This window comes from Odontesthes bonariensis, chromosome 15, assembly GCF_027942865.1.
Source record: "Odontesthes bonariensis isolate fOdoBon6 chromosome 15, fOdoBon6.hap1, whole genome shotgun sequence".
Lineage (NCBI taxonomy): Eukaryota > Metazoa > Chordata > Actinopteri > Atheriniformes > Atherinopsidae > Odontesthes > Odontesthes bonariensis.
The window spans coordinates 2,732,854-2,802,332 of NC_134520.1; the positions used below are offsets into that span (position 1 = coordinate 2,732,854).

The 69,479-nt window shown below is 44.8% G+C and overlaps 4 protein-coding genes and 1 long non-coding RNA gene across 8 annotated transcripts; 1 reads left to right on the forward strand and 4 right to left on the reverse strand.

Annotated features, from left to right (window-relative positions):
- Window positions 1–2,342: 2,342 nt before the first annotated feature.
- On the reverse strand, window positions 2,343–5,592 carry bloc1s2 (biogenesis of lysosomal organelles complex-1, subunit 2). Its single transcript, XM_075486182.1, has 5 exons — window positions 5,391–5,592; window positions 5,045–5,161; window positions 4,449–4,568; window positions 4,206–4,310; window positions 2,343–3,201 (listed from the first exon to the last, which is right to left on the reverse strand). The coding sequence occupies exons 1-5, from the start codon at window positions 5,578–5,580 to the stop codon at window positions 3,170–3,172; spliced, it is 564 nt and encodes a 187-aa protein (XP_075342297.1). The 5' UTR covers window positions 5,581–5,592; the 3' UTR covers window positions 2,343–3,169.
- Window positions 5,593–6,551: 959 nt separating this feature from the next.
- usp24 (ubiquitin specific peptidase 24) lies at window positions 6,552–41,431 on the forward strand. Of its 3 annotated transcripts, none has more exons than XM_075484633.1 (67): window positions 6,552–6,967; window positions 9,963–10,131; window positions 10,381–10,448; window positions 10,531–10,674; window positions 10,929–11,051; window positions 12,004–12,039; window positions 12,173–12,238; window positions 14,238–14,303; window positions 14,858–14,932; window positions 15,304–15,462; window positions 15,549–15,663; window positions 15,759–15,862; window positions 16,109–16,216; window positions 16,303–16,398; window positions 16,630–16,791; window positions 17,868–17,960; window positions 18,597–18,704; window positions 18,787–18,936; window positions 19,122–19,253; window positions 19,583–19,694; window positions 19,781–19,857; window positions 19,941–20,081; window positions 20,299–20,352; window positions 20,444–20,577; window positions 20,740–20,806; window positions 20,949–21,059; window positions 21,211–21,309; window positions 21,447–21,620; window positions 21,704–21,789; window positions 22,006–22,114; window positions 22,305–22,469; window positions 22,564–22,661; window positions 22,799–22,894; window positions 23,693–23,915; window positions 24,014–24,176; window positions 24,407–24,568; window positions 24,711–24,781; window positions 24,865–25,025; window positions 25,105–25,166; window positions 25,314–25,505; window positions 25,608–25,722; window positions 25,831–25,975; window positions 26,062–26,181; window positions 26,343–26,468; window positions 26,702–26,800; window positions 28,184–28,266; window positions 28,351–28,492; window positions 28,573–28,692; window positions 28,823–29,037; window positions 30,455–30,579; window positions 30,681–30,822; window positions 33,322–33,472; window positions 33,583–33,678; window positions 33,829–33,932; window positions 34,019–34,132; window positions 34,772–34,979; window positions 35,078–35,167; window positions 35,332–35,434; window positions 35,520–35,638; window positions 35,750–35,863; window positions 35,951–36,016; window positions 36,095–36,161; window positions 36,273–36,351; window positions 36,471–36,546; window positions 37,755–37,841; window positions 37,977–38,087; window positions 38,545–41,431. In XM_075484633.1, the coding sequence occupies exons 1-67, from the start codon at window positions 6,689–6,691 to the stop codon at window positions 38,605–38,607; spliced, it is 7,890 nt and encodes a 2,629-aa protein (XP_075340748.1). In that variant the 5' UTR covers window positions 6,552–6,688; the 3' UTR covers window positions 38,608–41,431. The 3 variants fall into 3 exon arrangements, with proteins under 3 accessions (XP_075340748.1, XP_075340749.1, XP_075340750.1); XM_075484634.1 differs by having other exon boundaries at window positions 20,444–20,559; XM_075484635.1 differs by lacking the exon at window positions 17,868–17,960.
- Window positions 41,432–41,950: 519 nt separating this feature from the next.
- On the reverse strand, window positions 41,951–49,760 carry pcsk9 (proprotein convertase subtilisin/kexin type 9). Of its 2 annotated transcripts, XM_075484637.1 has the most exons (12): window positions 49,264–49,760; window positions 48,742–48,933; window positions 47,585–47,717; window positions 46,252–46,385; window positions 46,030–46,171; window positions 45,679–45,875; window positions 45,419–45,602; window positions 45,153–45,329; window positions 44,922–45,070; window positions 44,673–44,838; window positions 43,126–43,292; window positions 41,951–43,034 (listed from the first exon to the last, which is right to left on the reverse strand). In XM_075484637.1, exons 1-12 carry the CDS (start codon window positions 49,456–49,458, stop codon window positions 42,840–42,842), a joined length of 2,031 nt encoding a protein of 676 aa, XP_075340752.1. In that variant the 5' UTR covers window positions 49,459–49,760; the 3' UTR covers window positions 41,951–42,839. The 2 variants fall into 2 exon arrangements, with proteins under 2 accessions (XP_075340752.1, XP_075340753.1); XM_075484638.1 differs by lacking the exons at window positions 48,742–48,933; window positions 49,264–49,760 and adding an exon at window positions 48,069–48,735.
- A 3,532-nt stretch (window positions 49,761–53,292) lies between these two features.
- LOC142400941 (uncharacterized) lies at window positions 53,293–54,242 on the reverse strand. The gene is made up of 2 exons (XR_012773009.1): window positions 54,133–54,242; window positions 53,293–53,627 (listed from the first exon to the last, which is right to left on the reverse strand). It is a non-coding gene; the product is annotated as an uncharacterized LOC142400941 (long non-coding RNA).
- Window positions 54,243–57,134: 2,892 nt separating this feature from the next.
- Window positions 57,135–63,222, reverse strand: LOC142400943 (uncharacterized). The gene is made up of 3 exons (XM_075486183.1): window positions 62,809–63,222; window positions 62,299–62,617; window positions 57,135–58,079 (listed from the first exon to the last, which is right to left on the reverse strand). The coding sequence occupies exons 2-3, from the start codon at window positions 62,562–62,564 to the stop codon at window positions 57,920–57,922; spliced, it is 426 nt and encodes a 141-aa protein (XP_075342298.1). The 5' UTR covers window positions 62,565–62,617; window positions 62,809–63,222; the 3' UTR covers window positions 57,135–57,919.
- Window positions 63,223–69,479: the final 6,257 nt, after the last annotated feature.

Here is a 69,479-nt window from a genome sequence, read left to right on the forward strand (position 1 = left end):
AGAGACTGAACCGGAACAAGGCTGCAGGTCCAGATGGTGTCAGCCCCCGAGTCCTGAAGGCCTGTGCAGAGCAGCTCTGTGGGATTCTGCAACACCTTTTCAACCTTAGCTTGACCCAAGAGAAGGTACCACTGTTGTGGAAGACATCCTGTCTGGTTCCGGTACCAAAGAAAACCCACCCTTCAGTCATCAATGACTACAGACCTGTTGCCCTGACATCCCACATCATGAAGGTCCTGGAGAGACTCCTGTTGACCCACCTGTGTAAGCAGACCAGCACATATCAGGACCCCCTGCAGTTTGCTTATCGCCATTGAGTTGGAGTTGAAGACGCTATCATACACCTGCTTCAACAAACCCACTGTCATCTGGACAAAGCAGGCAGCACTGTGAGGATCATGTTCTTTGATTTCTCCAGTGCATTTAACACAATTCAGCCTGATCTGCTTCGTCTGAAACTCCAGAAGACTCAGGTGGAGGCCTCAACAATCACCTGGATTAATGACTACCTGACAAACAGACCACAGTTTGTCAGACTGAAGAACTGTGTGTCTAACCAGGTGATCAGCAGCACAGGAACACCACAGGGGACTGTACTCTCACCATTCCTTTTCACTCTGTACACTTCAGACTTCCAGTACAAGTCAGACTCCTGTCATCTACAGAAATATTCAGATGACTCTGCAGTGGTCGGGTGTATCAGAGATGGACAAGAAGCTGAGTACAGAGAGCTGGTGGACCGCTTTGTGGCATGGTGTGGGAACAATCATCTCATCTTGAATGTTAACAAAACAAAGGAGATGATTGTAGATTTCAGGAGAAACAGGGTCAGATCAAACCCTGTTTCCATCATGGGAGAAGAAGTGGAGGTGGTTGAGGAATATAAATACCTTGGTGTTCATGTGGACAACAGACTGGACTGGAGACACAACAGTGAAGCCATCTACAAGAAAGGACAGAGCAGACTGTACTTCTTGAGGAAGCTAAGGTCCTTCAAGGTTTGCAGCAAGATGTTGCAGATCTTCTACAAGTCTGTTGTTGAGAGCGTCATTTCCTCTGGCGTCATCTGTTGGGGCAGCAGCATCAGAACCAGGGACCTAAAAAGACTCAACAACCTGATAAGGAAGGCTGGTTCTGTTCTGAGGACGACTGTGGAACCTCTGGAGACAATAATGCAAAGAAGGATTTTGCATAAAATCAAGAGAATTATGGACAACCCTGAACATCCTCTCCATGAGACTGTTATCGGAAAACAGAGTCTCTTCAGTCAAAGGCTTCTTCAGTTTGGATGCAAAGCGGACCGCTACAGGAAATCTTTCCTGCCCACAGCCATCAGCATCTATAATAACTCCTTGATTTAATTGAGTTACATCAACATTTAATTTCCCTCTGGGATAAATAAAGTATTTTTGAATTTGAATTTTTGGTATTTTATGGAATTGTCCTAGCTGTGCAAAATTGGCTGACTTGCATTTGTTTTTAAAGGTATAACCTTGAAAAACCAGCAGGGAAAATACTGGCCATGACTGTATGGTTCACTTTTAAAATCAGCTACCTCTACAAATTCCTTCGTGTGTATGTTCCGTCCGCCCAGTCTTAAAACAAATTATTTAGCACAGAATACGCTACACCCAAATTATATTTCTACAGCATGGTCAGGTTTTGAAGTAGTTTCCAAGCTGAATAATATAAAAGAAAGGTTCGCTTATGATTAATAAGTTACTTACTCCTATACGCATGACTGTGTCCTGGCATTAAGCTTTCAGAAAAAGAAAAAAAAAATCATTTAATAGACCTGACTTGGGAGCCTTTGGGAGGGGAGTTAAGTTTATGCCCAAAGGGCCTGGAAATAAGCAGGGGAATTGAGAGATGGAAGGCTCACAGTGCAACAGTAAATAATGTTACAGTATGAATAATGAGCTCCCTCTTATCCTGGGCCTCAACTGGACTAATAACAGAGACCTGTTTTAGATTAGGCCGCATACACGTCTGCAAGAGGCAACACACATAAACCTAAACACTCGGGAGGGAGATCTTGTGAGTTTAGATAATCTGCTGCCCCTGCAAAACAGGCCTGTGTTCTGCTCTGGGGCAGCTAATATAAAGAAGAACACAAAAGAAGGTTGAGGGCAACACACTCATCTTCATTCATGCATCCTTCCCTTTGAATTTCAAAATATGTGCTCTCCATTTCCTTCTCTTGGTCTCCGAGTTTTTCCTTTTTGTGAGAAAGCAGCAACTATATGGCTCCTTGAACAGCTGGTCAGTTTTTCCGGAGCTACGGGTCACAGCATCTGATATGTCGACTACCACGGTGAGAGGCTGCCATCTGCAGGTTCATTTCAAAGAAACAGTCCAGCAATGATTGTTTTATTAAAAAAATCTTCAGTGTTATAATTCAGATAGACACAGGTACAATAATTCATTCATATCAAATGTCTTTCAGACTGCAAACTTTAAAAAAAAAAAAAAAAAAAAAAAAACCCGCTCTAAAGACAGCGCCATGAGCAGCTGCCCTCTACACTGTTAATTTTAATTGCAACAAAACGCCCAAGTTGTGCCAAGTTTGTGGTTCCGTTGTCGCTACCTGACAAAATAAATAAGTGACGACAAAATATCCAAGTGGACGTTTCCGGCTGTTAAAAGCACAGGGCCTGAAATTTTCAGGGAAACGGGCTGAAGGGCTGGGGACATGATTTAAAAGTTTGAGCATGTCTTCTCATGTAAAATGACTAAATGTGACAAGTGTTATATACTTCATTAATACAAGTACCTGCCAATCTTCAGAGTTCCTTTTTGATAAGTACTGGATTAGTATGTCTTTATTCTTCCACTCTAGATAGGTTGATGATTAGGCAGCATGATTCTACATTAAAATTGTCTGCAAAAGGATATGGCTGCACACTGTCCACCTTGGTTGCATGACGGGCCAAAAATTATTTCTACTTGAGTCGAGTCCAAGCCGCACTACTTCAAGTGCATTCAGTTGCTTCCTCCGCGGTCATTTCTATATGTAAGAGAAGCTCAGTTTGTTGTTTCAGCCTCAGTTCACATCCTCCCAGCAGCTCCTGGCTCTGCTGGCAGGGGGAGCAGAGGGCAGGGCAGGGCAGGGCAGGGTGAAAGAAAGCGAGAAGGCACTGTAACCCTTCAGTCTGCGTCCTCCTCGTCCTCATCGCTTCTCCAGTTTTTTGAATCTCGCTTCTATGTAGATAAAGGCAGAGGTGACAGTTAATTCTAAAGATAAAGGCGCAAAACAAAACGCAACACAATCAACCCATGTTTTATCCCTCCTTGGTGTCGGAACAAAGAAATGGATCAGGCATAAATTTGCGGTGTTACGGCGCCATCTGCTGCCATAAGAGCTGATCGAAGTGGCTGCACTGGCTCTCATTAAAGCTCTAGCATGGTTGCTGCGTCTGCTCGCGCGATCGGTGTTGATGTCGTCACGAGTTCGTGCCCGCCATGTATAGTGGCGCAAGTCGATGCGCCAGTAGTTGCAATTTTCTCCGTCACAGAGGTGGCGCTGCTACGTGAAGGTTACCTCTACTCTACAACCACGAAAGTGGAGAAGAAAACAATGAAGAGCAGGAATACTGTCATTAATTATACTGGTGCAGTATTCGGATCATTTTAATTTAGTTAAAAGAGGTGATGGTCTGAAGCCCCCGGCATCACCACTTTTTGAGTCTCTGCCCTCTTCTTTGCCTTCACGTATCTGTCCCGTAGCTTCTTCCACACATTCTTACAGAACTCTCCCTCTTTCCCCAAAGTTCTGCCCATCTCTGTGCACCAGTTTTGGGAGTTTACGTGCTCCCTGTGCTGTTTCACTGCAGTTTCGTACAGCTGCTGTACAAACGCACCTCCTTACTGAGCCTGGTCTCACAATGGTCCATCCGGTTTTTCGTTGGTGGCGCCGCCAAGTTACAAAAATCGACTGGTGCACGACAACGCGCTGCGCCGTCTTTTCAAGGGAAGCGCCAGGCCTGATACGTCATTTTGACGTCATGGTCCGCCACCGCCGTGACAGACGCGTCAACCATGCTAGCGCTTTTAGCCTGCACGGAGACTGTCCTCTCAAAGATGCAGAAAACGAGCAGCCTCTCTCAATGTAAGAATTCTCAATGCTTTCTTTCAGTAGTGCCGTCACATTTCAGCAGAACGCTTAATGCGCAGTCTTCCCCACATCTGTGCAACGAGTGTCTTACCCAGTTTCTTGGAGTATGCATCCAGCTTGTAGGCAGCTTGTTCAAGCGACGATACTTGCTCCTCTATCTTATTTATCTGGTCCAAATATGGTTGCAGACTGGCATCTAAAACAAATATACATACAGGAAAGTGTTCATTGCATTTAAAAATAGAATCATAAAAAACAAAAAAATACAGATACTATTCTCTGAATTATATCGGTTTCTTTTGTTTGTTTTTTGTGCTTTGCACAGATATCTTACACTTGTTGTTGAGATCTAGCAGGTTGCGGCTAATGTTGACGCTGATGTCCTTCATTTCCATGTATTTAAGACTTGTAAGCTTGTTCATGTTCTCCAGCAGACGGTAATCTTCACAAGTGGCTGAGAAAGTTGTTAGATTGGGAGAGTGTGGATACGATGGGAGAAAAAGAAAAAACAGAAGACAGTACAAGTGAAGAATAAGTATGAGGACGAAAAGAAACATTCAGCATTTCTAAATGACTGAGAAATGGCCCTCACTGATACACACCCCTTTCCATAAATCTGACAGCAACTGAACACGCTGGCATAATGGCTGAATGAACATGTGATTTTCCAGAAAAATGTCACAACAGCACAAATCTGAGCAACATGCAGTCGCACAAACAGGCATTAATTAGCTGGGGCTTTACTTCGACATCTTGCATAAATAAGTAAGAGAATAAGTGCGCCATCTAAGCCTCTGTGCCCCATGGTTCTCCATCTGAATCCCAAAATAGAACACATACCATGCTTGAAAATGGCTGCAAAATATAAATTTTGTATGCAATGAGAGCATGAGAGTACAAGTGTGCAATATTTCAGGGCGGGAAAAAAACCTGTTAGTTCTCCTTGAAGGAAGATGGCCATCTTTTCAAACATATCGGTGCACAACTCATTGATATCGGGCTCTGCAGGCTCCACAGCCTCCTCTGCAGTCTCCACACCACCATCACCTGAGCACAATGACAGGGACAATACTGAATTAACAGAGAGTATTTCCAATCGATGAAGAGCAATAACACACAGATCTAGAAATAAGTTGGTGTGTGTATATATATATATATATATATATATATATATATATATATATATATATAAACACACCCAAAGCTAAATAATTCGATTACTTTACGCTATCTTAGCATTAGCCAGCTACGGAAGTGCAAACATATCCCCACGTACTGTTTGTGCCGGGCTTCTTGGGAGTCGTCAACGGGCTTTCCGCTGTATCCTCGGAACGCTCCGCCTGACCGGTGCCGCTAACAGTCGGGTTCAACGCAGCCGAGAGGGCTGCTGGTTCCCTGGAGATGCTGTCCATAGCTGCGGCTTCGTCGCCAGTTGCAGCCATTTTGTTCCTGTTATGATTGTCCATTGTCACATGAGTTGGGTGCTCACGTGACGTTCACAGCCACCACAACCAACACCCCTACTCGCACGCGCAGCCACGCCCTTTTTGTGTGGAACAAGTACTACTTTCTTTGCTAAAGTACGTTAAAAATGATGATGAATTAAAAACTAGACACGGTACATTCAAATCAAAATTGCAATGTGTAATTCTAATACGTTAACCAGCACTTTAATTTTGTATGTATGTGGAAGTTAAATTAAATAGACTGAAATTAGTTGAGGGTCCGAAAAGAAAGCCAGCATTTGTTGTGTTTCACCTTCAGTCTTATGGCAGTAATATGGTCATAACAGATATGTACAATACAATACATTAATTTAAAAGTGTTACTATTACAGTATAGTTCCGGACAACACCCAGCTACATGTGTTTGTTTAGGAAGCCATGGGTCATGTTTGACAACAGCAACAAAAAAACGTCTGTAAGCGTTCACTGAAGCACTCACATGCTCATTTTCTCTACATTTACAATAAACTTTTCGCAGCAATTGTGGCACAGTTAATTTTTCAAACGATTTTTTCATCTGAAGCTTAGAACACATTTGACCAAGCCAAAAATCTAAAAATATTCATTTGTCAAAAAAAGTTTGACAGTGAGAAGTGTCATATCTGCACCAGCGGAGGCTTGCTCTCAGCGTGGGAAAAATAGATAAAATAGTTTTAAATTTTATTAGAGGTTGTTTTTTTTTTTTGCAGTACTCAAATTTGTACTCAAAATCTCAAAGATGACTTTGTCATATTCATGCATAACTTTCCATATAGGCCTACAGTAGTTCTGTTTCTTGCTGTTTAAAAATGTCTCCCATACATAATCAATACACTCCGCAGTTAAAAATGTACCCCTGTTAAACAGTTATGACCTTAAAATCAATCAGACTCGCTGTGCGCGCTCCCGGCAGCATGCAGTTCTTGGCAGCCAAAATTCACCAAAACACCTCTGTCGGCGCTGTTCTCTGGAAAGCAAATCGTGACAGACGAATTGCAGCGGCGGACTGTAAACATGGCGGCGTGCACAGCTACAGGGCTGTGCCGAACACCCCGTTACTATTAGTCTGAGAGACGGAGACACCCCAAAAATGGAGACCGAAGAGGAGCAGCACATAACCACGCTGCTCTGCATGGGTTTCCCAGATCCCGATGTGATAAGAAAAGCGCTGCGGCTGGCAAAGAATGACATCAACGAGGCAGTGGCGCTCCTAACCAACGAAAGCCCCGGACTCGGGTATGGATATGAACCGATGGAGAGTGGGCCTTCCCCTGGCTTGGGCTCGAGTGGAGACGGGGAAAACAGCGGTCGGACTGGGACGGGTGGGTTTGACCCCCCCCCAGCATACCACGATGTAGTGGATAGTGAGGTAAGAGCAACATGCCTTTCACCAAGGATCAGTTGAAGGGGTCAGGTAGGAGAACGAGGCTAGTTGCAACTTGCAACCGTGATTGGGCTCGCCCATTTACCCAGCCAAACTTAGCAGTTTCAATGCTACATGCACCGATTCTAACATGAGCTGTCAGAGCGGGTTAATTTTCCCCAGTCCTCCAGGACAGGGCATATAACTGCTATATACTGACATTAGGCATATCCATAGACAAACGGCTCACTTACTGAAACAGTGAAGCTAAAAAGCTATTTTAGACTTGCAAGCTAACCTAGCCATCTAGCGAGTAGCCGGCTAGCGAGGTTCGTGGAGAATTTAACGCGCCAGTGATGGGGACTAGGAGTTTGGAGCATAGAAGCATTGCTGGCGAATTACAGTCGCAGATTGTTGATCGAAGCTCTAGTTGGGCTTAATCAGGTTCATCAGTCAGACTGCGGATAATACAGTTCAAATATTGAGAGTGATTTGTACTGGGTTAGCAGCCGCTAGCTAGAACGTTGCCTGACAGTGTCAACGGTGCTGAACTGCTGTCGAGGTTGCAATCCTCTCGAACTTGACCAAGAAGCAGTTTCGCAATTTCTTTGACATACGTGGCCATTTTGGTAATTCTCCCATTTATATTCTCATGTTTTCATCTCAGTGACAGATTTTTCTCGTCCAGTTAGCATTCGTAATTGACATGTGTGTGGGGACGGTGGTTTCTGAGGCAGTCATTGCTCATTTGACAGCAATTTATCTGTTGGTAATAATACTTGGTGCGAGTCTGCTGTGTTTATGTGGTGTGAAAGACTGTAAAATGCACAGCTTTCTCATAAGAGCCCCTCTACGTACCACATAGTATGACTTTGACTTCCACCTGGAGGAATTGTAGGCTGCTTGTCTTCAGCAGCTTGAACCCGGACCTGTTGCTCTCTTTAAAAAAATCTAACTCAAATCTGTATTATTGATTGATGCTGTCCAAGCTCTTGTACAATTTATTTTTATTCAGATTTAGCTTCTGCCATAATGGGTTGGCAGACTTAGTTTGAATAAACTATTGACAACTTGTCTGGTCATTTTTTTCGCCCCTTCGTTCTCCTCCTCCTTTCTCATGACTATTTCTGTTCAAATCACACTTGGCTAAAAAAAAAAATTAAAAAAAATGCATTTCGACATAGTGTCCCAAAAACATGGATTTTTCCTAGTTAGTTACTCAAATATAATGACTTTGTCCACTCATAGATTTAAAAAAAAAAAAAAAAAAAAAAAAAAAAAAACTGCTGTGAGGCTGGGAAATTAGAGTTTCTCCTGGATGATCCTCTAAGCTACTAAACATTCTGTAAATGCAATAAGTCAAGGCCGAACCTGCTTTATTTCCTCTCTTCTTGTCCCATGCTTACTGTGTTTGTGCTTAAGAGGCATGTCATAGATCTCTAACCTCGTCTTGTGTTCCTAAATATAGCCCCGCAGTCTCTCGGACACACACAAACACATAGCAGTTTTTTTGCAGGGGTTCCCGAGAGGGTTGCAAGCACACAGTAACGGAGCGGCGCCGAGTTACCCGGTCGCCCAGCCCAACGACACGCGTGCACAAACTGTGCTTTCAAGACATGCCATTCCCCCTGAGCCTTTAAGTCTGGAGACACTGATACTTGTGCAGCTTAGGTTTGATGGAGATTTCTGCAGATTTCTATACATTGTATTTACAGAGTGAAAAGCTTCTATTTTTTTTTCCACTGTCCTGTGAGTCTACTCTAAAACAAACAAAACAGAAAACAGTCTTTCCTCTAAACTGTAACTGTCACAGTTGCGATTTGGTAACTTCGCCAGCAAGTGAATGTATTTTCTTAGTAGCTCTTTGAACCTGGTGTTTTCTAATTTCATCATCGGTTCAAGTCTTCCTCCCACTTTCCTGCTTCTCATCCGTCTCATCATATCTAATCTTCATAGAAAGGGAAGAGATGAAATGTGATGCTCCTTTGTTGCTTCCTCCTGCCCTCTCTTCCTCTTCATAGATGCCCAGTTTACCACCATTTATCGCAAACGTATGAACATGCAGCGCAGCAGAACATGCACTGAACATGCGCTGAACACATTGACCCGTTTGTGTGTTCACGTGCAGTTGCATTCGAAATGGTCGGACTTGACCGAGCTGCATCCTTCCGTGTTAGTATTTATACTTTGTAGGGCCCACAGGCACAAATTGACGAATGTGTTCAAATGGTTTTGCTCAGTTCTAACGCAGTGAGTTCAGCGGCAGTGCAAACTTGCCGTTAACGATCACCTACAGAAAAAATCACATGTTTGGATGTGTTCACTGCAGTGTGCCACTGGGCTGCACTCTTTCAGAGGAGGGAGCTCTGCAGTTTAATCACGAATGTACTGATGACTTCATGAATATGTTAACAACTTTACGGTGTAAATAATTCAGCAATCCTTTTGTCTTGCATTGCTCTCACTGCACAGACTCTTGGGCTTTACTTCCAATTCCCCATTTTTGTTGTCGTCTCAGCTAAGTTTGAGCGTTGCATTTTCAACTGTAAATGCAGAGCGTGTACAAGTTGACTTTTAACTGCCCCTTCGTGGCTGGCCTGGTCATGACAGCAAAGAATCTCTCGGTCGGTACAGTGTGTTCATTAAACACGCACCTTGCCTTAGACATCACAGCCGTTTTTTTTTCAAATTAACCGCCGGTGAAGTACTCGGAAACTAGTGCCTGTGTTGATTTGTCCTGAAAGCTTCTTGAGACTAAACAGAGGTAGAAATGTGACGCAGAAGCGAAGGGCAGATGGCAGAGGAGAGGACCGTTATGACCACTCTCCCAGAGGGAGAGGCAAAGAATCAAACAGCATCCTGTCTGACTCTTATCAGTGCCAGAAGCCATTTGTATTATCTCAGCATCGGCCGCGGTGTCATTATAAGACGAGGCGACCCGCGGTGCAGAATAAAGCCTCCTGCGTTGCGTAGTTGATTTGACGTGTCTTGTGTGTTTCAGCGGAGCAACGACGAGAATGGGAACTGCTCTGGAGGCAGCATGGAGTTTCCCACCACCAACCTGTACGAGCTGGAGAGCCGCGTCTTCACTGACCACTGGTCCATACCCTACAAGAGAGAGGAGTCCCTGGGCAAGTGTCTCATTGCCTCCACCTGCCTTGCACGGCACGGTAAGACGGTGTGGGTTTGTTTGTGGGATGAAATTTTTAATTTTTTTTTTGTTTCTAAGGTCGTTGTACTAAAACTGTCTTATCGCGTGGGCGGGGTGTACACTTTGGAGTGTTTTTTCACATGTTGTTGTTTTGGACACTTGTGCCACATGGCGAAATGTTTGGCCGCGCTGCGACAGCTAAAAGGCCTTTTTTTCCAAGTTTAGACGTGGGATGAATATGTGAATCCAACATTTCCCTCTCCGTCAGGGCTCGCTGACGCCGACGAGAACTGCAAGCGGTTTATGGACCGGTGCATGCCCGAGGCCTTTAAAAAGGTGAGCCACGAAGAGTGCGATGGCTTGGTTGGTTAGCGTACAAATCGCCTGACTTTCTTCCTTTCTGTCTCACCGTGACCAGTTGTTGACCAGCAGTGCCGTGCACAAGTGGGGCACAGAGATCCACGAGGGCATCTACAACATGCTCATGCTGCTGGTGGAGCTGGTTGCAGAGAGGGTGAAGCAGGACCCTGTGCCTGTCAACCTGATGGGAGTCCTGACCATGGTGTGTTGTCTCACTTTGTACCATTTGCAAAGAGGAAACTCATAAAGTGTCAGAGATTAGCAACAAAAAAGGTTTTCCTTGATACACCTCTTAGTCGGCGGCACCAGAGGGAATACTTTGACTGTTCACCAAGACTCATTAGCGTTCAAAAATGTGCCTCTGTCATGTGACCGTTAAATGCCAGTCCAATGACTTGTCAAAAGTATTTTGTTCAGCTCTGTTTTTTTTGTTTGTTTTTTTTCTTTTGTGGCCAGGCCCTTAACCCTGATAACGAGTATCACTTCAAGAACCGGATGAAGGCATGTCAGAGGAACTGGGCGGATGTTTTTGGAGAGGAAGCCAACATGTTTGCCGTCTCTCCCAACACCTATCAGAAAGTAAGGGACATCCTTTCTGTCTGCACTCATCATTTACCGTGAAGTCTTGTTCCAGCATTGCCTGTGTGTCTGGTTATCTCATAGCAAGCTTTGGCAAGTGTTTATATGCCTCCATCAGCTGGTCGCCTGAATTATTGGGGATAGTGTTGGAAACAGTTTTCCGCAGATGGCTGATCCTCTACCCATCTTTCCTTCTGAGAGACTCAGACTTGGACTTAGAATCGGGGGCTGTAGATGTGTTTGTGCACCCCCCCCTAATACAGGCTGATCGGACCCTTCCCCGTTGCTGGTTGCTGGTTGTTTAACACACACGGTCATTATGTCAAGTAACCACCACTGCTACAACAGGAAGGGGTGATTAATTGATCACACTGCAGTCGTCTGCAGCGTATTGGAAAAATGTGAGAGAAAACGTCTTCACCTTTAAAATGCTGGGGGGGATCGGTTTGTGACGTGTATGATGAGCAGCGAACATACTTCACTCCGGTAAGCCACATCCTAGTAAGCATGTAGCCCGTAATGTCCCTGACGTCCTTTTATGTTGGAATGACCTTAACACGTTAAAAGCGGGTATAATTCCTCCTATCACTCTGAAGCGTAGCTATAAATCCCCGTTTGAAGGGCAGTGTAACCTCATCAGTAGTCTCCGGCCCTCCATCCCACAGAGACTCGGGACAATACGGCCGTTGTTGTGAATGCACAAAACAAAGGAGTAGGGCGAGAGGTGAAATGGGATTGAGCCTTAGTTTATGGTTCTCATAAACTAAAAGGGGGGGGGGGACAGCCAAGTTCTTCATCTTCAGTGTTGTGTTATTGAGCCACTTGGCTCAGAGGGAACAAGTGCGACTGACAAACAGCAGCTGTCAGAAAACCCAATGCGTGACTCTCAATAATCTGTTGCGTCATTGCTGAATAATTCCACTGAAAAAACATAATTCATTTTCTGTTTCAGGAGCCTCATGGTTGGCTGGTTGATTTGGTGAATCGAGTGAGTAAAGATTTGTCTACACACACATATATATAATATATCATCATATCTATATTTGTCACGTGACACGCATGTTACAGTTTTGCCTCAAAAGTTTGGTTTTGTTTTCTCTTTCCCTTTTCCTGGAGTGAAGTTTGGAGAGTTGGGAGGATTCACTGCCATCCAGACTAAGCTCAACACCGAGGAAATCGAGATTGCCGTAAGACTGACCCTCCCTCAACTCGTCTTTTGCGTCATAAGAGTTAAAATAGTTGCATTCCCTCTGATGGACAGACACACTTTGATACAGCCTATGCAGGCGAAAGGTCAACATGTTTACCCCCACTGCTCTCAGCTGCAGGGGGCCGAATGCCCCCCCACCCCCCACCATGTGATACTCACTCGCACATAAACACGTCCTCCCACTGTGTGATGGTTGAAATGCTCTGTTGTTTTGCATGCTCTGAGGTATCCTTGTACTGATGCTTCCTTTAGGCAACCTGACCGGATCTGCAGCCCGGCGTAGCCATTGATTCTGTGCGCACACACACACACACACACACACACACACACACACACACACACACACACACACTCCCTTGAATCACTTGCATATTAATGAGGCAAACGTTGGCTGAGCAGCGCACACACATACACACATGCACGTGTGTGTGTGTGTGTGTGTGTGTGTGTGTGTGTTGGCTGTCAGATACCTAACATATTTCGGGAACAATAGAGAGACTGAAAGTGAAAGCAAAAAAAAACCATAATGGCAGGAGCACTCCCTCCTTTACTGACTCCCAGGAGTGACTCATTCGTTTGTCTGCTTTGAGCAGGAAGTCAGGTGGGGTGGTGGGTTCAGGGTTATAAGTAGAGAAGGAGCTGCTCGCAGAAAGCTAAGAAGGAAGATTTTTTAAAAGAAACGGGAACACAGGGACCATTCATTGAGCTCCTGAAAAATGACAGCTGTCCTCCAAAGTCGCCCCTTCTCAGTTACATGCACACACAGCGTCCGTTTAGACTCTCTCCGACCTGCCTGCACACGTTAGCTGAGGGGTGTGGTCCGGTGCACCCACGGACATCAAACCAACTATCAACAGTTTTGGTGATTAATGGTATCAAAGCAGCGGGGGTGTACTACGAAGCATGTCCAACAGAGCCAGGCTTTCTTTCTCTGTGTCAGCTGGCTCCATAAAAGCTAAAGCTCCACTTCAAAGATGTTCCTTTACCAACCCGGGCTCACATCTGACATCATTTGACTCTTCTTCAGCACAAAATATGCCGATCATCTCGCTCTTCGTGCGTAAGAGGAGCCGGTTGTATGTCTGGAGAAGTGCGAAAGATGTAATGATCTGTACAGAAAAAACAAGTTCTGCAAGTGAGACAATAGAGGAGTGCTGCCAGCAAGTGAATCATAAACGCATGAAGCTCCTGACCTTTTAACTTGGTGTGAGGTACATTCAGCTCTGCTACCGTTCTGTGATAACATGGCAATCATGTAAGCTATTGACCAGATCACAGGGAAATTTTATTGATTGGATATTTTACTCGACTAATTTATTTTCGAGTGTGTTTGTCTTAGAGCTGCTATCGGAACAAGATATGATAACATGGCAAACACTTGTTTATCGTAACTGCAGAGATTCTTTGGTGGGTTTGGATGGCTAACTCAGGCTATTCCTTCAGCTGAGAATCTACAAGTTAAGATTAAAAGCCATGGTGGGTCAGATATTTTATAGAATAAATACGGAAAGGATGCCACTCAGTTAACATTGAATTTGTTGATTAAAATGCCAGAATCCACATCTAAACGTGGGACTCTGACTGACCTTATAGACAATAGATAATGGTTGAATCATTGATCTTCTTTCACTTTGGCTATTTAACAATCCTACGTTTGGTAAACATGAATTAATGCTCTTTGAGTTGTGCTGCATATCAGATATTAGCTTTCAGTATTCTGCCGTCTGGGATATTATCAGGACAAGAATGAGTTAAAATCCAAAACTCCCAACATAAACTGCTCCGGGCACGTCCTGAGCTTACCATGGTGATCTTGGCCACCTGTGTGACACAGACAACTCTGACTTTCAGCTCAGCATAGGTTGCTAAGCCACTAATCTTTGTCATATACCCCTCTAGTATTCAGCATTTGATTTCCTGTTTTTTTTCTTAATCCCGCGTTGGCTTTTCTTTCTCTCTCCGTCTACCTTGCGCAGTGTGTATCAGCTCTGGTCCAGCCTCTTGGAGTCTGTGCTGAATACCTAAACTCCAGCCTCGTCCAGGTGAGTTAATATATGCTTGAACCACACACACCCATATGTTTGCCCTTCTTTCAGACTCACAGTTAGGGCTGTAGCGATACACTAATCTCACGATACGATACACGATATTCAGCCAACGATACGATTCGATACACTTACATCATTTTCTGGGGGGGAAAAAGGGACAGTGTGATTTGACATGAATCGTCGCTGATTGGACTGGTGGTCCAACCTTTGAACCGGAAGGACAACACCGCCAGACAAACAGAAACAAACGAACACGTCACCAACGTGAGAGCTGTGCACTTTATGCAACATTTTTATGAATTGTATAAAGTGAATACATATTGTATTACATTAATGTTCTGTGTTCTGAAAAATCAATACTTTATCGGGAACCGAAATATCGATATATATCGCAGTATCGATAAAATTGCTCAGCCCTACTCACAGTGCACTTTCCAGCCCCTAAACCCAACAACTAAATGCCTAACCTGAGTCAGAAAGTGCAATATAAACACACACATTGGTAACCCCGCAGGAATCAACGACGTTTCATGTTGTTTTTTTCCTAGCCTATGCTTGATCCAGTCATTCACAAGATGATCACATATGTGCAGAACCTGGAGGAAAAGGACCTTAAAGACAAGGTAGTGTTTTATATTTGTCTTCTGTTATGATTTTGTTGTAAGAAAGCCACAAAGCCAGTGGAACTGTATGTCTGACTTGATCATAATTTCAAGTCAAAACATTTGAGCGCTATCTCTGGGAAGGCAGAGAGACCTTATTCTGGTTGTTTAAAGAATCTTTTCTGCCGGTGCCTGCACACGGGGCAAGGTTGAACCCTGATTGCGCACCCTCCCGGGAGGCCGAGAGTCTGAGTAAACGGTGATGTGGAACAGAAATCAGACGCAATGTCCCATTAAGATGGTGTTTAAAAAAATAAATAAATACATTTTTTTTTTAAAAGAGCATTCTTTGCAGTTTTTATCTTTTCGATCGATTATCTTTTCAACCCCAGCGTCTGGTGAGCATCCCGGACCTGCTGTCAGCCATCAAGCTGCTGTGCATGAGGTTCCAGAGGGAGCTGGTCGCCGTGGTGGACGACCTGCGGCTGGACACGCTGCTGCGTATGCTCAAAACTCCCCACTTCTCCACCAAGATGAACTCCCTCAAAGAGGTCAGTTATCGTGGGTTCGCGGAAATGCCAAGGCGCGCTCGTTCCAATTTGTTCCTCACCTCATTGCACATGTACTCGTCTGGCAGGTGACCAAGTTAATAGAAGAGAGCACGGTGTCAAAAACGGTGAAAAATGCCATCGACACAGATAAGCTGCTCGACTGGCTCGTGGAGAACTCGGTCCTGTCAATAGCACTGGAAGGTAAAGCTGCATGTCAAGACGTTATTCTGAAAAGAGGAGTAAAAAAAAAAAAAAAAAACAAGCGCTCAACTTTGCGTGATGTGCCTGTTTTCCAGGCAACATTGACCAGGCTCAGTACTGTGAAAGGATTAAGGGAATCATTGAGCTGCTGGGGAGCAAACTGTCGCTGGATGAGCTCTCTAAGATCTGGAAAATACAGGTCAGAAACAGAGCACTGCCAATAATGTGCGACGGGCGCTGAATTACATTTTTCCCTTTAAGCAGGTTTGTTTATTTAGAAGGTATAAACCGGAAGCCGAGCATGTGTTCACACGTATGCAGATGTTCCTGAAAGTCTGACCAAAGGCAAAATGTACAAGTGTCCTGCCAGCGAGCAGATGTATTGATTTTATTTTTATTATTATTTTTATTTATTTATTTATTTTTTATTATGTGGCTATTTCAGGCCGGACAATCATCAACTGTGATAGAGAACATTCACACAATAATCGCTGCTGCTGCTGTGAAATTCAGCTTCGATCAGCTCACCCACCTCTTTGTCCTCATCCAAAAGGTCAGTGCTACCTGTCCCATTTGAATTGATGGCGCGTGCCGAGCAGAGAAGCGTTTGTTTGTTTAACACGTGTGTCTGTTGTTTAGAGCTGGGAGGTGGAGAGTGACCGCGTTAGGCAGAAGCTGCTCAGTCTGATCGGGAGAATAGGCCGAGAGGCTCGCTCTGAAACTACAACAGGAAAGGTACTTTGTTTGGGTGTAACTCGTCTTCTCATCAAGGTCAAGCGCAGTTCATGGTGAAAGTAAATAAAACCGCATGATGCATACATATGTACTTCTCATAGAAAGAAATCCAACATTTTCCTTTGAGCAACGCTTGAGGTTTCGATAATAAATGTACCCCTGAGTCTGAAGCATCTTTTGTTTTGGGGTGTGTGTGTGTGTGTGTGTGTGTGTGTGTGTGTGCGTGTTTAGGTGCTGGAGGTGCTGTGGGAGCTGGCTCACCTCCCCACCCTGCCTACCAGTCTAGTCCAGCAGGCGCTTGAGGAGCACCTAGGGATTCTGAGTGACGCCTACGCTGTCAAGGAGACTGTTAAACGCAGTTACATTATTAAATGTATTGAGGACATTAAGAAGGTGAGACAGACACGGGACAGTGTTTCTATGGTCTGCACTCTTTACGCAGGTAAACGTGCGCCGTGGTGACGCTGAAAACCGCAGCTCGGCACTAAGAAGAACGCGTCTCCGGGCATTTTTCTGCCGGCTGTGACAGTTTTGTTTCTAAAGTTAACACGTCTGTGCTGGTTTTGCATTATTGCCTTTCAGCTCTGTTTTCTTTTTAAACTCTCATTAATGATCCTTCCATGAATCCGCAGTAGGGTAAAGGAGTTGGGGCCTCCGGGTCCATCCGTCAGGAGTTAATCATTTATTTCCAAGCTTTTATGAAACAAGTCAGGCCTCATGATGTAGGCGGTAACAAAAACAGCTCGGGTCTGAATCCAGGTCCCTGCGGGGGGTTAGGAGGGGTCGACGCTTGTCATCATGCGTGTGCCGCACAAAATGTTCAAATATTATCATATTCATCCATTAATCGAGCCATTTTTGATACTATGTTGTGCTGGATTAAGTATTTGTCAGAGGGACATATTTTTGTAGAACGGAGCCATTTAATCGATTGTTTCTGAACAACTTTGTAACGGTCAGATCTGCTGTTGCACATTTGCTTTACATTAAAAAAGAACCGAAGGCTGTCCAGCTAGTTGATTAAATAAGACATTTATTATGTCGCTGTGCAGGAAGTGTTAAATGGGTAGCGATAGCTAGCCAAGTTAGTAGTTAGTTAGACCTGTTCGCACTGTTATATTCTGTTTTTAAATGTAGTATTCTGCATTTGAAGTATAGGTCAAATGTCATAGATGCAGTTAAAGAAATGGAAGGAATGCAAGCTTCATCATGTTTACACGCCAGTCATGCATGTTGAGGTTTATTATTATCAGTAAACTGGTATTTTGTATTCTGGCTTTGCATTATGACCAAATGGCGCACCTAGAAGCTTTTTCCTGCTTTCACACGATCCAGTCAGCACCGCCTGTATGACTGTCGTTGCATGTGCTGAGAATGTACACCTAGCAGCTTTACATTTCTCACTTGTCATTGGGTGTATGCACAAATGTGTACAAATGTCCCGCTTGAAATGAAATGTATGTCTCTAGACTCACACTCAGGAGGACAGTAAAGGCAGCAACACACAAAGCTCATTTCACATTGGCACTTGGGGCAAGAAGAAATCTGACTCTTTGGCTAAAGTAAGAGAATAATCCCATATAATTTGTGTCTGCGTTGACTGATCTGTGTCTACTGTCGCCGCTTCCTGCCTGCCATCCAATCATGGAGGAGGGGTTGACCACAGAGGGGGTTTCATTGATCACAGGTTGAAAATTTCCCATGTGATTGCAACGTGATTTAACCAGGTGTTTGTTCATCTTGGGCTTGCCTCACTACGAGGGCTTTGGCACTTTCTAATGATTACACAGTGGTGCTGATCGTATTCTGGGTTAAGAGCCGTCTGAACTACATGAATGATTTAGCAGCTGGAGAGAGGTCGGCTTTGGTGGAAGAGCTCGCACTTTTACTCATGCAAAGGGAATCTAATCAGAACCACGGATAGCCAAAAGAAAGCACATTTGACTTTGATTTTCTTCTTAAAGCGCTGATTTGAACCCGATTGCTTTATATCCCTGGCTCTGACATTTTTTTTCTCATGTTTTCACAAAGCCCTTCCTTCAAAAATGGTGGGTCTGTGATGCCAAATCACTGACAAAGAATAAAGAAGCTGGTGAATGACGCCTTTCGGCCTCTGTTATTGAAGCACGTGATTGTGGGCTCGTTGTAATTCGGCAAACTGTGTGTGTGTGTGTGTGTGTGTGTGTGTTTTTGAACAGGCTTCTCAGCAGAGCAGTCCGCAGGCGGTCTGGGTTGTTCCTGCACTCCGACAGCTTCACGAGATCACCCGTTCTTTCATCAAGCAGACCTACCAGAAACAGGACAAGGTACCGCAAAATCTCCTGGCGTCTGAATGAGCTGACGTTCAGACAGAGTTGCCACAGTAACCATCCCCCTTCCTCCCCTCAGAGCATCATCCAGGACTTGAAGAAGAACTTTGAGATCGTCAAACTGATCACGGGATCCCTGGTGTGCTGCCACCGGCTCGCCGCGACGGCTTCGGGTAACAACGGCCTCTCGGGCTCAACTCTGGTGGATGGCAGATACACCTACCAGGAGGTTTGTCTGCGTTGGATTTCCTCTTTTTAATCTTCTGATCTAAGTCCAGGACTCAGGACTTTTATTTTCTTAATTTAGATTTAATGTCATTTTATTGGTCGGCCTCACTGGAACTATAAAAGCAGATCATAAAGCTAATCTTACCCGAGCTGATAACACACACGTCTCCCTCGATCTGTGTTCAGTATCTGGACAGCCACCTGCGCTTCCTGGCGTTTTTCCTTCAGGAGGCCAGCGTTTACCTGGCCTGGAACCGAGCCAAGGAGCTCTGGGAGTGCCTGGTGTCGGGGCCGGACGTTTGTGAACTCGACCGTGAGGTACGGGAACCGTTGGAATCAAAACTTCTGTTTGTTTGTCATTGCGAGCGCATCTCTCCGGATGATTGCTGTGGAGGAAAGCATCCAGGAGGAATGTCATATTGGGAATTTGCTCATATAGCAACTGAGAAAGGTCAGGGTGAAATTTCCTTCACCTTTAATAGGTCAGAGGTTAGGTGAATTGGAATTAATGGAAGCCAAACTGGTGATTTGATTTGAGTGAAAAATTAGCAGCTGCTGCAGCTTCTCTTTGTCAGCTAAAGAAAATTAAAAAAAAAAAAAGATTCAGTCTACTGATGCTTAAACAGAGTATGTTCTTCTTTTGGCAGATGTGTTTTGAGTGGTTCACAAAAGGACAACATGACCTTGAGAGCGATGTCCAGCAGCAGCTCTTCAAGGAGAAGATCCTTAAACTGGAGCCCTACGAGATCACCATGAATGGTGGGAGACTCGACGCCCCGTTGACCCCCGCAGTTTCACCAATGGGTCTCAGCCGTTGCACTGAACGTGTTTTACTTGTGTCTCAGGTTTCAATCTTTTCAAGACTTTCTTCGAGAACGTCAATCTGTGCGACCATCGTCTGAAACGCCAGGGAACTCAGCTGGTCGGTCCCAACTCGCCCTCGCCACATTCTGCGGTAAAGCGCATCTTCACTGACATTTGCATTTGTCGTATCATTTGCTCTAGTGCGTGGAGCGCCTCGACCTGGCGGGGATGGATTTTATTTGGCGCATCGCCATGGAAACCCCCGATGAGGAGATAGCCAATGAGGCAATCCAGCTTATTATCACATACAGCTACACCAACCTCAATCCTAAGATGAAGAAGGTAGGTGTACGTGTGTCTCCCAGTGAGGTTACCAGTTTACTTTCACAGTCTGCTGTTGTACTGCGTCTTTCATTTAATTCGTCACACACCATGTTAAGTTTAAAAACAGGAAGGCAGCAGAAACTCTTAATAACGGTTTGAATATTTCTTTAAATCCCGGTCTTTTTGGTCCTTTTTATGAGCTTGAAATCACATTTGACATTTTGCTGCCCCACAGGACTCTGTGTCATTGCACAAGAAGTTCATTGCTGATTGCTACAAGCGGCTAGAGGTTAGCACCTTGATATGTTACAGGGATAATTGTGCCATTTCGCAATAATCAGCACCTAATAGCCCTTTTCTTTCCATTTGTTTGGTCTCAGGCTGCGAGTTCGGCCCTAGGTGGGCCTACTTTAACACATGCTGTTACTAAGGCAACCAAGATGCTGACAGCCACTGCCATGCCGACGGTGGCCACATCTGTACAATCACCATCCAGGTACAGAGGGGGGTTTGGGTAAGAACAGAGTTATTAAACCTATTAAATGAAATTGAATATTTATGCTCAAACTATTTTACAGCTGTAGCGCTTTTACAGGACAGAAAATAAAAACAAAGTATTTACATTAAGTCCACTTTTAAGTGTTGTTGAAACTCTTCTGTTCGGGGTGATTTGTAGATCCACGAAGCTGGTGATAATTGAAAGACTGCTGCTATTGGCTGAACGCTACGTCATCACCATAGAGGTAAGCCACGTGCTCTTTGTCCTCGGTGTTTCATGTTCCATATTTGCGCTACATGTTTTTTGGTAATTAGTCTGAATAAGCTTCAGGATCCTCTGCATCTGAGGAGCCACAAAAACTGTGTTTTCTGTGTGTTTCTGTGCAGGACATGTACTCAGTTCCTCGCACCATTCTACCTCACGGGGCCTCGTACAATGGACACCCGATCAGTCTCCACGTCACTTATGAGTCAACCAAAGACACCTTCACCCTAGAGGTATTCCTGTTTTTTTAGTAACTCTCTGTGTCAAGTTCATGTCTGACTGGGATGGGGCTTTTTCTAGATGAAAGCCCCCTCCCCTCTCACACACACACACACGCACACACACACACACACCCTGACTGTATGTGTACCCTGTGTTCTGCAGACCCACAGTAACGAGACAATAGCAAGTATCCGGTGGAAGATAGCAGAGCATTTGAGCTGCCCAGTGGATAATGTCCAGATCTTTGCCAATGATAGTGTGGTGAGTGTTCTCAACATTCTGTTTATACTGTCATCCCCTCATCAAATGATTCTGCTCAATGCATACTTAACATCTCCGGACGCAGCGTTGCATCTGTTCTCACTCTGTTCCTTCACTGCCCCTCCGCTGTGTGTTAGTTGACCATGAACCGAGACCAGAAGTTGCTGTCCCAGCTCGGCTTCAGCGATGAGCAGAGTCTGACTGTGAAGAGCTCGGGGACCGGCACTCCTTCTGGCAGCTCCGAGTCCTCCGCCTCCGCCTCTAGCAGTTCTAGCTCTGCCGTCTTCAACTCTGCCTACGCCTTGGAGCAGGTAGCATCTAACGCCTGGTGGAACAGTTAGAGTTGAGCCGACGCTTGTTGTGTTGCACTCTGACGCTGTTCCTTTGTCTTCAGGAGAAGTCCCTGCCTGGGGTGGTGATGGCTTTAGTGTGCAATGTGTTTGAGATGCTTTACCAGCTGGCTAACCTGGACGAGTCCAGGTGAGATTTTGAGTTTGTGCTTGTGTGTTTTGTACATCACGTTGCCCACAGCAACATAATAACTGTCACAACATCGTTGTCATGCCATCTGCCTGCTTATAAAGACGACACCTTCACGCTCTTTTTTCCATAAATGTTTATCTAATTTTTTGCCGTGCAGTGGATATCGCAGAACTGAGGCCCTTTAATTCAGTGTTTCTTTTTGGTCATCAACAGGATCACTCTTCGTGTGAGGAAGCTGCTGCTGCTGATACCAACAGATCCTGAAGTGCAAGATGCTCTCGATAACTTTGTTCCCAAAGAATCCAGCGTCTGGAGCCACCAGGTACCTCAAAGTGTCTTTTAAGACATCAATAAGCAGCGGTTACTTCCCTGTTTAGAGGCCCTCCGCTTCCTGCTTGTCTCATCTTATCATGTGTTAAGACTGTGAGAGTAGGCTTGTTTTGCACATAGTTTGTGATTTCTGTTTTTTCTCCCTCAGTTACTTTTCTAACTCTTGTGACTCTTTTCTGTAGAAGACGCTTTTCACCCTCGGTCAGGGTTCAGGCTCACGTTCTCCATCTATGACCTCCAAGCAGCAGCAGCAGCATCAGCAGCCCAGTGCAGCATCCATCTTGGAGTCCCTTTTCAGATCTTCTGCCCCTGGCATGTCTACTTTCAGAGTGCTGTACAATCTTGAGGTATGCATACATGTGAACATCCACGTCCTTTAGCCACTATTTCATTCTTATTCTCAGACCTTAAGGTGACATCTTTCATTCCTATTTGTGTTAGGTATTGAGTTCAAAGCTCATGCCCACATCGGATGATGAGATGGCCAAAACCAGCAGCAAGTCGTTCTGTGACAACTTCCTTAAAGCAGGAGGCCTCAGGTAACAGCAACAGAGCTGTCAGAGGAAAAGAGGCTTTACTGTCCACTGTAACAACATGGAGCAGGACACACGTGCCACATGGCATAGCATTTTTCTGTGTTTAGTCTTGACCACTGCTTTCCTCTGGGTTTTTTCAGTCTGGTGGTGAATGTTATGCAGAGAGATTCCATCCCATCCGAAGTGGACTACGAGACCAGACAAGGGGTCTACTCAATCTGTCTTCAGTTGGCCAGGTGCAAAGACCTCTATCAAAAGCTGTTTTTACACATGCACTACAGCCCTGAAACTTTATAGACATTTTCCTTTGTCTGTGCGCGGAAACACGTTCAGTCTGGACTTATAACGTTATTATTCCTCACCATCTCTTTCCATTCAATTTTATTAAGAGGACAGTGCATATTAATAACAGTACATCTGTAACATGCGAGAGTTAGCCAAAGGCTAGTTTTCATCTGTTGTCCTTTAAGTTTATGCCCGGTGTTCTTGCTGCATGGCAGCATGCACCAAAACTGACGTCACGGTTCCTGGAACATCGAGCGTGTTGGTGTTGTTTCAGCCGGTCGTGCACCTCTCAATTATTGCAACCTTTGGCGTGCTGACATTGCAGTTTGCTCGAGCAATAACCAATGCAGCGAGCAGAAAACAGCGGTTTATTGTGAAAATGTCCAGATGTGGTGCGATCGTGTGGTGAGAGCAGATAATGCTCTGGAAAATTCATGAAAAGGGAACTCGTACCCTTCTACTGACCTTCATACTAAAAACCCACATGCTGTTGATAAGGAATTGCAATAAATGTAGTATTGTTCCAGAATAAAAACTTTCATCATTATGGATACATGGGGAGTCTCATCCATGATTCTCAACATGCTGTAAACGAGCCCTTACTTTCTGAGCCTTTGATGTACTCGGGCTCCAAAAACGTTTTGTTCATGTATGAAAATAATTGAATGCACACAGGGATGGCTTTTATATGTCACATACAAAGTCAGACTTCCAATCTAAAAAAAAAAAAAAAATGTTGTTGTTGGCAGGTTCCTGCTCGTCGGTCAGAGCATGCCTGCAGCGCTGGATGATGATGTCATCAGGGATGGAGATGCGCTGTCTTCCCGGCCGTTCCGTAACGCGGGGCGGGCAGGGCGACAGCTGTCTCTGTGTGGAACTCCGGAGAAATCCTCCTACAGACAGATGTCTCTGTCTGAGCGCTCGTCCATACGAGTCGAGGAGATCATACCCGCTGCTCGCGTCGCTATTCAGGTACCAGACGAACACTTTTAATCCGCCGCCAGCACCCTGATTGGTCTTTCTTAGTGCAGAATATCTTTTACCTGCATTGTTTCCCCTGTTTTATCTAGACCATGGAGGTGGGTGACTTTACCTCCACTGTCGCCTGCTTCATGCGTCTGACCTGGGCGGCCGCAGCAGGCCGTTTGGATCTGGTTGGCAGCCCGCAGCCAATAAGAGAGACCCACAGCTCGCTCTTGCCACAGGGAGTCCGCACCAGAGTCAGCAGTACTGGTAAGAAAGAAAAACACTTCTCCTTTTCCTGTATTCTTTCTCATTTACCAAAATGGCACCAAAAAGAAGCATTTGTTCGATCAGCAGGTATGTTAATGTTCCTGCACAGCTTCATTCCCGATTTCTGACTGATTGTTTGTCACCGCAGCTCTCAGCGTCGTTTTTGTCCACCACTTAAAAGCAAAACCCACAGAAATCCAAAGTATAACGAGCTTTCTTTGTGTCTGCAGGTAGTAACTGCAGCTCCAGCAGCGAGGGCGAGACCACGCCAACAGCACTGCATGCTGGGATATGTGTCCGACAGCAGAGTGTCTCCATCAAAGATGCAATCATCGCCCGCGAGGCTCTGTCGCTGCTGGTTACCTGCCTGCAGTTGCGCTGTCAGCAGCTGTGTAAGACCCCAACAGGAGCGCAGACGCACGACACGCATGCACTCAAGCATACTCACACTTCATTGTGTTTCCATTCGCGCTTGCCTCGGCATATGCCCGCGTCCCACAGACTTTACACCCTGTGCTTGGTTTCTCTCTGCAGGTTCTTTTTACAACCTTCCCTCCGTCAATGATTTCATAATTGATATTCTGCTGGGATCTCCCAGCGGAGAGGTAAATAACACCCCAAACAGTCTTCATAGAGGGAATGTTTCTGCAACGTGTCGCGCTGTAACAAAGCGTCTTCTCTCCGTCAGATCCGCCGTGTGGCCTGTGATCAGCTGTACACTCTGAGCCAGTCTGACACTTCAGCCTTCCCCGAACTCCAGAAACCCAACTTGTTCCTCCTTTCGGTCGTTTTAACTGCTCAACTACCGTTGTGGAGTCCCACATCTGTCATGAGAGGTGTCAATCAGAGGTACCAGGGCGAGGAACACAAATGACAGAATCGGTTAAACCTTTGCACCTTGACACCTCACATTGAGTTTTCTTCTCAGGCTGTTGTCCCAGTGCACAGAGTACTTTGACCTTCGATGTCAGCTCCTGGATGACCTAACCAGTAAGTCACTTTTAGGCCTATAGATGAAGTATTGTACCACAAGAATGCAAAGGTTAGGATCTCCCCTTTCAGCTCCCTGTTTATCGTCATGTTTTTCTCTCCCTTGTATCCCTCCTCCCTTCTTTCCTCCTGCCCGACCCGTCCCAGCATCTGAGATGGAGGTGTTAAAGGTCAGTGCAGCCACCATGCTGGAGGACGAGATCTCTTGGCTCGACAACTTTGAGCCCAGCTGGAGCTCTGAGATGGAGACCAGCGAGGCGGATAACATCCTGCTGGCAGGACACCTCAGACTTATCAAGACCTTGCTTTCGCTCTGCGGCAACGAGAAGGAACATCTCGGTGAGCGCACACGAGTGTACTTGCAGGTGTATCCAGAATCCAATTTTTAGAAAGCCGTCAAAGACCGTGTTTTAATGTGATGTCGCACGGCTCGTTCCCCAGGTCCATCTCTCATCCAGCAGTTGTTGGATGACTTCCTGTTTCGAGCCTCGCGCATCATCATCAACAGTTCCAACCCGACACCTACCGCAGCCCCCAGCCACGACTTCCACCCCAAGTATGGATGTCCTTTTTATTTTCACATGAATCACAGAGTTCTTGCATTTCTACAAAACACTGACTGTTTCTGGTTAGTATTAACAGTAGATCTTAATGGTGTGGTCAGGTGCAGCACAGCCAGCAGCAGGCTGGCAGCCTACGAGGTGCTGGTGATGCTGGCAGACAGCTCGCTCCCGAACCTACGCCTCATCACCAAAGAGTTGCTGTCCATGCACCACCAGTCCGATCCTTCCATTTGCAAGGAGTTTGATGTAAGACACTTCTAAAGAAGTATTATTCTTTGAAGTTTTATGTGTAGATCTGTAGTTTGGTAATGGTTTTGTCTGCGTATTGTCAGTATCTGCCCCCCGTGGAGAGCCGGTCGGTCTCAGGTTTCGTAGGATTGAAGAACGGTGGAGCCACGTGTTACATGAACGCTGTGTTCCAACAACTTTACATGCAGCCCGGCCTCCCCGAGGTACACCTATTTCTATAAGCTTACCCTAAGTGTTCACTAGAGGCCATTTTTATGTGTGAGTGCAGACTTTGTATCAAATGATGAAAGTACGATCAGTAACTGCAGGGGTTTTTTTGCTTTTTTTTTTGCTTTTTTTTTTTTTTTTTTTTTTTTTTTTCAAGGCGTTCCTATCCATTGAGGATGACACAGACCAGCCAGAAGAGAGTGTCTTTTATCAGGTCCAGTCTCTGTTTGGCCACCTGATGGAGAGCAAGCTGCAGTACTACGTGCCAGAGAACTTCTGGAAGGTAACGGTCTCCTCATAGTTAAAACATCAACAAACTGCAGGTTTGTGTAGTATGGACATCGTCAGTGCATTTCCACTTAAGGATTTGTTAACATAGCATTTATTTATTTAATATATATATATATATATATATATATATATATTTTTTTTTTTTTTTTTTTTGCTGTTGAGAATTTCTGAGCAACACAGGCAGCATGGATACCAAACTGTCGTCCACGTGCAAATCTGTTGCAGATCTTTAAGATGTGGAACAAGGAGCTGTATGTCCGCGAGCAGCAGGACGCGTACGAGTTCTTCACCAGCCTGGTGGACCAGCTTGATGAGCATCTCAAGGTATTACTGCAGCTGCATTTTGACTGCAGGAACCTGTTTTAGGAACCAGGGCCTCTTAGGGAGTCTGTTCCTCGGCCCCCTTCATTTTGACTGCAGGAACCAGGGAACAAACCAGCTTCTCGTGGGAGAAATGTTTAACCTTAAAACCACTCCTGTAGGTAGTTCTTCTGAGGCCAACCTGAGCTTACAGCACTGAACGTTTCTGATTGGCTCGCTCTCATCTCAGTTTTTAATATCCAGAATAAAGTCTGTTTGTAAACACAACATTCAGACTCAGACGTCCATGTAGCATCAGTCAGATGGGGAGAAACGTTGTGTACCACCAGCTGAAATAATGGTGGAATGATCTTCCAGCTCCTTGTAAGACGCCCCAGGTGGTTTAAAGCGATACTCCGGAGTAGATTCAACCTGGGGTCATTTGAACCGTGACATCCAGCCAAGTAGCCCACTCGCAGTTTTTTCGATATTGGCTGAACATCAGCTGAGTTACTGAGTTATCCCGAATAGCTTAGTACAAGGGTTAATGGATCCTGGCAGTATCTCCAAAATTACCACACTAAAATCACATGCCATGACACCAAACTTCTACAGTAGTACAAATATGGTCTGTACTCACAAAACGATGCATTTGGAAGTTTGTACATAGTCCAGGAGTTTATTATTATCAACACAAGCCTGATAGCTTCTCTGCAGCTAAAGCTGCGTCGACGTCACTTCAGGGAGCTGGGAGCTTCAAAGTAAGATGACGGTTGATCTACTACTGTAGACAACAAAGTATATGCTATATTCTACATGTTTTTTTTATGAATTTTTATGTTGTAGAGTTGTGAAATTATTTTATCAATGGAGAAATTGAGCAGCCTTCCTTTGTTGTCTACAGTAGTAGATCAACCCTCATCTTACTTTGAAGCTCCCAGATCAAGGAAGTGACGTCGACGCAGCTTTAGCTGCAGAGAAGCTATCAGGCTTGTGTTGATAATAATAAACTCCTGGACTATTTTCAAACTTCCAAATGCATCGTTTTGTGAGTACAGACCATATTTGTACTCCTGTAGAAGTTTGGTGTCATGGCATGTGATTTTAGTGTGGTAATTTTGGAGATACTGCCAGGATCCATTAACCCTTGTACGAAGCTATTCGGGATAACTCAGTAACTCAGCTGATGTTCAGCCAATATCGAAAAAACTGCGGGTGGGCTACTTGGCTGGATATCACGGTTCAAATGACCCCAGGTTGAATCTACTCCGGAGTATCACTTTAAGCTGTAGTTGTTCAAAATACACCTTTACACACCAATAAAGCGAAACCACACACAGTTCTGCTAAGTTCTTCTTGTGCTCAGGTTGTGATGATATGATTGTGTTCAAATCTTCTTTCCTTCAGAAAATGGGTCGAGAGCAAATCTTCAAAAACACCTTTCAGGGAATCTTCTCCGACCAGAAGATTTGCAAAGACTGCCCACACAGGTGAGTCGCAACTGTGACCGAAGCCAGCTCTGGGACCGAGGTTATTCTTCCGTTGTTATAAGCAAAATATTTTGTCTTTAACAGATATGAGCGCGAGGAAACGTTCATGGCGCTGAATCTTGGGGTGACTTCTTGCCAGAGTTTAGAAATCTCATTGGACCAGTTTGTCAGAGGAGAGGTGCTGGAGGGCAGCAACGCGTACTACTGCGAGAAATGCAAGGAAAAGGTCCGTATGCTGCCCTGCGTGCTTCCGTTCTATTGCTCTGACATCGTGTGAACTTGACTGCTTGTGTGTCATATTTACAGAGAACCACAGTTAAGAGGACGTGCATCAAATCCCTGCCCAGTGTTCTCTGTATTCACCTCATGCGCTTTGGCTTCGACTGGGAAAGCGGACGCTCCATCAAATATGACGAGCAGATCAGGGTACGAAAAGCCTTTTTTCCACATAGGTCCTTTTGAAGATACACTTGTTAGTTTTGTTGGAGCATTATAAATACCTGAATGGAAATGGAAATCTGTTTTGTATTAAGTTTTGGTCATATTTGGCTCACAGTTCCCCTGGGTGTTGAACATGGAGCCCTACACCGTCTCTGGAATGGCTCGTCAGGACTGCAGCATAGAGGGCGGCGAGGGGAGAGGCGATGGGACGTCAGGAGGGTCGCCCAGGAAGAAGGTCACTATTTCAGAGAACTACGAGCTGGTGGGAGTTGTGGTCCACAGCGGTCAGGCGCACGCCGGCCACTACTACTCCTTCATTAAAGACAGACGGTGAGATACCCGGAGTGGAATCTCTCTGAAGATAACAGAAAACTGAGAATTTTTTTACAGATTACAGATTGTTTCCCTTCTCTCGTTCCTGCTTTTTCCGAAAGAAGCACACAAGCGGGGATTAGCGGCGCACAAAGATCTGATGCTGTAGTTTTCCAGGCAGAATTTAGAAGACCTCTTTGGGGCGTCTGAATGCAGCATCGGACTCTGTTTGGGCTGCTTCAGTTTGTAAACGTCTCCAGATGTCTGGCTCTGGCAGGCAGGAATGCTCACAGGGGTAGTGGAACATAAGAGGAAAACAGACGGTAGTATTCGACACCCTGCTCTTGCTCGCTTTGTTCCTATTCTTGCTTAGGATTACATGCTGATCTTTTCCCAGAAGATGAGGCACATTGTACAGCTGCCTCTTAGTCTTTTAACCTATATAGCCGCTTTCGGACTGTAGGAACCTTTGGCAGTTCTAATAACCTTTTAATCCGCGGGGCCGTTTTCTCCCGTGTTCGGACATACAGGAACTCGGGGCTTTCTCCCTCAGTTCCTATAACTATTTAGCTCCTTCTCCGAGGTCGGGTCTTTTCATGGTTCTATAGAACGATCTGAGGGAGGTGTTTGGTGGTCGGTAGCTACGCCCCATGTCATGCTATCATGGCTGAAATGTTTCCTCATAAGACACAGACACAACCGGCGGGTGTTTAATAAGTTAAAGTTACACTTTGTCTCATTTGTCTGCAGCGCTCTGCTCTCCTTTCTTCCTTCATGAAATGAAAAAGTATCGTCTCCTGACTCTCTCTGTGAGCTTTTCCAGCCTCGATATTAGACGCCTGATCGTCCATGATTAATATCACCATCATGCAGACCATGAACACGGTGGCCTCCCCGCTCTCCATATTAGCTTCTTGGTGGTGTTTTTTCTTCTCTAATTACTTTTACGGGTTTTGTTTTGTGTTTGAATGTGGCGCTAACGGCTAACACGTCACTGCAGCAGACGGCTGCGCGCGCCGCATCAGTCCCTATCAGGTCCCGACTCATGTGCGAATGCAGACTGAAACAGAAGGACAGTTATAGGAACGCAGTTATCAGAACTGTCCTACTCGAATTTCATTCTGATAACTACTCTGTCCGAAAGCGGCTTATGTCAAGTGTGTATCTGTGTGGGTTTATCCCTTTTCACAAAGGCACGGCTCCCTCATAGTGGGGGAGGAGGTAACAAGCCATTCACACCTGAGCCACCAAACGTTCACCATCTTATGTGTCGCACAGCAGAAATCTTTTAAGAGTAAAGACAGAGTGCATCTTTATTTTGTGGATCTTTGTGCTGTTTCATTTTTGAGGTTTTTATCTAATGCGTAAATCTGTGAGTGTTCCTGCTTCTATATCTCAAAATCCTCTTTGTCCTTGCTCCCCGTTTGTCTTACAGCGGCAATGCCCGTGGACGCTGGTACAAGTTCAACGACAACGTGGTTGAGGAGTTTGATATGAACGATGAGACTCTGGAGTACGAGTGCTTCGGTGGAGAGTACCGTCCCAAAGTCTACGACCAGTGTAAGTGACTGGCAATACTTTACATCTGTGTGTCGGGGTGTGTTGCCATGAGACGCTCACGGCTGAGTAAACTTTGACGATGCGTGTTTGCGTTTACACAGCCAACCCATACCCGGACGTGCGGAGAAGGTACTGGAATGCCTACATGCTGTTTTATCAGAAGATCAGCGACCAGAACTCGCCCGTCCTGCCCAAGAAAAGCAGAGTCAGCATCATGAGACAGGAGGCCGAGGATCTTACACTGTGAGTCAAGTTTTCATGTGCAGTCAGTGGACAAAGGCAGTCTCCTTCTGATGGAAGCTCGTATGTTCTCAGTGCAGTACAGTACAATAAAACAAAGGAAGAAATCCTCTGGTCCTTACCAGGTCTGAAATGAGGTAAATACAACCTTGGATGAACAACACGCCACATTTACACCGCGCCACCCTTGCAGCTTCAATAGGAATTAAGAGGGTTAGTAGCAGGCAGGATTTGCTAATCAAATGCATTAATTGATTAATTGATTAATTGATCGCCAACAAGAGTGAGCACCGCTATAAAAGAAGAGATGTTGGCAGTTTGCTGCTCTGGAGCATTCAGGTGTGTGTTGACACAATGCAGAGGAGGAGAAATCTTGGAGAGGTAGTTGTTACTGCCCATCAATCTGAGAAGGGGCTATCAGACCATTTCCAAACTGTTTGGATTCCATCATTCAACATTATTATAAGTGGAAAACATTAACTCGTTCCTGCGCGCCCCCCATTTTCAGGTTTTTTGCCAAAACGACATGCCCAAGTTGTAAACAGCACAGATCCCACGTCTTTTGAGACTCAGAGATGTGTCTGGTATCATTGGAAAGGTAACACTCTCAGGAATATTATAAATGTGTCTGTGTGATGCTGTGTCTTACTGACCCAGAGTGGGAGGGGTTAGAATGATGGGGTTGTTTCCCCGTCAATATGTTTGCCTATACATTAAATTGGGTAAAGCTATTCAGGGACCTCTAGGCCTCTATAGACACAGCTAGGTCAGAGCCACATTGACTTCATGCAGTCCAAATTTGGAGTCAAAAGACCAAAAAATGAATTGTTCAGAGGTATTTTTCAACAGGTATGTCTATGCGTTTTCCTGAGTTCCTTTTTGGAGTCTCCAAAAGGACACTTGGTTACCAAAGCTGTATAACCAGAATCAAACACCTGTAAGTTGACAACCCCTTTGCCTACAAACAAAATTTTGGCCTCTAATGAAAGCTGACACCTTGGGGCTCCCTGCTACTGTTTGTATGAGGATGTCAGTCAATCTGGAATAGAATGACAGAAGCATTATTACAATAACTACAGTATGATATAACATCTATCTATCTTTCTATCTATCTGTCTTTATATTTTTCTATCTTTCAATCGCTAAACCAATAACAATCTCTTTGTATGTTCTGATTCAATGCAACAATCTGTATGCATTTACATTACGCACGTTACGCACCACAAGTGCCATTTCCCCTATGGTCGATAACGCATGGATTTGTTTTGGCACATACAAGCTTGATAGTATAGTCCCATACACCGTTGGAAACCTTAGACTATTGGCTAAAAGGTTATCCACATGACTTCCATGGAAATTGCCATTGGCTGGAACTACTGTCATTCTAAGTATTGTTGTGGGTAGTGAAGACGATATTCTCAGCGTGTCCGCATTGGCTTTCAAGACGTGTACTACCCACTAACCATGCTCCGATTGAAGCTACAGTACCTGACACACCTCCACATTGAGAAATTTGTCAGCAATTGACTGGCATGTGACTCGAAGCCAGCTGGAAAGCTGCATCTTTAGTCGCCCACAGTACGTTTTGCGGTTGGACAATACATCAACATTGTGAGGAGAGGATTAAGTTTATAAGAAAAGGGACTTCATATTTCATAACCATGGATACTTGGCAAGCTTTACAAGGTGTCCCCGAGTCACGAAAAGGTTTTGGTGGATAACGGCAAGACTTGAAAGGTAGGTTGACATGTCACACTGAAACACGTTAGCTTAGAGGCTAGCTGAGCTAACGTCTGTTACTGTTATCGCTGTGAGCACCCATTTGATTCGTGAATGGTCTTGAATGAATCGGTGAATCTCAGCTTTCTAACGGTGTATGGCATGAATATACTTGTTAAGGGATGGCGTTTCAGGATTGAACTAAAGTGCATACCATCCAATTCCAATCCCAAGTGTACCGCTGACGGTACAGCATGCAGTAAGGGGTTAAAGACAGCTGTCAGACTTCCAATGATGGACGTCCCAGTAAGTTCAGCCCTAAGGTCAGATTGTGTAATGCTCAGAAAAACTGCAGAAAAATCCAAAAGCTTCATCTCAGACTTGCAGGAGAAAGCCTCTTCTTTCTAAAAAGAACATGGCAGCACAGCTTAAGTTTGTAAAGATGCATCTGAGCGAGCCTCGGGACTTGTTGATCGCGGTCCTTTGGACTGATGAGACCGAAGTTGAAATGTTTTGCAGTGGTATGCAGCACCACATTTGGGCTTGTTTCACAGCCACAGGACCTGGAACACCTTGCAGTCATTGAGTCAATCGTGAACTCAGCTGTACAGCAAAGATTCTGCATTCTGTCAGGACTCTCCAGTTTACACTTTTTTTTTTTTTTTTTTTTTTTTTCCTTTTTTTTTAGATGCAGAAACATTGGAACAAATAAAACCCTCCTTAATGATAGCCACATTGTTTCAGCCAACTATGAAGCATCTGTGTTGTCTCTTCATTTCTCAGGTCTGCCCCGTCCTCTCCTGATGTTTCCCCACAGTCTTCTCCACGCCCCCCAAGAGCCAACAACGACCGCCTGACCCTCCTCACCCGCCTGGTCCGAAAGGGGGAGAAGAAGGGCCTCTTTGTGGAGAAGATGCCGGCCAGCATCTATCAGGTGCGGTGGCATCCAGCTTCCTGTGTAACCCCAGCTGCTCATCACCTCCGTTTGTCCCGGAGCGAGAATTGTTTCAAACGTTCAGTAACATGGCCTCTTCTCTCGTGCAGATTGTGAGAGATGAGAACCTGAAGTTCATGAAGAACAGAGACGTGTACAACAGCGACTACTTCAACTTCATTCTTTCCCTGGTCTCGGTCAATGCAGTAAGTGTCCAAGCTAGTGTGTCTTATTTCATATATAAAGGCAACCTACAAGTATAGAGCGATATTGAGCTACATTAATCGACTAAATTGTGCAGTCGTACCACCTAAATATCCATCCTCATCGAAAACGTTTGAAACACTTTTTCACAGACGAAGCTGAAGCATCCAGACTACCAGCCTATGGCCAAAGAAAGTCTGCAGCTGGCCGTTCACTTCCTCTTCCACACCTACCTGCACACCAAAAAGAAACTCAGGTAAACGCACTCGTGCACATGTGTGCTAAGTTTCAGTATCCTTCTGAAGAAGCAGCTTATATGTTATGTGTATGTATACCGTGCAGGGTGGACACAGAGGAGTGGATGGCGGCGGTGGAGGTGTTGCTCTCCAAGAGCAGCAAGGCGTGCCAGTGGATGGTGCAGTACCTGGTGGGATCAGAGGGACGAGAAATCACCAGGTCACTGCATGTCACGCAGCTGCTGATGTTTCATTTTGTTCTTCTGAAATAAGACCGCATATTTGAGGGGGCAGCTGTCATAAAGCTGCTCCCACAGCTTCACTCTCTAACACACACACACACGCACATCCTCCAGTTTTGATGTAAACACCGAAATGTCTAAAAATGTGCTTCCAAACTGGCTTTAATCTCACAAACTTCTGCCTCTGTGGTGCTTGTGGAGCGTCGGGAGTATTAAAAACACCTGTGTCCGTGTTGCTTGCCTGCTGGATGCCGATTGGCTGAAATGGCAGGCCCGTCCCTGGAATGTTAACATTCAGAGCCAGAGGATAGTTTTCCAAAGCATGTGTGTTTTAGAGAAGGGTGTTGGCTTACACGATTCCACGGTTAATAATGGGGTGATTGCATGAGCCTCAAACCTGATTGGTTGTTGAACATCGGACGTTAGGGCAGCAGTAAACCCCAGCCCCCTTTGAACACCACACACCCCCTTCACACGGAAAGGGAGATGCAAAATGCCAGATTGCTTTGTGTCTCTAGGCCAAAGCTGCCGGTGTGAACGGTGGTTTTTGAGCACTCTCTTTTAGCTTTCTCTCTTATGAGACACTGAACATGTTGGCTATAATGTCTCCACCGCAGGGTTTGCCTGTTGGAGTGCAGTGTACGAGAGGTGAGGATGGTGGTGGCATCCATTCTGGAAAAAACTCTGGAGAGCGCACTGCTTTTCGGAGACCCAGGACTGGACAATTTGACCGATGCCCTTCTCTCCCTGTTGGACAAAGATGTTCCTGAAAATGTGAAAAACTGTTCGCAGTACTTCAACCTCTTCAGTAACTTTGCTCAGAGGGTAATTTGGCACATCAAAGCGCAAACCATTCATTTTAGATCCCGCTTAAAATAAGTTCCCGAGTGTCATGTCTGTGCGTGATGTTCCTGTGCTCTCAGGGTTGCGGTCCTTGCCAATTGTTGCTGAAACACTCAGCTTACCGTCGGATGCTCATCTTCCTGTTGGGGCCCAACAGGCAGAACAACCAGGTACATCAGCAAAATGTAGAAATACAGTGTGACTAATGTGCAATAGTATGTTTTTATTTCCCGCTCTTTACCACTTGTAAATCTCAAAGAGCATTTTTTTTAAATGACCAAAGAAAAAGGAAAATTATTTTGAGCCTTGTTCATTTCAACTTCTTTGGGTTCAGAACCGGCGGTGGAGTCCGGCTCAGGCTCGGGAGTTTCTTCACCTCCACAGCACTCTGGGCCTCGTCACCCTGTACTCTGACCTCAGCCCCCAGCGGACCCACGGTGAGACACTCCAGTGTTCAGTGTGCACTCAGACTTTACTCTAAAATCTAGGACTTTTTGATTCAGTTTCCTTTGTCCTTCACAGCCCCAGGAGGGTTTAAGCTGCACGTGAACAGCATCCCGTCCTCCACCTCTCTCCTCCCCCTTCATGCGGACATTCTTGCGTCACTCTTCACTCCAGGGGGGCAGCCGTACCTTCTTGAGGTAACATTAAACCAACATGTCAATGCGTTGCCTTTCGACTTTTTCATCTTTCCAGCTCTTTCACCAACGTTGAGGTTTTGTCTTTGTTTCCCCCTTTGTTAACCCTACTAGGTGATGTTTGCCATGCGTGAGCTGTCAGGACCTCTGTCTCTTCTGATAGAAATGGTGACCTACAGCTCATTCTGTAACGAGCCCTTCTCCCTGGGCGTGCTGCAGTTACTCAAGGTAAAAATCTTTTTAAAAAGAAGAAGAAAAAACGCTGTCACGTGTTTAATTAATGTGATGAAATGCTCTGAACACTTTGTGTCACAGAACCAGCTGGAGACGGCGCCACCTCATGAGCTGAAGAACGTTTTTCAGATGCTGCAGGAGCTACTTGTGAGTGTCCCTTCATCCGTTTATCACATGCTAACTATATAAGCGCTGTTAAATGTTAACTTAAAACTTTAACTGTAGGTTGTGGAAGACCCTCTACAAACGGAGAGACTGAAGTACGCTTTTGAGTCAGAAAAAGGGCTGTTAGGTACGTCTTCAGGTTATGTTGTTGTTGCTCTGTTGCCCACAGTGATGATTTAACATGATCCATTTTAGCCCTATGAGTCCTTTACAGTAATGTTACGCTTTCTCCTCATAGCTTTGATGCATCAGAGCAACAACGTGGACAGCAGGCGCTGCTACCAATGTGTAAAGTTCCTGGTTACATTAGCTCAGAAGTGAGTACATCTGAGGTTCAGAGGTCGTGGTTGTACAGGAGGATTCACTTTAATGGGATCATCGCTTTCATTATTTTATTTGGATTGAAAAAATATTTATTTTCATTGCTTTCCCACAGGTGCCCTCCAGCCAAGGATTACTTCAAAGACTTGTCTGGTCACTGGAGCTGGGCAGTGCAATGGCTGCAGAAAAAGGTTAGCTTTAAGGACAGCTAAATCACATTTTATTAGAACAGTTCCGTTTCATTTTGGGGGGCCATTTGTATTTCTTAAGAGTAACAGTTGACACTAATTCCCACATTAGTTAATTTGTTTCTAACCATTTTTATCCGACCGTGTCTAACCATTTTTAGATGTTAGATCATTTTGTCAAAGTTTCTATAGTATATAATATTGTATAGTGTAGTTAAAGTGAAAGTGTCATGAGTCAGCTTTGCATTGAAACCACTATGGATATTTTATCCATTTATCTTTTTACCCGTGGGAAACAATGACGGCTGATTTCACTTTTTATATCCATTTCTCTTGGCTAACTTAATTATATTTCACCTTTTTTAAAGTTTAATTTATCTAAATTTGCCCAACTATTTCAATTGTATATCATTCACTTTTAGCTAAATATTTTTAGCCTTTAGGTGACTTTATTATTTAAACCTTTTAGAGATTGCTTTTAGCAAACTTGTCTTTCAATCTCACATCCTTCACTTTAACCTTATTTTGGCTAACTATTTTAAGCTTTCATCTATTACTTTAAAGCTAATTTAGCAGAGCCGTTTTGACTTTAGCATCTATTAACTCTCGCCAACTTTTTCTTGTTAAACTTTTTCTGGTTTATTCTTATAAAACTTCACTTTCTATCCTTCACTTTTAGCTAATTTTAGCAAACTATTTTAACATTTGATCCATTACGTTTAAGATGAATTGAGCTTTTTCAGCATTTGCATCTATCACCTTTAGCTAACTTAACCCATTCAAACTTCATTTTTTTAGCTAAAAAGAAAAAAATTGTATTCATTACTTTAACTAAATGTTTCAACTCTTTCTTTTTTTTCATGACCAATTACATGTCTTAAGAGTTTAAACACATTATTTGTGGCGACACATAATTATTAGATATCACTCAATATATGGAGCTTCATCAGCCATATCTGATTGTTCGCCCCCTCTAACAGCTTTTTCCCCTTTTTAAGTCACTTTATCATAACGTTGAGTTTTACACCTGTAGAAAAGTCTTGCATCAAAGCAGAAATTCAAATTATCATTTATTTCCAATTGAATTCATATTTGGCATTATTTTACTCGCCGGTTGGGGAACACTGCTTTGGGGCATCAGGGCAATGTTAGACAAAAAGTTTATGTTAGCCTGAATGTTCCAAATGAATCATTATTTCTTATGCCCTTAGATGACTGAACATTACTGGACTCCTCAGAGCAACGTCTCCAATGAGACTTCAACCAATAAAACCTTCCAGCGCACTATTTCTGCACAGGTACACACTGCATAACAACGCAATATGACCACCTTTAGTTCCATTTCCACCGCTACCCTTACTCATTTTTTCTCTTCCCCTGCCCAAAGTAGGACTCACATCTGTGTGACTGTATGTGTGTTTCAAAATCTGCAGGATACCTTGGCCTATGCCACGGCATTGTTAAACGAGAAGGAGCAGTCTGGCAGCAGTAATGGCTCCGACGGCAGCCCAGCAAACGAAAACGCAGAACGCAGCCTTCGACAGGTAGCCACCACCAACCGCCCTGCTAGCTGCTAAGAACAGTGGGGCATCTCAAATGAGTCACGGTGTTGCAGCACACGCAGCCAGAAAGAGAAGAATGGCGAAAAAACAGATTATCTCTCTGGCTTCTGTCACAGCTTTGAAGGCAGTTTGTTACCTCCCACGGTTGTTATTAGCAGTGGATTTGAAGCCGCTCCTTTCTTTTGACTCTTGCTGTGCTTGTCAACCTGCCTACACTACACAAAACTGTCAGACCTTTTTCTGGCATTAACAGTACGGATGATAAATGTGTGGCATAGAAATTATAATCCTGCTGACGCTGCATAGCTCGTGATGGTTTGACTATTTGTTGTTTTTTTTCTTTCTTTATTTCTTTATTTTTTTTTATTTCTTTTTTTTTTTTTACTTTAAAAAAGCTCTATTTTTCTCACATCAAATGTGCCCTTCCTCTGTTTCGCAGGGCTCGGAGTCTCCCATGATGCTTGGCGACTCCAAGAGCGATCTGGAGGACGTAGACTCCTAGCTCCTCCAACTGGCGGCATACCTCCACAGGAGAGGTAGCACAGGTCCAGGCAGCCATTTGAAAGGGCTGCACTGTTGCCTCCGATTGGTCGGGACATTTGGGACTCCATGAAAGCCAATCAGAACTCTTTCTCTTGGTCGCTTCGGCAACAAAGGAGCTATGAATAAATCATGAATTACTTCCTTTCAGACAAGCCAAGGTGATGATGGAGATGCATTATCATTAAGGGCATCAGAGTTGATTAGGGTGGGAAGTGCAGACAAGCTTCCACAATCACGGACAACTTCAGTTTATCCTTTTATTCATTCATTCACTCAGAATGACAGCAAGGTGGAGGATGGGTTTGGGTTGTGTTTTAACAATTTTCTGCTCATTTTTGCCAATTTATTTCCATAGACATATTCATATTGTAATTAAGATTTGTTCCATAGTTGTAATTTCCAGTGTAAGATAATATTTTAAAGTCTGTTATTTTGTGCTCTTCTCCACAGCCATGCAAAATGAAGGAGGTAACGTTAGTTGCTCTAGAGGAACTGAGACGCGTGCGTTTGTATAGAAACACCTCCACACACGAGCACTTGGAAGGAGGGTGGGGTTAAGTATGCACTTTATAGTCCAGCCCAGGCTATTGAGATGTACAGCAGCACTGGTCAGTTCCTCCAGAGCCACTAAGCGCTAGCGTCCTCTTCTTCTTTTGCTTTTAACAACTGATTTTCGCAGTGCCACTTATGCAGACTCACGGTCGCCCTGATAGCAAGCCGCTCTGCCTGTGACTGAACCTTTGACCCCGTGGCGAACGCATTGTAGCCACAGGGGACACAGTTTGGGGCAGAATCTGTCCCAGAAATGGGACGGTTCCATGGCCCTTAGTGAATCTGAAACAAACAGTGCCATGGTCAGCACTCTCCCGCCGCCATTTCTTCATTTCTTCTTGCTGACAGGCAGCCTCATGGTGGATTTTATCCTTTCCATTGCTGCATTTTATCTTCTTTTTCCTTTTCTTTTTTTTTGCCACTTGTCTTTGACTCTAGATACATTTAATACTGGAGAGGATCTTTAGGGACTTTAGCCTTATGCAAGAAAAGCTGACCTTGAAACGCACAGGTCAGTCGTGGTGGGCCGTCAGTGCCGAACGAACGGGAGCTCAGGAGCATGTTTTATTTTAAGGTGCCAAGGTTACATACACTCGCACACACAAAGAATAACACACCATGAAAGAAGATGTGAAGACGTACAAGTGTGTGTGTGTGTCACTCATTCACTTTGCTTACAAAGTGCAGGTCCTCACCTCACTGTTACCTCTGCTTTATCAGGTTCATCTCGTCTTTCCAGCGAACGTTTCTCTTTGTTTTGCCTTTTGCTTTTCGTCTGCCTTTTTAAACACAAACACTGGGGAGCTAAACCCAAATGTAGCTCTAGTTTTCAGCAGAAAGAAACGCCCACGTTACCATCATCCCTACCCTAATCATCGGGAGTCTTTAAGTGCCTTAATCTCCCGATCTCCCCGCTTTTCCACCTCTTGACACTGTATGGTCATATCTCAATCGAGGAGGGGTCAACATCTGCTCCCCCTGCTGGCACCAAGCCAGCGTCTCCTGTAGTTGTGTAGTCTACCTTTGGGAGAGCAACAGGGCTTGTTCATCCCCATTATTCCCCAATCTAATACAGGGAATCTCCTCTGTGTGCTGTGACAAAGGAAGGAATGTAACTGATTCTGTGCGGATGTGAGAGGGTGGGGGTGTAAGGTCTACCCGGTTAAACGGGGTTGAGGCGACAGGATGGGGTTTTGGTGATGGTAAAATGCTGCTTCTTTTCACTCTGCAGTCTGGCAGAGACACTTTGTACATACTGATTTAGGCTCAGTAGTTTTAGAAACACTTTCACTCACATGTTTTGAAGACATGAGCTTAAACCCGCATAGCAGACTAGCTCTCAGCTTTAACAGGTCAATGTTTACAGTGTGAGGACCTCCAGTATGAAGCAATCATTCAAGCTGATTTTCTGTTCAAAGTCAACCTGCGATCTATCCACTGAGACCGCTTTAGCCCTTCCATGCACACCCCTCACTCTTCCTTTCTATCTCATTAGTTGTGAATGTCACATCGTGCTCTCCGGCACGTTTGCATGTGTGGCAGCAAATGGTGGTGAAGTTTGTCTTTCTCAGTGTGACAGAAAAAAAAAAAATCAGCCCCCCGCCTTGTTTGCTGTGTGATTTGGTGTCATTAGCACTTACTGTGACAAACACGCCCGTTCTCTATTGCTGGTTACGTGCTGTGTGAGAGAGCCGCGTGCAGTCAGTGCCAAGTGATACGCGGCCATGGCAACCCGAGTTGCATCCAGCCGAGAGTCTCTCATAGGTTTGGCCCTCTTCTACATCACCACAACTGCTTAAAGACTGGGAGGGTTGGGGGTGGGGGACAAAAACTTTAAAACAATCTTATGTTTTAATTCTGTGATGCAGGGAGGGATGAGTAAGTGTGGTTTGGGATTGGCGTCAATACGGGTTTTTACTGTAGTTCAATTTTGACAATTCACTTCTGACATCGCCGGAATCTGTAATGCATGTTAAAACTCAGTTTTAATTTGTACATCAGAGTTTGATTAAGGGGATATTTGATATAAAATAAACTGGAATGCACAACCTGTTGCAAACATTGTTTTTATGCTTGTCGGCACACCGCCCCAGTTCCTCATCCTGTTACCCTGTACACATCGAGCTGGACAGATGTGAAGTCCAACTCATGAATTACAATACAGCCACATGTCTATGGAGTATTGTTTTTATCTCTATTAAATAAATAAATAAATGAATACAAAAAATGAATGTCCCATTAAATAAATCACACAGATTTGAATACACAGACCAACAGATTTTTGGATTTAGTTTTCTAATTTTCACACGTCATTTATTTCATACTTCTTTATTTCCATTCCTTGTTTTTCATATGAGGAGAAGCATCAGACGTGGCAGTATCACCGTTCTGAAGCATCCAAGGGCACGCTTCCTTTTCACCCCATACGTTTCATCGATGTGTGGAATAAAGAATCTTTCTGAAGACTCAACCAGACTCACTCTGGTCTCTGACAGTAGCCTACGACCAAGTCCGACTGCCTCGCGGCCATGTTTCACCCACTCGAGCAGTGTGGGAGGGAAATGTGGGCTTAAGTATCTTGCTCATGGCCATTTTTGACCAATGCTGTTGCTTTGTCAGATTCAAATCAGATAACCCGGCCGCCTCGTTTAGATATATACGAATTGGAAATGAAGAGAACTGGGAGATAATTGTCATTAGAAATGTAAAAGTCCCTTGAAATGGGTAAAAGCTGTATTGAAACTTGTTATTGATTGAAAAAAAACAACAACATGTATTGTACTCTTCGAAATTCTTTTTATTTAATTCAGTATTTTTTATTTTTATTTTTTTTACTGGTAAGGCATCTGTCATAAACGGTTACATCAGCAGCTGCAGTGACATATGTGCTGTCGCCTCAGCTGTCAGTGGTTTATACAGGCGCTGGAGTCATCACTCTGTCCGAGTCAGTAACAGCCCAGATTGAAGCCCAGCGAACGTGTCGGGTTGTCATGACACAGACCATCGCTTTGTGTCTGCTCCTTTTTTTTTTTTTTTTTATCTTTCAATGTAATGGGAACCCACTGTTTCAAAATAGATGCGAAACCCCAAACGGAGTAGTTTAATAATCAAGAGTCTCATCAAGCTGATTGCATACAGCTGTCTGAACCATCCTCAAGCTCCCAAGTCACAGCTGGAAACCAACACTGAAAAATCATGAGACACAGTCTGACTTCTTCAGGTGTGAATGTGTGTTTTCATGTCATCTTTAATACTAATCTTACAGCAGTATTGGATCTGTAACTAATTTCCATCAGTTCAGTTTGTTAGAGCATGCAGAGGGTACATCAGGTAAATACTTGGTTATTGTTGAAATCATACATTCATGGAAACTCTTTAATATACTTGTTTAGTAAAAAGATACAAAAATATTTGGTTAAACCTGTGTATGTCAGATGGATAAAAGTTGGCTTGCGAGATGTTGTGGTGGAGTCAGGACAATATGGAGCATTTGATGGCCTAATCCTACAACCGTAATACACAGAAGTTTTCCGGTTAAACTTTCTTCAGAGGACTAAAAGAGGTAAAGGAAAAAAAGACACACAGGGGTGCACAGAGAGTCGAAGCTGTTCTTGGAGAGTCGGGCTCTGAGAAAAACGATCAGTTAGGAAGTGCAGCGGGAGGCTCAAGTGGTGTCACGCGGCAGCAGACGGCGATGCCCGCTGCCCCGCCGAGCACTGCGGCACTGCGGACATGGCAATTGTTGCCCTTAGCAACTGGCCCCAAGACAGTGGAACCCTCGGAGATGGCGCTACAGTCTGTCAAAGTCCACCCAGAGGGACAGGACACCTCAACCTGCAAGAAAACAGAGGGGAGTGAGGGAGGCAAGTCCAGGACACGACAGACAGAGTTCCATTTCTCTGAAGTCAACCTTTAAATCCCTCACCTGGTCTCTGTCGGCCGATGTGTTTTCCAACAGCTGACACTGGAGAGATGGAGCGTGGCAGCATACTGCATGCGCCGCGACTCCTTCTGTGACCTCACAGCGCTTCCCGTGTCTGTGGCGTGGTCGAGAGTCCGACAGGATCTCGGATGTGGACCAAGTGGTGCACCCTGGACAAAATAAACTCCCGTGATTACACGTGTTAGAATAACAAAAACTTGGAGGCTGTTCATTAGTGATTCTCAGGCAGCAAGTCATCCTCTACACAGGAACCCAAAACGGTAGACACTGAGGAAAACAATGAAAAACCATCTGAGTGCCATAATGACATTTGAAAACTCTTTATACCACACATATAGCTGGCATTTATGCTGGCCGGGAGTGTATTTTAGTTCCAGAGGGATTACCATGGCAACATAATTGACCATGTTTTTCTAAATGCAGCCGAATGAAAAGCTTGTACAGTTCATATATAAGCTACAGAACAGTACCTGTACGAGATATCTGACTGGCTTCAACAAAGAAACAATGAATGGTTTGACATTTCCCATCCAGACTTGGTCTCGCTCTTAAATCTCTCTGATGCCTGTAGCTGCAGAGCCTGGTGTAAAACCTCACCGCCTGCAGCAAATATATGTATATTATAGCATAGTTAAGGGTGAGCTTGAACCTATTAAATACGTATTATGTGTGGTCATCGGCACATACCACTCATGGTTGAAGCTGAGATGCAGAGCTGTTGCCCGTTCCATGTCCAATCATTTAACTGTTCAAAAGTAAAGAGCAGCTGCAATGCTTCAGAAACGGGATAAACCATTCTTTTTATTTACACTTGTTTTTTTTCTCCCCCAGTTTCACTCCTTACGTGCATTTAAAAAAAAAATGTACCCCTGAGATCTTACACTTAAAGGGATAGTTCGCCTCTTTTGACATGAAGCTGTATGACATCTCATATTAGCAATATCGTTTATGAACATTTTCTTACCCCCCACTGTGTACTGCGAGCCGAGTTCCGGCCTCGTTTTGGCGTTGATGAAGGTAGGGGAACGATTTTGTGATGCAAATGTATTACTCTTTTGAACGCATATTGTTTTGAGAAGCAAAACGCTTTATTTTTTAAACGCCCGCCAACTAGCCGGACTACTTTCATTAACGCCAAAACGAGGCTGGAACTCTGCTCACAGGACGCAGCAGGGGGTAAGAAGATGTTCATAAATGATGTTGCTAGTATGGGATGTCATACAGCTTCATGTCAAAAGAGGCGAACTATCCCTTTAAAATCAGGCTTACAAAGAGAATTTTGGGGTGACTGCATAAAGATTTATTTCAAAGCGATTTAATAAAAGTAAATAACTCTGGGGAGTTCGTACCTGACCAGCTGATGGCTGTAAATTAAATGTTATGATCTAACCTGAGGGCTCCGATGATCTCATCAAGAGCAACTCTTAGCAAAAAAAAAAAAATGAAGACGGTATCTCTTATAATGTCACAGAAGCTGGTCATGGTTACTCGTATCAGGACAACAACAGCATATAACTGGTGTAACTTACCAGTCAGGTGGTGCTGTGGGCCGACACACTGAGCATCTTGCCCTGGCTCAGCGCTGGCATGGGCCTGGCACTGCAGACCAGCTATCACGCAGCAGCGGGCCACAGCGTACACGCCATTACCCGCCGGCCCGTTGAAGCCAACGCACTCCATGTGTCCGCTGCTCACCTGTAAATGCAGACATTGAGGCTTGCTGGCCTTTTGTGTGTGCAGACTTCAGATCAGAGTTTACATGATCCGACTGAACTCACAGCGATGGTTTCCCCGCCTCTGATGCCGTCAGGAGCGTAGCTGCTGCAGCCCATCATTTCCTCCCCGAGACGACAGCGGCTCGTGACCCTGTCGTCGCTCGCGTGTCCTGACCTTTCTGACCACGCTGAGCGGCACAGAAGCTCCCCATCTGCACACGGAAGCAGGCAACCTGGTGTCAACTTTGCGTGGATTTACGAGTGTGTGTTAGAGAGGATTGTGGGGCCACTAACTTGATGTCGGTTTGTTGGCAGCGGGCATGGCTGCCACTAGGTTTGGAGTAGTGAGACGATGTGTTTCAGACAGAGACGAGAAGTTGATGGTGTTGCTGATGGAATAATGCAGCATCATCTGCAAAACCTGCACCGGAGATGTAATCTGATTGGACGACAGGATCACTGCTGCTACACCTACAGCACGCACATACAAACCAAATTATGGAGCGTTTGTTCTTCATTGCTGCATGTTTTGCCTTTGTTGCAGGTGTGTGTGAGCGTACCGGCAGCATGTGCAGCAGCCTGGGAGGTTCCGCTGCGTGAGGTGAAACAGGTGCTGCAGTCACTACTGGCGCTGACGATGTCATCGCCGGGTGCAAAAAGATCAACGCAGCGGCCGAAGTTGGTGCCACCTGCACCCTGTGACATAAGCTGGTCTGCTGAGTTAACTGCCCCCACTGTGATGACCTGCATGCACACACACCAAAGGTTAAGGAAAGGGTAGCTGCTCCAGGATGTGAGCCTTGACATTGTGCTGTGTCACCTCAGGCTCTGAAGCAGGCGAGTAGAGGCAGGCGTCATCTCTGTAATTCCCCGCAGCAGCGATGACCACCGCTCCGTTGGCCACCATGTCTCTGCACGCCGCGTTTAATGAGCGGCTGAAGCCACCAATGAAAGGCAGCAAAACAACCACCACTTCCATCGGACGGGCCAGTAAGGCTGCTCGAATAAACTCCATCCCTAGACAGAACCCCCGCCCAAAGAAAAGTACCAGTCAGAACGAGTAGTGGCCCTACCTGTCTTTTTGCATCCATCACCAATTCCAGAAAAGATCAAAACAACCGCCTGAAATCTTTTTGTTTGGTTTTGATCATCTTTAGCACAGCAGTCCTACCTGCTAGAGCCCCCGACACAGCCCCTTTACCCTGACAGTTGAGCACACGAACCAGGTTAATGCCGGCTCCCCGAGCAACGCCTGAATCCGATCCGGTCACAACACCTGCCAAGTGTGTGCCGTGACCATCGCACTGACTGGCCTGTGAAGGAGCGACAGCTGAGCACCACACTGCAACAGATGTGCTGAAAGGCCCGCGTTTTTTTTCTTCTTCTAACAAACCTGTCTGTGAACTCTCACTCCGTCCTCCTCGGGGACGCTATTGAAGTCCGTGATGACCACTCGTCCTTCAACCTCTCTGTGCGAACTCTGAATGCTGCCATCCATTAGGTACACCTCTGCGATCCCTCCGTCATCTGCAGAGGACAGAAAGTGGCTGGATTTGACAAAATATATACTAATGCAAAATGCAGTATCAGACTTGTCAGGGGGATTCGGCCTCTGGAAAGCTGACACTGAGCTGGATGGCTTCTTGGATAGCTGGAAGGTTAACAGCACTGCTGGCTTGACTTTATATAAGGAAGCAGCTGAACATGTTGGTGATAATGCCAAGTGACTGCTCGGACATTTATTCCAAACTGACTCAGAAGCACATATCAAACTCTGTGTTATTACTTACCCATAGACTAAAGTACCTTCTTAATGTGTTCAGAGAGAGCAGACTCTTCTGAAAGCATCGCTTTCAAGAATGTGTTCATGTTTTCATTAGGGCTGGGCGAGTTAACTCGTCATTATCGCGTTAACGCATTAATTATTTAACGCCGACAAATATTTTATTGTGCATTAGCGCAGGTTTTATTATTCATTTTATCATTGTAAAAGTCTGTTGCTCACAGGCTTTTATTTTGTAAAAGTCTGCTGCTGTCTGCTGCGGAACAGGAAAAGAAAGTAATCGGCGGATCCACCAAACATGGAGAAGGGTACGGAACTTTTACTCGGCCATTTTCATTTTAAAGTTCTTCCAGACGGCGGAGTCGACAGAACCAAAGTCATCTGTAAACACTGCCAAGTTGAATTGTCTTCTCAGCGTAGTAGTTCCAGTCTAAAATATCACTTAAAGGCAAAACACACAACTGATAGCAGCAAGTCATTCAAGGAAACAGACAGTGGAGCGAGGCTTCTACATAAAAACTACAGAAAGATGCTGATGTTAAAAGTGTGTTTGCACAACAAATGTTATGGCACTTTCATTCATATGGCAGCACATTTAAAATACAATTAAATACTAAAAGCTATACACTACTTTTGGATTCATTTTTGGATTCTGCGTACAAATGCGATTAATCATGATTAATCAGGGAAATCATGATTAATTAGATTAAAAATTTTAATCATTGCCCAGCCCTAGTTTTCATAACTTCAAAACTGTGAGTTAGAAGAGTGCCTTTTTCCTTCTTTTTTTTTTTTTTTTGTAACTGCGGCAGCCCGAGTCCACTTAAACACTCATGACACTTGTGAGCCTGTTGTTTAGATGGTTAAACGGTTTGAAGAATGAGATCTTCCGCATTTCGATAAAGCAAAAAGCTGTGTGGGTCTGAGACTGGGTTACACTCACTGGGAGGGCTGTATGTTCCATTCTCAGAGATGCCACCATAGGGCTGCAGCAACCTCTGCAGGTTCCAGGGGGCGCTCTGAGCAAAGATGGACGAGTCCTCCTCTATGTAGTGGACATGAGGGAGCCTCACCACCTACAAGGAGCACAGTCAAAGGAGGGGGATTGTAAACAGGTGGGATGAACTTACCCGTCCATGTGTGACGGATTTGACCATATGATCTGAACAGGGGGCTGACAGAAGATATGAATATGAATAATGGATGTCGGGTGAATCATATTCGAAGACTAAATCACAAGACAAAAAAGTGTTTTAATTACTTAGCTCCACTCTTTTTAAACAATGCTAATCAGAAGCCAAATGTATGTCATCATTGAGCAGAGCAGTCTGCCTACCACAGATACTGTGGACCGTGATGCTTTATTCAGTTGTCTGAAAAGCTACATGCGCATCGGTCATATAATTCCAGGTTGGTTTGTGTCTTACCTGCTCTTCAAATCTTCTCCTGTATGTGAAGTTGCCACGTCCTCTCATACTCCCTTGTTTCTTGGGGGTCTATGGGCTCCGTCCATGGTGTTATTCTAGTGCAGTAACCACCTCCTTTAACACTTATCTATAATATACAGTCATCCACTGCTGCTTTTCTCAGTAACGCTACCAACTGTATTTAAATTTTGCATTCTACAGTTAGAAGACTCCACCCTCTTGATCCAAGCACCTGCATTTTAACAGTGTAAAGTCATGTTTCATTTTGCAGAGGCAGGTAACCCATGATCAGCTTCCTGTCATTCTGTGATCGTGCTTTTAATGCCTCTTGGTTTTACTGTAGTGAATTTTATTTTGGCTTAGGAGGCAAAATAGCCACAAAATGCAGCTGCTTCAGAATGCTGCTGCTGACGTTTTAAAAGACTAATCACCATATTACTTAGGTCTTTGCTGGCCAATGTCAGCTGACAGTTTTAGATGTGATTTTTAGATCTTTATTGCTGGGTTCTTTTTACAAGCTTGTTTGCAGCCTGAGATCTGCCAGAGCTGATAATTATGTAACATCGTGTCCAAGACATTCCCCTTGGAACACAATTCTGTTCTATTTTTACGTTTTTCTTTTTTTTCTTAACACCTTACGTTATGTAACACGCCTGTCAGGTGTCGCATTTACCAGATTAAGGACGTCACGACTCATTTTGACCAAGAAGCCACGCAGGGCTCCGGAGTAGGTCTGCAGGATCTCCACCAGGTAGCCTCTCCTGGCTGCTTTGGCTCGCAGCCTCCGGATGGTCCTCTGGACCTGGGACTCGTGCGTTCCCTGCTGCAGTATGATCAGGTACTGGCCGGGCATGCGCCATGCCGCCTGGAGTGAGATACAGAGTACATACTTAAGGTAACCTACAGGTGACCCGCATGTATTAGGCATGCTTGCATCAAGTCTGTGGTGTAAATGCCACTTGATGCTTTACTTTCTGTTGAGTTTGTGGATGCTGTAGCCCACAGATCACAGTAGCCAAAATATTAATAAGAACCCATAATGGAAACTAATAAAGATTTTCAGTATTGTGAGCGCACATTTAAAGTTGATAGCCATCTTTAGATTTATAACATCCCTGAATAAAAACTGGATAACGATTGCTTTACATTGGAGGGATGTTCTCTGACGCTTATGGCCAGATGATTCTGCTTTTACCTTGTTGCACCTGAAGAACTCGGCGGCGGGCTCGGCTCCAGTTTCAGGCTGAGTACCGTCCTCACGGATCAGATCCAAGATCATCTCGTCGTCCTCGGGATAGTCCTGCGCGCACACGGCCAAAGATGCGCACAAACACAGTGCCCAGCCAATCCAGGCTGAGGCGCGACACATTCTGCACACCTCTTGAACCATTTCCAGTCAAACGATCGGGATCAGTGTTGAATTAAAGCACTGATAAGTTTTTATTTACGTCTGACTTCTCCTGATGTTTTGGTGCCTCCGACAGCCGCGCGCCCTGTGTGCCTAACTGTCAGATAACAGCCTCCAACCATCTACTCTGATTTAAGAACAAAAAAAAAAAATCGAACAATTGATTCTTAATATTTAAGGCGGGGACTGGTGACGTCTCCACGGCTCACGCCACCACTTTTGTATCGAATGATTGTCCTCCTTTAAAAACACCTCTTACTGTGGAGGAGTCATGTTTCATACCCCCCCCCCCCCCCAAAAAAAAAGCAGTCTGATATTATTGCATGTCAATCTGAGAAAACACTTCCTCTCATTTCAAGGTGATTGGTTGATGCCGTTGTAACACGTGCACTAATTGTGAACAGTATGTTGTGTTTGCAAGTGTGAGTAGCCACGCTCAGTGTTCGAACTACGGGGGGACTCGGGGGATCCGAGACCCCCTGAAACTGACACGAGACCCCCCGAAAACATGATTTGGGAAATGTTGGGGGGTCTCTAAAATATTGGCAAAATGTGATTTCCCCTGATGAGTTATGATTGCGATGCGTGTGTGGAGGTGTAGAGCCTGTGTGTGTAATTGGCATAAAGCTGTGCTGTCCGCGTATGATTCTGTAGGCTTCTCATGTGTTTTCGAGATCCGCGCTCTGAGTAAGCGCAAGCAAGCAACGCCCCCCCCCCCCCCCCCCCCCCCCCGAACAGAACAGCGAGTTATTAAGACGCACATAACATTTCAAGTAGCTCTCCAATCTTTCTGTTTTCAAGAATAGTTTTATGATTCATAGGGTACTTCTCATTGCAACATTGTGCGGTTGCCTTCCAGATTTTGCGTGACTTTGCCTGCTGATCTCTGCAGCAAGTGCATTCGAACATTTGGACACGATTTAGGTTATGTGTGATGTAGTGCAAGAGTTTACATCCGTAATTCCAAAAATGTGTGTGGGGAAAAAAAAGGCTTGAAAAGTAAGTGGAACCAAAAAAGAAACGGCTGGAGGAACATAGCTGCCTTAACAGGTCAATGATATGATTGATCATAAAAAAAGATGATCACTCACTCTCTCACGCTCTCAGATGTAAATATGATCCTCAACATAAAATAACGAAATTGAATACTTCATCATCTGCAGTACATAATGATATTGAAAAGATTCTGGTCCAGACCTTTCACCAACTGGAAACAATAAGCGCCAAACCAAATAATCAACTGATGAATGAAAAAAGATAAGTTTAAGCTTAAATAAAATTAATTTATTATCATGAGTTGCAACCGGCGTACAAAATTATTCAAAATTAGCTCCACCCCTCAAAAAACTACCACAGTAGCATACATCCAACCATCTTTTCATCCGTCCATCCATTATCTTCGAAGGGAAACCCAGAAATCCCTCTGTCCTACTACAATCTCCAGGTTCTCCTGGGGTTCCTGAGACGTTCTCAGGCCAGATGGGAAATATAATCCCTCCAGCATGTTCTGGGTCTACCCTGGGGCATCCTCCCAATCGGACGTGCCTCAAAAACCTCTAAAAGGAGACGGTCAGAGGGGATTCTAATCAGTTTCCCAAATCACCTCGGCTGACTCCTATTGATGCGGAGGAGCAGTAACTCTACTCCAAGCTCCCTCCAGAAGATTGTCAGTCACAATCCGAATCTCTTTCTTGTGAACCATGGCTTCAGTTTTGGATGGGCTAACTTTCATTGTGGCTGCTTCATACCTAACTGCTCTAGTGGGCACTGAAGGTCATGGCTTGAAGATAATGCATTTAGGTCCTGTCCATAAAGATTTCAAACAGGATCAGTGACCGGGGCAGCTCTGATGGAGTCCAAAATGCTCTGTAAACAAACTCAACTTGTTGAACTTGGAGTCAACTTGGAGTAGACAACTCCAAGAAGGCAGACCCGGCTATTCTTTTGAGGGGCTCTGACCGATTGTCGAACCTCATATTCAAGAGGAGCAGTGTGGTTTTCACCCTAAATGTGGAACAGTGGACATCATTTTCACCCTTACAGAGTTACTGAGGGGGTCATGGAAGTTTGACAACCCTGTCTACATGTGTTCTGTTGCCTTGGAGAAGGCTTTCGACTATGTCCCCTGAGGGATTCTATGGGAGTTAGTGCGGAAGTATGGAGGATCAGAGTTGCTTTTGCAAGCTGTTCGGTTCCCGTATAACCAAAGCAGGAGCAGTGTCTGCTTTGGTTATACGGGAAGTAGTAAACTGGGCATTGTGCCGGTCCATTGTTGTGAAAATAGAGCATAGCCGAAAGGCAAAGCTTTTTATTACTTGTCCATCTTTGTTCCAACCCGTCTCCATGTGGAGGTTTTTTGTGCACATCCTTTTGAAAGTAGGTACTGATGCAGAACCAGAACTTCTGGAGGGACTATATATCCCTTCCAGTCTGTGAACACCTTGGAATTCCCCTGGAGGAGTGTCTGAGGAGAGGGATGTTTGGGTTTCCCTCCTGAACCTGTTGCCTAAGAGACCCGACCTCAGAAAACCAGAAAATGATCAATTATTGAATGAATGGATACATTTGTATAAACATATATGTATGTATGCACAATAGACCAAAGTGGAGATGTTTGACCATAATTCACAGAGGCATTTTTGGAGAAAACCAAACAGCATATCATCACAAACACCTCATAGCAGCTGTCATGCCTAGTGGTGGAAGGGGGATGACTGGGGCTTGTTTTGTAGCCAAATGACTTGGTACCTTGCAGTCATTTATTCTATCATTGAACTCCTCTGTATACCAAAGTATTATAGAGTCAAATATGAGGCCATCTGTGCAGCGGCTAAAAATTACTTGAAAATGCAACTGGACAATAATTCCATGTACAGGAGCATATCTGTAAAAAAAAAAAAGGCTGAAAAGAGAAGATTCACGGTGACCCAGTTTCAATTTTATTGGAATTTTGTGGCAGGGCCTTAAGAGAGCTGTGAATAAACAAATACATACAAACCTGTATATACTCAATGGATCCATCCATTTTCTATACCCACTTCGTCCATTTTTAGGGTTGCTGGGGGCTGGAGCCTATCCCAGCTGTCATTGGGTGAGAGGCGGGGTACACCCTGGACAGGTCGCCAGTCCATCACAGGGCCACACAGAGACCAACCAGACACACAATCATGCATGTTCACACTCACTCCTAGGAACAATTTAGAGCCGGGATTCAAACCTGTTGCTGTGATGCAACAAATTATAATTATGAAATTGACAAGAAAACGATTATTCAAGTTATTGCTACTAAAGGTGCTTCCACAAGCTACTCAATCATTGGTTGTACTTAGTTTTTTTACACAATATTTCTGTATTTTGGCTTAATCTTTTTTCAATAAATAATGTCACAGTTTAGTATGTCATGTTATGTTATTCATCTGAGGTTGTTTTTTTGATCTAATCTCAAGACCTGGTAGGGACCAGATGATCTTCTAAGGTAAAACCTCAGAAATGAAAGTAGGTGTGCTCTCTTTTTCACATGACCATGTTTGTTACGAAAATCTTTATAAAGCGTGGTGTTGATACCGTCACTCAAGTAAAAGATGTAGCTTTTTCACTATTGTTGAATCGACATGGACGTTTGCCAAGCTGAGGAAGAGTGAAGAAAGACACAACTGAGTTGCGTTATGGGAAAAGGTGGATCCTATCATCAGGGACCCAAAGGGTTTCCCTAATTGAATTATTGGATATGAATTATCACTCAGGTGTACAAACACACACACACACACACACACACTCTCTGTCTTTCATATAGTAAGCAGCGCCCTCTTCTGGGACTACCATGTAAATATAGCTTTATTAACCTCTTCACAGAGACACAAGCTGTTTTCTTTAGCTGTAAAATAATGCACATTCAAACTGCATCTTGTGTTAGTGATGCTGTCGCCCAGTTAACAGCAATACAAATCCATCAGAGGATTCCCTGACTGTCCCGAGTGCAGTGTGTTACCCAGAGTTGCTTTGACTGGATCAGAGAAGTTTACTCTGATATCTCTCTCTCTCAGATCAGCTGCAGTGAGGGGCAGCTGTGACACTGACCCTTCGGCACCTCAGGGAGAAGAATACTGCGACTCACATCTTGGCCACAAAAACTTGGCTGAGCTTCAGTGTGCCTGAAATTACATAGAACAGGGGAAGGAGGGTGGGATGGAAATAGAAGTCCACTTCCAGCATTGTGTCCCCATTTTCTTAGTTTTTGCCTCTGAAGGCGAGCTTTGCTGAGCACGCTTGTCTTTATCAGTCTGCTGAGCACTTGCGTAATTACAGGCACCCGTGCTGGAGCTGCAGAGGACAGCCTCTTTTTACAGCCTCTGGCCACCATAAGAAATCAGGCTCAAGTGCTGTAATCAGGAGAACATTAATGGTGCTCTGCTCTCGTGTTTCCAACTAATTTAACCCCTCTTGATCACAGCTGTCAGGGACATTTCCCTCTTTTTCCACTTTCCATTATGCAAAGATTTAAAAATGATAAACTGAGTATCTACAGTGAATTAGTTCCTCCCTTCCCCCACACATACCACTACTGTCACCGTGTTCAGACTGGATGATAGACGCTCGACAGTTTCTGATATGCAGACAGACCACATAAAATCGGTGTGTTTGTTCTTGTGACGGTACCTTTCATCTCTTGCTTCGGCTGCAGCACACACCAAATCCTCTAGACTTTCCTTGTGAATCTCAGGAGTCACGATGACCTGAAAAACACACATCCCCGTGAACAGTTCTAGTTCTTATATTTCCTCCGTCTCTCCTCCAGAACACACACACACACTGAATCTACCTTAGGATAGCACTGGCAGAGGCTCCACGCAGTCCCGACACACACCATGGTAACGCCCAGGACGCACATGGTGACATAGATCTGGGGCTGCTCCTGCATCATAATGAAGAGGCCGACCGCCACCACACACAGGCCTGCCACTATCAAGCCATATCGATACGGTTTCCCCTCCACCATCGCTGTTGCCCCTGATGCCTAACGAAGTCTTTGTTTGTGTAAACTTGAGGATTTTGTGTACTGCTGTGTGTCAAAGCTTGAAGGTGAGGGTGGAGAAAGCACAGTTTAGGTTCCACTCTGCTGCTTATTACAGCCCGCAGACAGCCTGCTCAGGTCAGGTATAAAATTCCAGGTGTGAGTGTGTATGTGTGTGTGTGTGTGTGTGTGTGTGTGTGTGTGTGTACGTGATAGGTCACCTTGCCTCTGGCTGCTGGCAAAAAGGAATCTTGCAACTCAGCCTCTGCGCAGTCCTGAGTTGAGTGTTTATGTTTGCTTGGTTTTGTAGACCCTTTCCATCTCTACCGGGGTTTCCTTCTTTTACATAAACAATCCACTGTTTATAAGGGCGACAGCAGCGTCGGGGAGCTTCATCGCTATTCATTGACTTGAGTTTATTTTAACGTCACAACAAAACTAACAGTTGACACTCTGCAAGCGGAGGATACAATGCTGAGCAATCAATAACACTGTCCTGTTAGCATTCTGCTGTCACCGGCTGAGGCACTTTGTGCTGGAAAAAGCTGCAGAGCCAGAGGAGCTATGAAGCTGTGAGGAAGGCTCTTATGGTCTTTGAAGAAGGATGCCGTGCACACATGCAGTATTTTGTAGACACTGAAGACACACTTGGGTCCAGTATGTAAATTTTTTTTAAAGAGGACGTAGAAAGTTATCCAGGGTTTCACTTCCGTTAGTACGTTATTGCTTTTTCTTTTCCATGTAGAACCCCAAAAAACAGTGATGTTTGTTTCCTCCATTACTTTTTTTTGTGTCACATAAAGAAGCCTCACAACTAAAGTTTTGATGAGAACTAACAGGAGAGATCATATTTCTCCAGTTTTAGCTTCTCTTCATTGGCTCCCTGTTAAATTCAGAATAGAATTTAAGATTCTTCTCCTTACATATAAAGCTCTTAATGACCGAGCTCCATCATATCTTAAAGATCTCATTGTAAGATATTTTCCTAACAGAGCACTTCGTTCCGAAACTGCAGGTTTACTTGAGGTTCCCAGAGTTTCTAAAAGTAGAATGGGAGGCAGAGCCTTCAGTTATCAGGCCCCTCTATTGTGGAATAAGCTGCCAGTAAATGTCCGGGAAGCAGACACCCTTTCCACTTTTAAGACCAGGCTTAAAACTTTCCTTTTTTATAAAGCTTATAGTTAGGTCTGTTGAATCTGATAGTGTCTGCTAGTGTGTCTTGTTCTGCCTCCACCTCTGGCACCCTCTATACTTTCATTACCCCCTACCCGAACCAGGGTTTGAATCCCATTCCCGCTTATCTTACCTCTTTTATTTCTCCCCCTACCCGAACCAGGGTTTGCATCCCCACCCCGCTGTGACTGGTGTGCAGTTGGTGAGAGGCTGAGGTAGCTTGTGGCTGTAAAAAGATGGTTGTTGTGGTGTGAGGAGCAGATCTATATAGGGAGTATAGGGAATTACTCACTGAGTCTGGTCCTTTATTTTATTATTTATTTTTTCGTTAGCACAAGTTTCTTGTGTTTACCTTGAATAGGGATGGCTCAGGTAATCCTGAAACATCCCATAGTTAAGCTGCTATAGGCCTAGACTGCTGGGGGGCCTCATCTGTCACACCTTTCCTCACTTTACTCTCTTTATGTATATGTGATATTATTGTGGTCATTTACTCGTGTTTCCCTGTTCCAACAGATATCCTTTGAATGGTGTTACAGTGCCGCCGCCGCTGCGGCCCTCCCCCCCTCCCCCCCTCTCTGTCTTCTCAAACCCCAGCTGGTGGAGGCGGATGGCCACCCTTCCTGAGTCTGGTTCTGCCAGAGGTTTCTTCCTGTTCAAAGGGAGTCGTTTCTCTCCACAGTCGCCTCAGGCACGCTCAGGCCGGGAGATTGGACCGAAAAACAAAAAGTTTTCAGTGCAATCTGTTGGTTTTCTTAGCTAGGAAATTGTTTTTGAATTGGCTCTATATGAACGAATTGGATTATTTTATGAATTATGATTATTATTAATTAATCGAATTCCAATTGGCTTGAATTGGACTTACTATCTAAGTGCCTTGAGATGACATTTGTTGTATTTGGCGCTATATAAATAAAAATGAATTGAATTGAATTGAACTAGACTAGGACGCCTTTAAACTATGCAAGTTTGCATGCGTTGCACTTTTGCTAGAACAGATTCTGCTAAATCTAACTTTAGAATGTCTGATGCAAAGCAGAGCAGAGCATGATGAACGGTTGGAGTTTGCAGTGAGTCATCTTGCGCCTCGTGTCTTCGAAACTGAAGACATGGTTGATTACATCTAATTTAATAGCTTCCTGACAATAATGGGAAAATACTTGGTTATAGCATTCTGTGCAACTTACTGTATGTTGCAAATCTAAAAATAAACTATGATTGTACACCCACAGGCCAGAGCTGTGCAGAAATAAGTATTTAGTATTTCATGAGATAAATTGGAGTTTTTTTTTAATGGGAGCCAGTTGGAGCCAGAGACATTTTGAAACTAGCAACAAACGCATGCACACATTTGAAATTCTGCTTATGGTACCTGAAAGTGGGTTTTACTACGGTAACTAATTATCTTTAACACGAAGAAGGACATTTCATGCCGTGAATCAGAGGCAGTATAAAAGCAAATCCTTTATTAGAAACCTGAGCAACATCTGATCCGAGACGCTCCATATTTGTAGCAACTTTCTTTTTTTCTCAGTGCATGACCGCATCACCCATGTCCACTCACTTAAAAGATAATTATTTTTTTGTATTAAAGTGGCTTTGTATATACATGCATGTTAGAGCAAAAATGATCAGCAAAATCAGGGATAGTTTCTAAAGCATCACACAAGACAGGTGTTTCTTTGAAATAAAACTGTGAAAATAAAAACGAATCTCATGTAATAATCGATTAACTGATGTGATGCATGACATACTGATCAATTATCAGAGTGGTTGTTACTTGGCGTTTTCAGCAGTATGTCACACCATGTGAAAATAAACCGAAGCAACTTCTCGTGTTAAACAATAGCGTAATGAAAGAAAGGGATGGTAGGAACAGTTTAAACCATATTTCTCAAATGGGCTGTCAGTACTTGGACTCAGTCGCTTGCTTTCTCCTGCTCCTCCGTCTCTCTTTCACAGTCTGGAGTCTTGATTCTCGCTCCGTGCCAACAGTGTCAGCCTGAACGCACAGAAATGACCCGCTGCCGCGAGGTCACGCACACACACGCACACACACACACACACACGCACACACACACGCACACACACGCGCACACACACGCACGCACACACACACACACACACGTACACACACACACACACACACACACACACACACACACACACACACACACACACACTACGTCCGTTCAAAGGTCTCACTGAGAACCGAGGACAAAAAGGCACTGCCGTGAGTTCGGGCTTTGCAACAGAGAGTTAAAGCTGCTCGTTGTGCTCTTGGCTCTTCATCACCGTGTCATAGGATGGAGGCGGCTCCATGGTCCAGGGCGGCGGGGTGGAGGGCAGGGAGGGCTCAGGGTCCGGTGTCCTGCCGACAGAGTCGGCCGACATCTCCCGACGGATTCGGTCCAACCTCCTGAAGACAGGATGCAAGAGAGGCCATGAAACAGGAGCGATAGTGTTTATGCTTCATCTGGTACTTGAACTCCTTTACGGTGTTTACGTTCAACTTAAAACCGCTTTACACTCGTAACCTTTTAAGCACCCACTCCTCTGTACATATTCGACCCCAATTATCACAAAGCAGTTTGCACTTTAACACCTTAGCCCTGTTTAGCTACGTCATGCCGACACAAGGTGGCGGCTGAGGCGAGGTTTTAATAAAGGCTGCAGTAACTAAAGCAGAAGATGTGGAGATAGCTGAAGAGAAAAATCAAGGAAAAGGAGAGTATTCAAACTAAAGCCTTTGCCTTGGCCACGTACTACAAAAAAAACTGAGGGGAAATATTCTTGCATGTCAGCTAAACTTTCTTTTAACCAGTTATGTGAGGTAAACTTTTTTTTCTTTCCATCTCCCTTGACACGCGTATCGAAACCGTTTTTCTTTCTCTCAACATTTTCCTAACAGCTGTCGTGTATGTGTGAAGAACTTTAAGCTTGTTTGATTGGACAGGACATAGTTATTTCAGTCAGCCTATCTCTCAACACGGGCTCACATTTTACTTTACAACAAATTCTACATGACCTGAGACTATTCTTCTTCCTTTCAAATCCTTACAGTGTCTACATCTAACACTTCCAACTACTTTAATGTTTATCGCCTTGTAATCCGACTCCTCAGGGGGTTCCCATCAGCTCCTTTGTGACCTAAAACTCTTTTTCCTGATGTTCTGTCAACTATCCCTGCATTTACCCTTGAATCGGTTTACCCTTCATGTAACACCTCTACTCCTCCCTTAATTGTCCGCTATCATTCACCTCTGTTTTGTGACTGTAATCCAGATCCCGACAGCCTCGTCTGCCTTTCAGCCATTACATCCCAGCAAACACTTCAGCTGCTGTGGTGTAATTACAGTTCAGGTCAAATCTACCACAACGGTCAGGAAGACGGTCTTCCAGGTGCAAACTATATAGTAACATGTATGCTTTTTCGGGGACTCAAAGCTCTCTGCATGCACGTCCTCATTTGGTTATAATCACCACGTAATGCTCAAGGCCTGGATTAACTATATGGGCCTGCGGCACAGTGCCCAGGGGCACCAACCATTCACAGCCAGTGGGGGGGCACCACACGACAAACTTTTAAAAATAGTTTTTTCATGAATGTTTGTACACTTAAAAATGGTTACACTTGACATAAATATTCATATAAAATTCATTATTAAAACTAATGTGATAAGAACAGCAACGATATATCATAATTCTGAGCAATAGTGGCCTAATGTGAACATTAACCCCCCTCCCTCAACCTGTCAGTTGAGCAAGTCCACCTATGGTGAAATGTATCATGTTTTTTAAAAAACGCGGTAAAAAAAAAAAAAAATGGATAAACATCAATTGAGTGGTTGTGCGAAGAGAAAATAAAAAAAGAGAAAGACTCCAGGGGTTTAGCGGCAATTAAAAATGTTCCAGTGTTAGATCGATGTTCACCCGAGGGGTACAGTGACTGGAAACACCCGGACAGTCACAGCCCATGAGAGGAGCGCAAGCCACCGCGAGTGTCTGCTCGCACTTCTCAAGAGGTCACAGAATGCGGGTACGGTTGATGTTGTTCTCAGAGAACAGAAAGAGGATGCGGCGAAGTATTGGAGAGAGGTGATGCGACGCATTGTGGCTGTGATTAAGTTTTTAAGTGTGCGTGCAGTATTTCTCACAGATGTGAAGGCAATGTGTGGTGGTGGGCCGGGGGGGGGGGGGGGGGGGGGGTATAAAAAATAAAATTCTTCAAAATAATTCCTCCGTTAATAATTGGTCACACAGAACTTTATTGTATTAACCCATAAGAACCCAGACCCATTTCTACTTGAATGAAATTAAGGGGGTTATACACAGACTAAATAGACCACATAGAACCCATTTCAGATTTTTTTTCCAAAATACCACCCCCCACTGTCAGAGATCTGTAATGTGACATAATGTCACATTAGGAGTTAAGAACCTGATAATTTCTCCATCAAGGAAAATGATGGGGGACGTAAGGATGTGTGACACTGAACAGGTGCGGCTTATCTGCAGATTTTCCATCTTCATTGTAAACAAATTTATAACATAGCTAATTACACTGGTCGGACTGTTCAGCTCTGTTCAGACTGATACTCCGGTTCAGGCTGGTCCTCATCCTCAACACGTCTCTTTTTCAATTGCGGAAAAGATTTTTCAATACTCATCTGGATTGAAGCAGCAAACATTCAGTGTAAGAGTTTAAAAAACCTACTTTATTTTATTCACAGCTGCTAGTGTTTTGACCTCGACAACCCAACTACATTTTTTTTTTTTTTACGGCAAACTTGCGACTTGTTAACTTTATAAAGAAGGCGTAATCGCTTGTGTGCTATGGGTCGGGGCGGGACATCCCAACATTGTAATCAAAATATAAAATATTTTCATAGGACTTTTTAATGTGTGATTTTATAAAGGTGCACGTGATACCAACCTTTCGTGTTTCGTGGGGGGGGGCCACTTGAGGTTAGTGCCCAGGGTCACCACAATGACTTAATACGGCCCTGGTAATGCTTCAACTGACTGTCCATTTTCTTTTATTGATTTCAGGTAACATTTCAGCTCCTTCTTGTGTCTGCTTGCTACGTCTCCACATCTTTCTGCGCCGACAGATCAGCCAGTGAAATAACCTTAAGCCTGTAATTGAAGTGCTCTTCACAGTCACAACAAACTCATCCCAAACTTCCAGCTTTCCTCCAGTAATACTCCTCACTCTCCTTTTTTGGGGGTCTCTGCTTTACATGCAAATATGCATCTAGAACAACTCAACTACTCACTACTCTCCAATATTTGAACTTTACATCAAGGGTCCACGAGTGAAAGTCACACAAGGTTTAGAAATACCGATCAGCCTGAGTTTCGACAGTGTCTGGCGGTAGAAAAAGCCATGATGATGAAAACTGCACTCTCGGCATCTTGCTGTCCCAGTACTGGACAATAAGCAGAGCTATTGCAGATTACTTTTGACAATTCCAGGCAGAGTCTGTCTGCCACATGCTGCTGTTGTCTCCATGACCTACTTTCTAAATATCGCTCCATAATCAGAGAATCTGTTGCTTTTCAGCAGCTAAAGTTATCAGGTCCCTGACATCCCCCCCCCCCCAAGGGATCTCTTCACCAAGACCACGGGATGGTGTGTTCTAGTATACGTCTGCAAGTGTTGCATGAGGAAGCCTGAAAAACAGCCTGCTTGATCCCCAAAGAGAGTCCCATTGTTCTCAGTGCCAGGGGTTTCCCGTCTGCTGGCGGGGCACTGGTTCACCTCTTGGAACAGACCGATATCTCTGCAGCTATAAAGCGATCGCCATCAAACTTTCTGCACGCACCGATAGTTTCCAGAGACCGAATCTAAAATAAACTTTGTTGATCTCCAAACCATTTTCCTTTGAAACACCACGAGGTGCGAGTTGTGGCTTCGAGTGAAATATCTGGACAGCTATTGGATGGATCACCACAAAATATGGCACACACATGCCTCCCTGAGCACCATTTATCATCCCTTTGGTGAGCCCGACAGTTTCCACCAAGATCAGAGCTCTCACTTGGCCAAATCTAGTCACTTCAAAACTAAGAGCGACCCCGGCAGCCTCAGCTCTACGCCGTGTTGAAGGGCTAAGTGGCACATTTTAGCATCCTAACACTGTAATTTAATACGGCCAACATGTTCCACATACCTGCTGACGATAAGCATCGTAAAGCACATGTTAGCATGCTGACTCTAGCAGTGAGTACAGCCTTAGCAAGCTGCTACCAAGGATGGAGGTGTTGAATCGAGTTGAATTGTGAGCCCTCAATATGATTGCACTGGAACTTTTTACTTTACTTTTACTATTTTTATTCTTTTGTATATTATGCATTGTATATTATTTAGATATCTTTATACTGTGTGCCTTATATCTTTTGTGTATCCAAAGCCAAGAGCTCCTGAACTAAATTTAATTATGCCTGCATAGTGACAATAAAGATTCTTGATTCTTTCAAGCTGCCTGTGGTTATATTTGTTAGAGGCCCCAAAGTGTGACACTATCGAGTGTTCCATGCAGGAGCAGCCAAAGAACGACTTTTTCTTTCCCATCAGTCACCCTACTCTGCCTGTCTGTCTCTTCTGCTGTCCCGCACACTTTGGGAACGTGTACCTTTGTATGGCGAGGGCCTGCTGTGGGTTGAAGCGCGTGCCTGTGCGGGGGTGCAACAGAAAGTGTCCTGGCACAGCCACCTGAAGATTCCTCATGGCCATGCAGATTCCACTAACCAGCAGGCCCACACCCCCCAGGCCCAGAAATATCCCGAGCACAAACAGCGGGACAGTCGGGTGGGCCACGCCCAGACCAAAGACCATGACCCCCCCGGCAGTCATCAGCACCACGCCCAGACAGAGCAGCGTGCCGTGATGGACCGACATCTCCGGCGCTCCAGGGGTTCACTCCTTCCAGCTACAGCTGCGCCTCAGCCAGTCTGCAGCGGAGAGAAGACAGATGCTGCTGAGGTGTGTGCACGTGCGTGCGTGTGTGGCAGTGAGGGTGGGAACAGTTAGTGGCAGCAAACAGAAAGCTGACTTCAGGAGGAAACTAAAGGAATATGTGCAACATGTAAATCCTCTCTGCGCACGTGTGCGCTTCGGCTTGAACATGGATCCGCTGCCCTACCTGGCAGGATGTCGCGGGTATGAGCTGCTCAGCTGATGGTCGGCTGAAGGCTTGATCATTCCTCTTTTTCCTTGTCATCAACTTTAATTCCCCCTGTGATGCCCGCCTGGCGCTTTCCCGATCCCTGGAAAAATGTGTGGGGGGCAGCCTATCCGGGTTAGTCGGTGTGTCCTGGGAATCCGCCGCGCCTCTCTCATGATGTGCCACTCTGCCACTTCGCTTTCTTTCCGCGCGGAACACTCATGCCCAGTGTTTTTCGGAGGATGGGGGGAGGTGTGTGTGTGTGTGTGTGGGGGGGGTTCACAGCACCGAAAATCTGTTGGACGGAAGCTGGTGTTGTTTGTGGGTCGGGTTCCGTCGGGTCGGGTCGGGTTCCGTGTGGATCTCATCCGCCTCAGAGGCAGCAGCAGCGGGGACGCGCGCTGTGAGGAAGTGCTTTCCTGGTTTTTATTGAGGAGGGGTTGCAGTGACGAGCGGCGGAGGGCAGGGCGTCCACACCGCCTGAACATCGTCACTTTGACTTTGTTTAGAAGAGCAGTTTGGACAGAGAGAGTTACAATGAGCCGTTACACTGCGAGTGAAAACAGAGATGTGAGCTGGGGGGGGGGGGGGGGGAGTGGGGGAATCATCCCGGCCAACCCTGTGGGGTGGACCAGGCGAGAATACGCGGCGCGATGCAGCCACATTTAAAAATCCATTTAGAATCCAACATTGGTCTCTTTAAAAAGCTCGAATTTACACTTCCGCTAGAACCCCCCCCCCCCCCCCCCCCCTGCTTCTGTCATTTGATCTGATATATTTTGGCAATGAATTACAATAATCATACTGGCTTAGGAGATGCTTTCAAAGACTCGCAACACATTGTGACCGCGCCACGTATGAAAAATAGACATAAAGTAGGGAGCCATTTCAGGGCCTAACGTTCAAATTTTCACTTTTTTCATCCAAGTTTTTCAAGTTCAAGATTTCAGACATTTTCAGATTCAGATATTTTGTTTTCAGTTCAAAACTCTTTTTTTTTTACATTTTCTGTTTAAAACTTGGAGCTGCTCTGTTGCGAGGGGCGGGGCTTCAGATGACAGGGGCGTGGAATCATGAGTGACAGCGGACTCCCTCAGTCACGTTGCCTTCAGGAAATGTAGGATCTATAACAACTTGTTTGACACCTCTTAAACACGGTATTAACGTGATTAATATAACATGTGCCACTGGCAAAAAAACTGGTTACTTAAGCCATTTGGGTAAACACCCGACACAAATCGTTGAGTAAGAGTGATAAATGTTGCCAAATCGATCAGTATTCTCAGCCACACTTCAGAAGTGGACATTTCCCACACTCACAAAGTATCGCACACTTCACTTCAACATGGTTTCTTCCTGGTCATCTGATCTTAAGGCCTCGGTATGATTCTCCATCGCTATCCATCAATCCGACTCCGTGGTCACTTGAACCTTTCAAAGTTCTCCGTCGGGATGTCGGATACGCAAGGCAGTTCACCTCCCAATCAGTAGGTGTCGCTACGTTAGACGACCCAATCTTGCGACGTCTATCGTGAAAGTCGTTGATTGTTTGTTTACATTCCGGCTCCGTTCCACTCCTCACAGTGAAGAAAATACAGCAGCCATAGAGCCCCCGGCCTCCATTTCCCTTCTTCTGTCTCTGCATCTTGTGTCCAGTGCAGTTCTATGTCCCTTTGCAATCCATGACCTCACATATGGAACGGGGTTGAACCGGGTAAGTGGCGGGCCGACAAGACAAAGGAAGAGTAGGGAGGAGATGGTTGAGGGGAGAAGAGACGCCCTGTTTTCTGAACAGATTAAGTTCATCTGGGAAAAGCCCCTCTCACACTCTGCACTTGAGATGGGGATAGTGTTGACCGCAGCCAAGAGGTCTTTCAGTTCATCTGGGATGAATGTCCCATTATTGTCACGGTATTCCCTGAATGCCCTGATGACCCTCCGCAGGCTATCGATGCAAAACTGCTGGCAGAGCGTCTCAACTTCACTATCGTTTTGGACCAGACTGGTCACTGACTTTGAAAAAGTTAAGTAAAGTTTGTTGTCTTTTTGACATCATAGACACGTAGCTAACTGTTATTCAACCAGCGCAAGCGGATGTGTCACACCTCTCGTCTCCCTCGTCTCCCCCCTCTTCCCCCTCTCCCCTCGCTCTTCCCCTGAAAATTGAAACACATCAAAAAGGCAAACACAAGATTTTTGAGGAACTTCAATGGAGAATAAAGACTAACTAGACATATAACAACATTGAACACCGCACAAACAGTCTTTTTTTTTTTCATTTTGGCAATTTATTTTTCATAGTGACATGGGAGGTGGCGGATCCAATAAAAATGGTTCCGGATCCAATTTCAGAGGTGCCGGAACATGTTCCGGCGTGTTCCAGCTCAAATTAAGCCCTGGCCCCTTGTCATGTTGTCAGGCTGAAATGTTTCCTCATACGACACGGACACAACCTGCGCGTGTTTAATAAGTTAAACTTACACGTGGTCTCCTTTGTCTGCGGCGCTCTGCTCTCCTTCCTTCATGAAACCAAGAAGTATCGCCACGCTCGATCCTGACTCTCTCTGTGAGCTCTTCCAGCCTCCATGTTAGACGCCTGATGTGATCGTCCATGATTAAAGCTGCAGTCTGCAACTCTTTTTCAAGCATAATGCCTGGAACTGTCCGGGGATTCTGAAAGTGGTACATTAAATACCCCAATACAAAAAAAAATGAGTTCTCTAGGTCCCCTATATGTCCCGCTAGGTCCCTCCAAAGCCAGCAGGTTTGTTTACAAAATTGCAGACCGGACCGGTAAAAGGTAACCAATCAGGTTACGAGCTGGGCTCTGCTGCCTGTCAATCACCGATTGTGCACGCGCGATACAAGGTAGGCTCGTCCCCACGCTTATTTATCTGGACTATTGAACTTCATTACGGGCTAGTCTACTTACTGTGTCTTCCATGATCGCAAATGACAGGTGAGTTGATGAATGAGGAGTCGTGTAAGCGCATCTGGCATGCCCGTAGACGTGCACGAGTTCTCATGTGTTTTGAAGGGGCGGGACAGGAAGTTGAATAACTTTTTATTTTTCGGTTAAAAAATAAGCATTTCTTGCATTTTGCGACTACGGAGGTCACCGTTTTCAACTTCAAGCGTTCTGATAGATCATGTAAACTCTTAAAATCCCAAAAAGTAGGACTTTACGTATGACAACAACAAATCTTGCAGACTGCAGCTTTAATATCACCATCATATAGTCCATGAACACGGTGGCCTCCCCGCTCTCCATGTTAGCTTCTAGGTGGTGTTTTTTTCTTCTCTCCTTACTTTTTGCGGGTTTTGTTTTGTTTTGTTGTTGAATGTGGCGCTAAAGTAAAGGCTCTAGCATGGTTGCCGCGTCTGTTAGCGCGAGCGGTGTTGATGACGTCACGATTTCGTGCCCGCAATATATACTGGCGCAAGTCGATGCGCCTGTAGTTGCAATTTTCTCCGTCACAGAGGTGTCGCTGCTACGAGAAGATTACCGCTATTCTACAACGAAAAAAGTCAAGAAGAAAATGCCAATGACAACAACAGGACTACTAACATCCATGATACTGCTGCAGTATCTAGAAGATGAAATGGCAAGGCAAGGCAATTTTATTTATAGAGCACAATTCATACACAGGGCAATTCAAAGTGCTTTACAGCTACATAAAATCACAAGAAGGCAATAAAACCATTAAAAAGGAATAAAAAAAATAAAAGAAAGAAATTAAAAAAGAAAGAAATTTAAAACCCATTAAAATAATCATTAATTAATTAAAAAGTGAAGAGTGCAGATAAAATACTTTCAGGTGTCATATGCACAGCTAAATAGAACTGTTTTCAGCCTGGATTTAAACATTGTCAGAGTTGAGGCCTGTCTCACATCTTCTGGAAGACTGTTCCAGATTTTAGGGGCATAAAACTGAAACGCAGCCTCAGCTTGTTTAGTCCTGACTCTGGGCACCAGCAGGAGACCCCTCCCTGAGGCAGGAGACCCCTCCCTGAGGCAGGAGACCCCTCCCTGGGGCAGGAGACCCCTCCCTGGGGCAGGAGACCCCTCCCTGGGGCAGGAGACCCCTCCCTGAGGTTCTCAGAGCCCGAGTTGGTTCATATGGCTCTAACATGTCAGAGATGTACTTTGGCGCTTGACCGTGAAGAGACTTGTACACAAGCAGAGCTGTTTTAAAGTCTATTCTCTGAGCGACAGGAAGCCAGTGCAGAGACCTGAGCACTGGACTAATATGGTCGTATTTCCTGGTTCCAGTCAGGACTCGAGCAGCAGCGTTCTGGATGTACTGCAGCTGTCTTATAGCCTGTTTAGAGAGCCCAGTGAGCAGGCCGTTACAGCTGTCTAACCTGCTGGAGACAAACGCATGGATCAGTCTCTCTAAGTCTGGTTTAGACACTATTCCTTTGATTCTGGCAATGTTTTTTAGATGGTAAAAAGCTGCTGATGTTACAGATTTAATGTGGCTGTTAAAGTTCAGGTCTGAGTCCAATATTACCCCGAGATTTCTAACTTGATAGTTAGGTTTTAGAGAGAGAGTCTCAAGGTGACTGATAACACTTTCTCTTTGTTTCTGTGGGCCACAGACAATGATTTCAGTTTTGTCTGAGTTTAGCTGGAGGAAATTGTTTTGCATCCACACACTGATCTGTTCGATGCAGCGACACAGTGTATCTACAGGCCCGTGTTCTCTTGCCGTCAGTGACACGTAGATCTGAGTGTCATCTGCATAATTGTGGTAGGACACATTATAGCTGCGTATTAGCTGGCCTAGTGGAAGCATGTACAGATTGAACAATACGGGTCCCAGGATTGACCCCTGGGGAACCCCACAGGTCATAGCCATTTGGTCTGAGACACAGTTACCAATTTCAACAAAATATTTCCTGTCCTCCAGATAGGACTTGAACCAGTTTAAAGCACGACCAGCGATTCCCACCCAGTCTTCTAACCTCTGTAATAAGATCGCATGGTCAACTGTGTCAAAGGCAGCACTCAGGTCCAGCAGAACTAAGACTGTGACTCTACTTGCATCTGTGTTCAGGCGGATGTCATTTGTCACCTTGATCAGAGCTGTCTCAGTGCTGTGGTGGGGCCTAAAGCCTGACTGGAAAGTATCAAAAGCATTGTTAGACAGGAGAAAGTCACTAAGCTGTTGGTATACAACTTTTTCTAGGACTTTGCCTAAGAATGGCAGGTTTGATATGGGCCGGTAGTTGTTCAGCACTGTGGCATCAAGATTGCTCTTCTTTAGAAGGGGTTCAATGACAGCGGTTTTTAAGGCCTTTGGAAATGTTCCAGTCTGGAGTGAGATGTTGACTAGATGAGCAAGTTGTGGTAACAAACTGCTCAGCACAGACTTTAGGAATCTAGTGGGCAACTCATCAAGGCAGCACGTTGATGAACTCAGACTGCAGATGGTCTCTTTGACTGTTTTGTCAGTGACAGGTGTGAAATGTGTCAGCTCTAGGTGTCTAGCTGGCTGCAGAGTAGTTATTTGTGTTGTGGAAATTATTGCATTTTTAATGCCTTGAACTTTGTCATTAAAGAATATTGCAAACTCATTACACTTGGATGTAGAAATGAGTTCTAAAGGCAGTGAAACTGGAGGGTTTGTTAATCTGTTTACTGTAGCAAACAGGACACGAGAGTTGTTAGTGCAGTTTTTGATGATTTCAGAAAAATAACTCTCCCTTGTTCTACGCAAAGTCTGGTTGAACACACATAGCTTTTCTTTGTAAGTCTCATAATGAACCTGGAGCTTTGACTTGCGCCATTTCCATTCGGCTCTCCAGCACTCCCTTTTCTGTGCCCTGACCGACTCTTCTTTCCTCCATGGCGCCCTTTGCCTACTTTTAACCATTCTAACCTTGACAGGAGCAATGGTATCCAAAACATTTAAGAGACTTGATGTGTAAGAGTTCAACAGATCATCAACATCAGAACACAGGGTGTTCTCAAACCTAATCATTTCCATAAACTGTGTCCCTGTTCTGTCATTTATGAGTCTTCCCCGAACAACTGCAGACCCAGCTGGTGTTTTGGGTAAAGTAGATAGGTCGAAGAAAACACAGAAATTATCAGATAAAGCAACATCAACGACATTCACGTTTGAAATAACAATACCCCTTGAAATGAGCACATCTAGAGTGTGCCCTCTTTGTGGGTGGGCTCAGTCACATGCTGAGTTAGACCAAACATTTCAAGGACAGCAGTGAGCTCTTTAGCTTCCTTGTTATGCGCTACGTCCACATGCACATTCAAGTCCCCTGTTATGACTAAACAGTCAAAAGCAGTGCACACAATTGAAAGTAGTTCAGTAAAATCATGAATAAAACAATTCTGTGGTGGTTTATAAATGGTGATATAAAGTATGGAAGATTGTTTTATCTCCATTTTGAATGACACATACTCAAATGATGAAAAAAACCCAAATGACAACTTGTGGGTGGGTATATTGTCCCTGAACATGGCACAAACACCCCCACCCCTCTGGTTTTCTCGTGTTTCAGACACAAAATTGAAGTGAGGTGGACTAGACTCAATCAAGACTGCATTTGCTGTGTTTTTGTCGAGCCACGTCTCAGTTAAAAACATAAAATCAAGATTGTGAGAGGAAATAAAACTATTAATT

Excerpts from the sequence above, each read along its gene's own strand:
- pcsk9 (XM_075484637.1), bottom strand. The coding sequence starts at position 49,458 with ATGGTTCAAGAGGTGTGCAGAATGTGTCGCGCCTCAGCCTGGATTGGC. Across the intron at positions 48,934-49,263 it reads AGTTCTTCAGGTGCAACAAG|GCGGCATGGCGCATGCCCGG; the intron begins GTAAAAGCAGAA and ends ATCTCACTCCAG. Across the intron at positions 43,293-44,672 it reads CCCACAGCACCACCTGACTG|GGTGCACCACTTGGTCCACA; the intron begins GTAAGTTACACC and ends TATTTTGTCCAG.
- LOC142400943 (XM_075486183.1), bottom strand. The coding sequence starts at position 62,564 with ATGTCGGTCCATCACGGCACGCTGCTCTGTCTGGGCGTGGTGCTGATG. Across the intron at positions 58,080-62,298 it reads CAGGCCCTCGCCATACAAAG|GAGGTTGGACCGAATCCGTC; the intron begins GTACACGTTCCC and ends TCCTGTCTTCAG.
- usp24 (XM_075484633.1), top strand. The coding sequence starts at position 6,689 with ATGGAGACCGAAGAGGAGCAGCACATAACCACGCTGCTCTGCATGGGT. Across the intron at positions 12,040-12,172 it reads TGGTTGATTTGGTGAATCGA|TTTGGAGAGTTGGGAGGATT; the intron begins GTGAGTAAAGAT and ends CCTGGAGTGAAG. Across the intron at positions 36,547-37,754 it reads TGCAATGGCTGCAGAAAAAG|ATGACTGAACATTACTGGAC; the intron begins GTTAGCTTTAAG and ends TTATGCCCTTAG.
- bloc1s2 (XM_075486182.1), bottom strand. The coding sequence starts at position 5,580 with ATGGACAATCATAACAGGAACAAAATGGCTGCAACTGGCGACGAAGCC. Across the intron at positions 4,569-5,044 it reads CCTTCAAGGAGAACTAACAG|CCACTTGTGAAGATTACCGT; the intron begins GTTTTTTTCCCG and ends CAACTTTCTCAG. Across the intron at positions 4,311-4,448 it reads GCTAGATCTCAACAACAAGT|ATGCCAGTCTGCAACCATAT; the intron begins GTAAGATATCTG and ends TATTTGTTTTAG.